The sequence below is a fragment of the Macaca nemestrina genome, chromosome 12 (genome assembly GCF_043159975.1).
Source record: "Macaca nemestrina isolate mMacNem1 chromosome 12, mMacNem.hap1, whole genome shotgun sequence".
NCBI classification, from domain to species: Eukaryota; Metazoa; Chordata; class Mammalia; order Primates; family Cercopithecidae; genus Macaca; species Macaca nemestrina.
In genome coordinates, this window is record NC_092136.1 from 89,429,655 (window position 1) to 89,501,371 (window position 71,717).

General features: G+C 39.1%; 4 protein-coding genes and 2 pseudogenes across 4 annotated transcripts in view; 3 read left to right on the forward strand and 3 right to left on the reverse strand.

Moving 5' to 3' along the window:
- Positions 1-2,242: 2,242 nt before the first annotated feature.
- Positions 2,243-8,631, reverse strand: LOC139357562 (tripartite motif-containing protein 43). Its single transcript, XM_071075429.1, has 6 exons — positions 7,681-8,631; positions 6,970-7,065; positions 5,665-5,895; positions 4,663-4,685; positions 4,042-4,139; positions 2,243-2,930 (listed from the first exon to the last, which is right to left on the reverse strand). The coding sequence occupies exons 1-6, from the start codon at positions 8,089-8,091 to the stop codon at positions 2,449-2,451; spliced, it is 1,341 nt and encodes a 446-aa protein (XP_070931530.1). The 5' UTR covers positions 8,092-8,631; the 3' UTR covers positions 2,243-2,448.
- Positions 4,135-31,108, forward strand: LOC105484386 (tripartite motif-containing protein 64C). Its single transcript, XM_071075431.1, has 7 exons — positions 4,135-4,233; positions 25,721-26,132; positions 26,678-26,773; positions 27,458-27,688; positions 28,458-28,480; positions 29,426-29,523; positions 30,615-31,108. Exons 2-7 carry the CDS (start codon positions 25,725-25,727, stop codon positions 31,106-31,108), a joined length of 1,350 nt encoding a protein of 449 aa, XP_070931532.1. The 5' UTR covers positions 4,135-4,233; positions 25,721-25,724.
- A 996-nt stretch (positions 31,109-32,104) lies between these two features.
- Positions 32,105-32,729, forward strand: LOC105484376 (superoxide dismutase [Cu-Zn] pseudogene; annotated as a pseudogene).
- A 3,533-nt stretch (positions 32,730-36,262) lies between these two features.
- LOC105484385 (ankyrin repeat domain-containing protein 33B-like) lies at positions 36,263-40,815 on the forward strand (annotated as a pseudogene).
- An 8,277-nt stretch (positions 40,816-49,092) lies between these two features.
- On the reverse strand, positions 49,093-55,460 carry LOC139357359 (tripartite motif-containing protein 51-like). The gene is made up of 6 exons (XM_071073967.1): positions 55,050-55,460; positions 54,673-54,768; positions 52,617-52,847; positions 51,884-51,906; positions 50,840-50,937; positions 49,093-49,755 (listed from the first exon to the last, which is right to left on the reverse strand). The coding sequence occupies exons 1-6, from the start codon at positions 55,458-55,460 to the stop codon at positions 49,256-49,258; spliced, it is 1,359 nt and encodes a 452-aa protein (XP_070930068.1). The 3' UTR covers positions 49,093-49,255.
- A 12,792-nt stretch (positions 55,461-68,252) lies between these two features.
- The window catches only part of LOC105484384 (tripartite motif-containing protein 64-like), a 14,095-nt gene continuing 10,630 nt past the window's right edge, over positions 68,253-71,717 (reverse strand). The window contains exons 8-10 of the mRNA XM_011745918.2: positions 70,373-70,423; positions 70,033-70,205; positions 68,253-68,360 (exon numbers count right to left, since the gene is read on the reverse strand). Of these exons, the coding sequence (XP_011744220.2) occupies positions 68,253-68,360; positions 70,033-70,205; positions 70,373-70,423 (332 nt within the window). The remainder of the gene's footprint in view (positions 68,361-70,032; positions 70,206-70,372; positions 70,424-71,717) is intronic.

Genomic DNA, 71,717 nt, shown 5'->3' on the forward strand with positions numbered 1-71,717 from the left:
AGGCATCAACTTTTGCTTTCTCCTCCTCCCTTAGAGTCCTGCATCTGCACTGCTGGTCTCAGACAAAACAGGCAACCCCTATTTCCCATTCTGGGATGTTTTAATGACCAACTTTTCTTATGTTGTGAATTTGAAGGGCAAGGACAGATCATTGGAAAGCGGATAGACAGGGACCTGTGTTCTGAGAACTGGGCCAGAAGACTGACAGAGGCACAGAAGAATTTCAGAGTGATTCTGGCAGGCGTCATGGTTCAGTAAGGGCCAGAGGAGTGGAACATATGGGCACAGGGTGAGAGGCCTGTGACAGGACGTGGCCTATCTCTTTTGCAGCAGAATGTTAATAGACATTAGATTTTAGTAAACAGAGAACATATCTCTGAGTCAGCATCAAAAACTTCCACAGTCTGGAAGAATGAAGAGTCACAGGACCTAGCCTCACCTTCCCTTTTGAGTATGAGAGTCTACAAGGCAGTGAGAATGGAAAAGCTTTTATCTGAGCTTAAAACCAATATCTGTCTCTTCAGTCCACACTTACTGGTAAGGTCCAGTGGATGACTCGGCTACAGGTTTCTGAACTTCTGGCTTTTGAGGGAAAGACTTTGTCACCCTCTATGCTGAAAGTATTCTATGTATTAGGAAAGTCAGTGAATCTTAATATCAAGAAATCTTGGGAAGCACAAGGTATTCTAAAGGCTTACATGAATAGTTTGCAGCCACATACGGACATCAGAAGAGGGGTCCTGACAAGGATGCACTGACCTTCTTTATCTCACTGTCCTAGAATTACTGTGTCTGTACGTGGTCACCTTGAAGGAGATGGACCACCCCTTCCACCCCTCTACTCCAGTATCGTGTGCATCTACCTCAGTGATTTTGCTGTGTTGTGTTCGTTGTGTTCATAATGATTGTCCAGTTGATACCAAATCTTGAAGAAAATTTCCAAAAGAATATTAACGTGGTTAATTGTCGATTGCCCCTTTACAGGAATCTGGAATCTGAATGGTGTTTCTATAAGGAGCTCTTTGGATCTCGTTTTACAGGACCCTGAATCTCTGGATATAGATCCTCAATGTCCACTTCTTAGGAAGAGTAGGTGTAGTAGGTTATATTCCTCCCCCATTCTCGCTAAAAAGTGCTAAAATATATATTCCATCCCCCATTGTCTTTCTATGATGTAACTTCAAGACTGCTACTGCTGTGTGTGTTCTAGTCCCTTTACTCTGTGTAGGGTTGTAACTGCAGCTGATGTTTTACTCTGTAGCATAATGGTAGTATAGACTTCTCCTGACTCTGTGGGAATCTTCACTGTGGAAAATTATCTACTATGCTGTGAGCAAGGCCAAGCGACTACCTGGAGAGGTCGTTTGAATATATTCTAGGTAACAGCCCCAACCAAGGAACCCCAGACATCAGCCAGGATCATCTGCTGGACTGGAAGTAGAATGTTTGTTTCCATTATTTAATCAGTGATCATGAAAATGACCATTTGGTGGGTAGACAGACTCAATGGACTCACTATAAACTGGGTTTTCATCAGAACTGGGTTATGTTTGTTTTGTTTTTTGATTTGGTTTAATTTAGTTAGTTGTTTTTTTTTCCCCCTGATACTAATATGTTTCCACTGTAACATGAGGTGATGGTTATGTCTCAGGTCTCTAGAGTATCAATGAGAATTCAGTCTGTGTGAATTGGAAGTATTAACACATTTAATACAGACAGTCTGCTCATCTGTCTATTTTTCCCTGGGTGATGCTGTTTGATTTAATAAATAGCAGAATTCCATGTGGGTTAAACTCTTTTGCTTCTTGCTCAGACATTGCTAGCAACTTCTCAGAGAAGCAATAGACTGTACCATTAGCCTATGTCTGTAGGTGGATATTCTACGTAGGTATTTGTAGTGTGTTCTGATGTTTACACAATGATAAAATCGCCTAATAATGCATTTCTCAGAATGTATTTTGTCTCCATAGGATGTATGACTGTTAAGTTCCTATTCTAGCCCAAAGATTCAGTGAAAACTTCTGTGTAAAGTACATCTTTCCCCCTAAAGTGATGAGGTGTAGAATTTACTGTATTAATAGGAGGGAACGTTCACATTTACAAGTGCATTGTACAAAATCCTGTCAGTCTGTGATGTGCAAATTTTGTTCCTGCACGAGATCATTAAGTTGGAAACATACACCTACATATTTCCAGAATTCCATCCAATAAATTCACAAACACTTGAAAATCACAATACATATTTTAGGAAATGGGCCATAGGAGATTATTTTAATTGTAAGAAAATGTACAAAAAGGTTTTGCATTTTACATATATTCTATTTAATAGCAACAAAATGAAGTGACACTAACATAGATAAAAGCCTGAACAGTATGATTTCTTTGTATCAACAGTGAAGGGATCCCTTGTATATGGAGTTACCAAACAGTCAGGGTTCTTAATCCTGATCATCTGTGGCCAGTGGAAAAGAAAGGCCTGACAGGAAAATTTAAGGAGCCAGCCGGGTAACTCCATATGAGGGAACTCCTGGTGACATTCAAAAAACTCACACTTCCAGCTTCAAAATCAAGAAACACACCAACCCGGCCCAGAGGTTTCTCTACATAGTGAGGAAACAATGGGGAGGTGGTCAAGAGACTGAAACGATTATCCACCTTCACGCACAAAAGAAGAAATATGTCCTTAGATGTAACCATTGTGCTATTCTTCCTCATCCAGGAGTCCTTACAGACTCCCAGAGCCCAGTCCCAAGAGCTGTCCACATCCAGCTCCCAGTAGTGTTTCCCAGAGGAGAAGACCCAGGTTCCCCATGCAGCAAAATAGTCAGATCTGTCAGAATTCAAAGATCCACGTCTAAACATCAATCTTCTCACATCCCCAAACAGCCTGATATTGTGATTGGTGACTTCCCAAGTGAAGGCAATTTCCACTGTAGAAAAAAGAGAATGTTCAAGTGAAAAGTAGTTTATCAATTCTCATGTTCAGATAAGAAAGAGACTCTCACTAGAAAACACAGGTCAAGATTAGAAAGAAACTTCTGTCTGGAAAAATGTTGGAATCAAAGGGTGTTAGTATATCTGTACAAGTAATTAGCTAAACTACAATGATCACAATTTCTATAAACTCAAAAAGTATAAAGGGGAGGAAGGTCATGTCTATGTCTAGTTGAGCGACCTTTCGTAACAACTGAAAAACTGGAAGCTCTTGCCCTGCAGCCAAGTCCATAGCAATAAAATTAACCTCCATTGCCTCTTCTCTGTCAGGGCAGAGCAGGAGGCTGGGGACGGGAGATGAGGTGGGGAGCATTCCTAGACCCAAATAAAAAGTTACCATTTTGCCAGAAATATTATAATCTGTCACTGAAGCTAGCAAATTCATACTTAAAGAGAAAATCTGAATTTGCCTTCTGAAAAGTGCAGATTCCTTGCAAGAATTATCTGACTTTCATGTCAGATTCAGACACAGGCTTCTTTCGTCTGCTAGATTTATCATCATCTATCCTGGAGTTCTATCTAAGGCCTCATCAACCACTAAATCACGTTTCTATGCTTCACAGATTCTCAGTTTTTGCGCTGTTATATAAGTTACTCATGTATGCTTTTGTTGATTAAAAACGTGACTAAAATTATAAATGCTGTGAAACTTCACCTGAAATATATTTTAAAAAACACTGTCACTCAAATCAGTTGTTAACTGCACTAAATTTGAAATTGAAATGTCCTAAATTAATTTAGCTCTGTATATTTCATGTAATAATTGTATACATGAAATTGTATCAGGGAATGCTTCCTAAAGTCCTAAAGGGCCCTTCTGCATGTTTTATTTTTCTAAGAAATTTGTTATGTGGCTGATTCCTATTACATTTCACCACATTTTATTTATTCTGGTCAGTTTGATGATAGTGAAACTATAAATAGAAATACCTATTCACAGACTATTCTCTTCTTCTAGATGAAAGATGATTACACTGGTAAAGCTGCCCATAGAAAACCATAAATGAAGGCATTGCATGTTGATCCCACCAAGAGGGCGACACTCACCTCGGAAGCGGTTGAGCCTGTCCACCAGTCCAGTGATGGGCCCTAGAGTGAGCTCTGGATTGACAGGCTGCGGCATGTGCAGCAGCACAGACTCACTCCTGCAAGGAAGTTGGTTGAGTTGGTTAAGTTTCCCATGTCTGTGTTTAATAGATTCCAACAGAAAATGCTTCATTCAAATCCACTTCTGATATGGTAATGTACCTTCACAATCCTAGGATGGGTTTGTGGCTCTTAGGGAATCTTTCTAACTATTCACTCCATTTCTAACCTACTGCCACTGAAAGATAAATGCCTCTCTCCCTATCTGCCACCAAATAGTTTATCTCTAATTAGGATTCTGAATCCTAAAAACAGGCAATTGTATTCTAGCAACTTCTGCATTGAACTATTCAAAACATAACCCCCTGAGTCACTTGGGAAACTAAGAAAAGGTTAATGTCTGATAAAAGGCATAGGTAACATTCAACACACCACACAAACACACGAGTACATGCGCATACACACACCATCACACTGGCACATTATGGTGTTAGTAAATTATGTTTTCATTTTGTTGGAAACAGCTTGATGTTTTCATAGCACGCCTTGTGCTCCAGCTTGCACTGATGACCAAAGACATACCTTGCCACGATGTCTCCCAAATCCTGTAGAGAGGGAGAGAGAAAGAAAAAATGACTTCTTTAGAAAGTTGTTATTCTTGTTGGGTGAGGTGGCTCACACCTGTAATCCCAGCACTTTGGGAGGCCAAGGTGGGTGGATCACCTGAGGTCAGGATTTCCAGACTAGCCTGGACAACATAGCAAAAACCCATCTCTACTAAAAATACAAACAAATTAGCTGGATGTGGTGGTGCATGCCTGTAGTTCCAGCTACTCGGGAGGCTGAAGCAGGAGAATTACTTGAACCAAGGAGGCAGAAGTTGCAGTGAACTGAGATTGGGCCACTGACTTCAGTCTGGGTGACAGAAGAAGACTCTTTCTCCAAACAAACAAACAAAAAAGGTGTTATTCTGCCTATCTGGTCTTTAGCTTTGAAAACTTTAGAATTGCCATATACTATCACTGCAACTCTTTTAAAATGTGTTCTCATCTCTAGCAATTATACCAGTAAGACCTATTGACAGAATCAATTTCTGATAAATTCAGGACCCTAAATTTGCATGAGAGAGAAAGGTGTGAGTAGTGACTGCGCATTGCTGCAGCTGTCTACAATGTAGTCTTTTTCAGGGCTAGCCCCCAAAGGTTAATATGGCTGAAATTAAGAGCATTTCAAACCTAGGACTTCCCAAAAGGAGGAAGAAGGAAATGTTAGTTTTTCCATAATTTCTATGGATTATCCACTGGAGACAAAAGTAGAATTTTCACATGAAATTTTTTCTTCCACAGTTTTAATGAAATGTGCTGGAGGAGGAAGCTTGTGGTAGAAAATGTTCTATGGAAATCTAGTTGCACAATTTCATAAAGGTTTATTTCGAAGATTTGGTTAGCAGTTATCGTTTATCTCTATATGGCTCTCACCATCAATGTGGGAGAAGAAGAAATAATGTCTTGGGTACCCAATGGAAGGCAAAGATGTAAAGGGCAGCTAATAGAAAGTATCTCAAGGGGCATCCTCCATTCTTACCTGGAGCAGCTCCACATCTGGTTTATGACACATTTTCATTAGTTCCTGATACATTTCTTTCAAGTGTTTACTCTTTTGATCCATGTTGACCCAACTTCTCTGGAGTTGCTGAAAAATCTCTTGGTACTCCTTGTTCAGTCTCTCTAGATGTTGTTTTTCTTCCCTATGGAGAACTGGATGCAGCTTCCTATACTCATTCCTGATCATCTGTGCCCGTAAAACCACATCGCCCTGTAGGGACATGGATTTTGTAGGTTACATACCCAGGCCTACTTCCACCTCACAGAACCCACAAATTCATCCTCCTCATTCCTTCTTTTATTTTCCATCATTTACAAACAGTCCGATGAGTTAAACAAGACCTTCCTTCAAAATTTAAGTAATTCCTCAATTCCCAAACACCTGCAAATTAGCCCTTCAGATTTAAATGTTTAAATATATGTCCTCTTAAATCTGAAATACCATTAGAAAACAAGTAAAATTTATGATTGATTGTCAAATTGTCATGGATAATATATATAATCTTTGTTACTCAATTAGTTTGTTGTTTCAAATCTCTGTACTTCACAGACTAAAGAATCACTGTCAGTAGAAATGATTTTAGTATATTATAATCAGAATCAGAAGCCATCACACAAAAAGGATCTTAGTAAAAAATTTAACCCCCATCTCTCAAACCGACTACCTCTTTTCTGTCTCCTATCTTTCTTCTGTCAAAAGCCATAGGCTCTGTATTGCCCTGCCATTCTAAGAACGTGAATCTCCATTCCATTGTGTCTCTCCTCTCAATATTGACATAGTTATTCTCTCACTCCCCCAGTCATTTTTTACCCCTTCTCCTCAGCTTTTCATCATGTTACATTTTCTCCTACATGAACTGGCATCATCTGGGTCCTTTGCTATCAGACTTCACCAGCACAGGCACATTTCTTAAATGACTGTTCCTACCTGATTTCTTCCCCCTGGCCAACATCATATTCAACATTAAATAACTTTATTTCTCAATTATGTACTATGTAATTAATATGATATAATTCAACTTATTCAGAAAACTCTGCCTGAAATATTTATTAATTTTAAGCACATACTTGCCCTTCAGAATTTATATTTATTTTTTACTTATCTGAAGAACATTTCCAATAAACCTGAACAAGCATTATATTGAAGAGTCTGGTTGTTTTCCAGCCTATGAATAAACACAGGACAAAATCTGGCATATGAGAATTTCAACTCAAGTTGCTAATATAAATGTTGTCAGCATGCTTATCTCAAGCTGGTTGTGAGGACTCACGGTCTCATACTTACCCTCCAGAGGAGGGCTGTTCTTCTCTCCTCATTTAGATTTCTCTGATTTTCTTGAATCTTTTTCCATAAAATCCTCATTTGCTCTAAGAGCTTCTCCTGCAAAAGAATTATGAGGTTAAAAAACAGAAAGTCAAATACCATAGATTCCACACTCTGAATGATATACGCAGGTAAGGGATGTAATCTATAAATACATTAGAGAGAAGGGAAAAAAACAATTTTTTCACTGCTCATCCTCAATTGATATTTTCAGTTCTGAGGTTTCAGAATATAGAACAGTTTAGAAAACTGAAGAGTCAAGATTTCCTGTAACCTGGCTAATGTTCAGTGAAACATCCTGCTTCAGAATCCACTATGCTAGCCCCCTGATTTTGTAGTGTGCTATCCCCATACTCATTTGTCCAGTAATATAAATATATTTCAAAAATACGTTTCTTTGCACTTGTAGTTTTGGTTGCTTTTCAATGCCTTTAGCATTGAACTGTAGAGTCAATAATAAGAACATTTACTTAATCAGTCTCTTTTTGGGTGCAAGCTCCATGAAGGAACGTAGAGTTGCACATTTTATCCAAATGTCATAATTGATACCAAGAACAGCACCTGGCACTCAGTAAAGAAGAGAGTAATCACCATGATGATTCTCATCGTCCTTCTAATCTCTTTAACTCTGCCACCCTCCAGCTTTCAGGTGATTGCAGAGCTATCTCTTACCCGGTGTTCCTCAGCGGCCCCTTCAATGGGATAGTGTTTGTGAGAGCCGTGCTCCTGAGAGTTGGAGCACAGCAAACAGAGCAGACTCTTTTCCACGTCACAGAACATCTTCTTTGTTTCCCTATGGGTCCCACATATTTGTTTCTCAGAGCTCAGGAATTGCCAGAGACTGGCTTTTCTCGCGATGGTCACTAAATTCTTCAGAAGAATATTGGTTTTGAAGTCCTGTTTCCGTGATGGTTCGCGGCATGCAGGGCAGTTGGCAGGACTTTGGGCTTCTTCCCAGGAAATGCAGAGACAGGGCCTACAGAAGCTGTGCCCACAGCAGATGGTGACAGGGTCTACCAGGTAGTTCGAACAGATGACACAGATGAGTTCCTTCTGGAAGGCATGTGAGAAGTCTGAGTCCATTTTCCTAAGGAAAGAAAACCACAAGAATTTATTCTCCTACCCTGAAGAGACAAAGATCCAAGCAAAGTTTGAATCAGGTTGTGATTGAATAATATCCTTTTTTTCTAGAGAAGTATAGGATTTAATTTGCAATGACAGAAATAGGAAAAATGGAAAACTAAGGCACAAAGAGACATCAACCTCTAGAAAAAACAACCGTTCTCCAATCGACACATGTCCAGCTTTCCAAACTCTACTTCCTTGCATAGAAGAATGTCAGATTTTCTGAGGTATTAGTTTCCACCAAATTGCTTAGGGTTCAAGGGTTTCATCAACCTATACTCTCAAGAGGTGAGTCTGAATGATCTGAAAATCAGTAACACTCTTAATTGCCAGTGATTGGTTTAGAGAAGGAAAGCTCACTAAACTCTTCTACTCTCATTATTTTCTTTAACTACAACAACCATCTATAATGACTTTTCCAGAAGGACCCTGCTTGAAAATGTTAGAGCAGAACTCACACCTTTCTCCAAATCAGAAAAAGCTAGCCTTTACTCTCCAAGGTAAAACAGTCAAATCAAGGTAAGGTACCTCTCCAATCTAAAGCTAAGAATCATTGTTCTTCTAGGCTGCTATGTTAATTCAATCAACAAAAACTTTCTGGCATGTTTACTGTTCCTGCACTGTCTGTTAATTTGGGGATATACTGGTTAATATTACAACATCCTTAAAAGACAGATAATTAAATTTACAGAAAGATAATGATAATTGAAGCATTATCATTATTCTTTCACACAGTCAGAAAAACAGTAAGTATCATGCAATAATAATAGGCTCTAGAGGCCGGGCACGGTGGCTCACGCCTGTATTCCGAGCACTTTGGGAGGCCGAGACGGCCGAGGCAGGTGGATCACGAGGTCAGGAGATGGAGACCATCCAGGCTAACAAGGTGAAATCCTGTCTCTTCTAAAAAATACAAAAAATTAGCCAGGTGTGGTGGCGGGCTACAGTAGCTGTAGTCCCAGCTACTCAGGAGGCTGAGGCGGGAGAATGGCGTGAACCCGGGAGGCGGAGCTTGCAGTGAGCCAAGGTGGCGCCACAGCACTCCAGTCTGGGTGACAGAGCAAGACTCCGTCTCCAAAAAAAAAATAATAAAAATAAAACATTGGCACTAGACAGTAAGTCAGCGTTTTAAATGAATGTATATTTTGCTAAAATAGAAATAAAAACCTAGGCCACGCAAGGTGACTCCAGCCCGTAATCCCAGAAGTTTGGGAGGCCAAGTCAGGCAGGTTTTTTGAGCTCAGGAGCTCTAGACTGGCGACACAGCAAAATGTCTAGATCATTCTGTCTCTAAAAATACTTACATAAATTTAAAAAAATAGGCCCAGCGCCGTCGCTCACGCCTGTAACCCCAGCACTTTAGAAGGCCGAGGTGGGCGGATCACAAGATCAAGAGATCGAGACCATCCTGGCCAACATAAAGAAACCCCGTCTCTACTAAAAAAAAACTGCAAAAATTAGATGGGCGTGGTGGCAGGCGCCTGGAGTCCCAACTACTCTGGAGGCTGAGGCTGAAGAATCGTTTGAACCTGGAAGGCGGAGGTTGCAGTGGGCCGAGATGGCGCCACTGCACTCCAGCCTGGCAATAGAGCATGATTCCATCTCAAAATACATTAATTAATTAATTAATTAAAATAAACAAGTAGCTGAACATGGTGGCCCATGTTTAATCCATAAACCTATGGATTATGTTTAATATAATTTTAAAAAAAAATGGAGCCATTTTTAAAACTCAGAAAATGAGATCATTGAATCAAAAATAATCTAAGTTTGCAGATAAATAAATTCCCCAAATTTTGTTTTGGTTTGTAACCTAATAGTAGCTCCTACTCTGGAATTTGTGTACTTACCTCAGAAATATATCTATGTTCTCACCAAAGCTTGCTGTCGAATATGATGGATTCCGCTCAGGGATGAGAATCTCACAGTGCAGTGTTGGTAGCTTTTGGAAGTCTCCAAGGCCACTTGCAAAGTTGCTCTGTGGGCTCTGGAGAAGAATGAGCTTGGCTCCTGAAGTGTCCTTTTATAAATCTCTGAAGACCACACCCCTTTCTTCCAATTGATTGCATTTCAGAGGGTGTAGAAGGGTGTTAATATAGATGATTAAATCTCTTCAAAATAGAAATTTTATTTTTATTTATATATATATACTTTTTGAAAGGATTCTGGCACTGTCACTGGCTAATTTTCTTTTCTTTTCTCTTTTTTTTTTTTTTTTTTGTTTTTTTGGATTTTTAGTAGGGAGGGGGTTTCACCATGTTTGCCAGATGCGTCTGGAACTCCTGACCTCAAGAGATCCACCCACCTCAGCCTACAAAAGTGCTGGGATTACAGGCGTGAGCCACCACACCCAGCTGATTGGTTTTTTTATTGTAATATAAGAATTTAAGAACACTGTTGGCATCCATTCCAGAAGGGATATTTCTCCTGCTCCTCATGCTCCAGATGAAGCCTTCCAAGGGTCTCTCAACAACGGGATGTAGGATTCCCTCCTATATTACCTGGCACTGCCCAACCCAACTCAAGGGTAATGGAGAGAAAGTCTAGAAAGCTCCATCTCAGGGACCTCCCAGGTCCATGGTAGTGTAGGACATGTTGCTCTAAGGTAAATTGAAATGTATTTCTACTTGACAAAGTAATGATGACAGGGCTTCATCTGAATGCGTTTATGCCACTGCTCATGGAGATGAATGGCATGCCATGTTGGACACATGAGAACATTCTCTGCCTAGTTACCAGTGGCTCCAGATCTTCACGCAGTCGTAGAAAACCATGCTGCAGATTCTGGAGAAGCAGCTCAGACCTCATGCAGACAAGAGTTCTTCAAGAACCACCTTGGCTATGCAAAATCTATCAGGTCCAGCAACAGTCTGAACTGGATGAGAGATAGAGTAAAGCTCCCAGGAGCAGCAGAAGCTGTAAGGGAGGGAAAAGGCGAAGAAGAAACTCTAGATTTCAGAATGTCCCCTTTATATCTTTGAGAAACTCAGGACCCACAAGGCTCCTGTTTCTTTGTCTGACTCCTCTGGGATCCAGGAGGTTTCCTGGGTTAAACCATCCAGGGATAGGACAGGAGATGCCATTTGGTTCTAGGAGCAGAGGAGAGAAACTCAGCAGGAAGAGAGTTTCTACGGGAAGAAAATTCAGTTGAGCAGGTTTATAAGGTCACAGGACTGGATATGGGTAGAGTCTAGTGTACATGTTTAGAAGCCATAGTTCCCCCAGATCTTCTGATTCTAACATAAGTACACAGAGCCAATCAAATGAAGGAGGGGCGGGTCAAGAGAATTCTAAGACAAGGGAAATGAGGGATGAGTATTTGCAGGAGAGCGCTGTCAAGGTCAATAGACAGACATTCGCCCCTCCTCTTATATTCAGAAACAAGAAATGAAACATAAAAGTGTTGCTTGTGCTCTGTGCCAAAGGCAGCAGGGCACTTGTCTCTGGTCTCCATATACTCTTGTCATATTTACTTTCAGTATTCTGAGTAAGATTTTGATTCATTTTACACAGAATAAAACTCACCTACCATGTTTAAATTGCTATACATATTACGAGACTTTACTGATCATAAATCAGTTACTCTCAACCTTGAGGCCTGGCTTCAATTTTCTCTATTCTCTTTCTTTCTCCTTCGTATCAGAAGCTTCATAATAGACAATGGGGGCAAATATGGTGTGGAGAAATCAGTTTGGATTGAGATATTTTTAATGTAGTTATCACTTCCTAAAAAGCTAGGAAAAAGCCAAAATACATGAAACAGCCACCTGCCTTAGTTTCTAGCATCCTTTAGGTATCTGCCCACAGATATGCTATATTATATCTTTTCTGAATACGATATTAAAAGTTCAGTTTTGTCTATGCTACTTTCTTTCTTTTCCTTTCCTGCTGTATTTTTCTCTAAAGGACTTATCACAATGTGCCACTCTATCAAAAAAAAATTTTTGTTTTTTCAAGACGAGGTCTTGCTCTATCACCCAGGCGTAAGCGTGGTGAAATATCAGCTCACTGCAGCCTTGACTTCCCAGGTTCAAGCAATCCTTTCACCTGAGCCGGTATCTGAGACTACAGAACTTGCCAAAACACCCAGCTAATTTTGTTTATCTTTTCTTAGAGATGGGCTCTCACTTTGTTGCTGAGGCTGGTCTCTAACTCCTAAGCACAAGTGATCCTACTGCTTCAGAATCCTGAAGTGCTGGTATTACACACCAGAGCCACTGTGCCAGCTTCACTTTTTGAATGTTACATTTTGACTTGTTGACTTGTGTTTCTCATCCTACAACCTCACTAGCTCTTCAGGTGCAAGAAAATCTGTCTCCTTTTTTTCATTTCTGCATTGGCTTAGAATGCTTATTAAGACACAGTAGGCACTTGATATATTGAAGAACAAAGTATTGTAAGTAATATCCTTAAAGATATCACCTTTAAATAATCAGGATGACTTATGAATAATTAAGCTGATGATCTCTCTCTCTGTCTTTCAGACAGAGCTATTTGATTTATTTCTTAGTACATAGAAGTGTTCACAAAGAGCCACTGGATTTCTTTCTTAGTGTTTATAAGTGTCTTTAATATCATTTGTTTTTGGCCAGGTGTGGTGGTTCATGCCTGTAATCCCAGCACTTTGGGAGACCCAGGCAGATAGATCGCAAGGTCAGGAGATGGAGACCATCCTGGCTAACATGGTGAAACCCCGTCTCTACTAAAAAAAAAAAAAAAAAAAAAAAAAAAACAAAAAATTAGCTGGTCATGGTGTGGTGCGCCTGTAGTCTCAACTACTCAGGAAGCTGAGGCAGGAGAATGGCGTGATCCACCTGCCTTGGCCTCCCGAAATGCTGGGATTACAGGAGTAAGCCATCATGCCCGGGTCACAATTTTTTAAAAAATATATATAGTCAGCCCTTTCTATCTGTAGATTTCACATCAGCAGGCAAAGGTGGATAGAAAATACAGTTTTAGGCCGGGCGCAGTGGCTCAAGCCTGTAATCCCAGCACTTTGGGAGGCCAAGACGGGCGGATCACGAGGTCAGGAGATCGAGACCATCCTGGCTAAAACGGTGAAACCCCATCTCTACTAAAAAAATACAAAAAACTAGCCGGGCGAGGTGGCAGGCACCTGTAGTCCCAGCTGCTCGGGAGGCTGAGGCAGGAGAATGGCGTGAACCCGGGAGGCGCAGCTTGCAGTGAGCCGAGACCGCGCCACTGCACTCCAGCCTGGGTGACAGAGCGAGACTCCGTCTCAAAAAAAAAAAAAAAAAAAAAAAAAAAAGAAAATACAGTTTTATTCACTGTAATCCCAGGTACTTAGGAAGCTGAGAAAGGAGGATTGCTTGAGCCCTGGAGTTTGAGGCTTTAGTGAGGTATGATCAATCCACTGCACTCCAGCCTGATGAAAGAGTGAGACTCCATTTCTTAAGAAAATGAAATAAAATGCAGTACTGAAGGAAAGAAATCCACACATATGGGGGCCAACTTTTTATTTTTAAAGATGGTAAGCTTTATTTTGCCAAAATTTTTTTTTTGTTTTCAAACTTATATTTTCAAATATTAGTATTGCATAAATGATTTTGTTAAAAATATTACGAAGTAGGAAGGACATAAATCCAGAAACAAGGCTTTTAAGTGAGCAAATTTAGTTCTATGGAACAAATATCAACAATTATTTTTCCTTTAGCTTTGATATGTTAGAACTTTTATCAAAGAATGACACTCATTACATGAGCTTGAATCTGAGAACCTCAGATGTAGCTAATAAAGAACTAATGAATAATGTAAAGTAAGAGAATTATGAATGCTTTTCTAAAAAACAAAAGTAAATAAAACAATACTGTTACATTCCATTTGGACTCTTAGCCATGTATTTCAGAAATATTTTCTGTTTTATATTATTGCCTACTTCACTGTCTTAATATGAAGACCAGGATGTCAAATGGCATTAAGCATGTGGTGAGAGTTATATTATGGCCAGTTAATCTGACTTCAGATTCCACATACACAGCTACCTTTCCTCACTGAGGCAGAGCAAGGTAATCCAGAAAGTCTTATCAGACTGTGAGAATGCTGTACTTACATTATTCTGAAAATCAGTTGAAAAGATGAAATATTAAATAATTTATACTAAAATCTGGATTATTATTCTGATAGGTCGATTTGATTTGTTTAGTTGTTTGTTCACTTTCTGCTTGTTAACTCCACAGAAGAGAAGGGCCAACTTTTCATAGATATATGTCTTTTCTGCAGGACTTAAGTATGCACAAATTTTGATATCTATCAGGGTCCTGGAACCAATTCCCAGAGATGACTGATTAAGTTCAGTTTCGTTCTGAGAATTTTATTTTGCGTGTTGAAAATTTTCACGAAGTTATAACTATGTTCATTTCTCATTCCAATATTATTAAGAATTATGAATGATCAACCGATGTTTCTGTAATGAACATTTATTGATCCTTAGGGTTACCAGATAGGCTTTTTTATAGGTAGGAAATTAAAAAATGACCCCCTCTTATAATATCAATTTTTCTTTTTTTTTGTACTGTGGATAAATATCATAGTTGATTTCTTGCAAGTCAATAGAAAATTTCAAAATATATGTAGTAAATGATAAATATCATATTTTCTCATACAATGTAACATAATTCTGCATAGCTTTATTTTCAGTATCTTTTTGTTTCTTGTTTTAAAAGAATATATTTTTATTTTAGAAAATGTAAAGATCAAGAAAGCAACAACAGAAAATATATATCTCTCTAATTCCGTCAGAAAAATATAAAGTCATATTTATATTCTTGTGTGTATAATTGTAGTTCCTTTCCTATTTTAAATATATTTTTGTTTATGTATACAGGAAACCGAGTAAATCTCTCTATATATAATTTATATAATAAACATATTTATTTATTCTTTTTCCCATTGTTTATATTTAGAAGTTTTTTTCCCTCCTAAATGTTGACTATTGCAATTTTTTTCTGCCAAACATTGACTATCCCCGTGTTGATCTTATATATATTGCCAAAGGTGTTAGGTCATTGGACAACCAGAAATGGCTCCATCTTTCTGTCCAGGGATTATCAAAGGGTCAGGATCGGGAGTAAGAGCATGTTTGAAACAGTTTGATTGTTTGGCCAATGGCAACATATTTTTTAACTTACCCATCGCCCCCACTTATGTTGTTGTTGTTCTTAAGAGACAGGGTCTCACACTGTCTCCCAAACTGGAGTTCAATGGTGCAATCTCAGCTCACTGCAGCCTCAAACTCCTGAGCTTGATCAATCTTTCCACCTCAACCTCCAAAATCACTAGGACGACAGTCACGTGCCAGAATGCCTAGCTAATATTTGTACTTAGATTTGTCAAGACAGAGTATCCCGGTGTTGCCCAGGAAGGTCTACAACTCCAGGCCTCAAGCAATCCTCTCAGCCCAGCCTCCCAAATTTATGGGATTACAGGCATGAGCCACTGTTCCTGGCCTTATTTATCTCTTTACTTCTATTTGTCCTTCCTTTCTAGGTCTGTCGTGTGAACTGTCTTAGCCCATTCTATAAACATTCTTCTGCTGTGGTCATGTGAAACATTACAAAATTGTTTTTGATGATTCTTCATGTTTTATGTTAAATATTCTAACATAGTAGTGTGAAGTTTTTAAAAAGGACAAAAAACACAATAGAAGGTTGGCTAATCACAAGACTTTGATGATCAGAGTTGTGCTATAATTTTTCGTAATGTAATAAAAATTCAGCACTTACTTGTAATGTGCCTTGGGACAAATCATTTAGTCACTTGATTTCTCAGACCTCAGTTTCCTCCTCTGTGAAATACTAATATCAACTGTATGTAGTTTATTTTAAAGAATTAGGAAAATTATAAGTAATTACTTTAATACCGAGCATGATTGCTGTGGTTACTATATCGTTGCTACTATTGTAGCATTGAACCACTTACCACTTTACATTTTTTTGTTGTTTGTTTTGTTGGTTGTTTTTGTTTGTTTGTTTTGTTTGCTTTGTTTTTGAGACAGTCTCGCTCTGGAGCCCAGGCTGGAGTGCAGTGGCGCCGTCTCAGCTCACTGCAACCTCCGCCTGCCAGGTTCAAGCAATTCTCCTGCCTCAGCCTCCTGAGTAGCTGCGATTACAGGCACGTGTCACCGTGCCTCGCTAATTATTTTGTGTTTTTAGTAGAGAAGGGGTTTCACCATGCTGTCCAGGCTAGTCCTGAACTCTTGACCTCATGATCCACCCACCTTGGCCTCCCAAATTGCTGGGCTTGCAGGCTTGAGCCACCGCACCCGGCCACAGGAGTCTTTAGAGATGAATGAATGTAGAAGTTCAGTTGACAAGTGGCTGATTCAAATTGTTAAATTAGAAATATTCAGTGTTAGAATTGTAGAGTGCTCTTGTGTTTCTCCTCTATATCATTTGGGAACTAGTAAACAGCAGCTGTTTTATCAGCAGGCATGTCACCTATGCTCCAAGCAGCCACAGCAAGTATTCAGGGGAGTCATTGCCAGGAATTTCTAATGCTCTGTTTGAAATGAAAAGCAAAGTGGACCCTTGCAAGGCTAGGGGAGAAGTGAAGAGAAAAATTTCTGTTGCAGCCTTCACAGTGCAGGCAGTTTCCGAGGCTTTGAAACAAGTAGCCTATGGGGATTCTTTAGATAACCTATATTGAATTTGTGTGGCATATCACTCAGTAAGAATCATGATGGGTTCTACTGATGAATTTTTAAATTAGTATATTAGAAATAAAGCTGGATATTATATACAGTTATGTGAGTGTCCATATATATGTTTGCATATATGTTTTCTTTTGTTTTCTTGTAATGGATTAAAAAATTAAAAAATTAAAATTTATAATCATACAAGGTTATTCTGAAGTGGAAGACTCAAACTCAGTATTAAATCCAAGGGGAACAGACAAATATCATAAAACTCTCATCTGGTATTATCGAGGAATGAAGTCTAATGTGTTCATGTCTCTTCACACATGGGAAAACGTCAGTTTGTCATAGAGCACAGTGTAGAATATGCACAACTGCTCCAAGCCAGAGGTCTCACGCCCTGCCTGGGGCCTCCCAAGGCTGAGAGGATCATGATCTCAGCACACTAGTTGGGACACTGATTAAATTACACTTTTAGTAAACGTAATCCCTCTATAGCATAAGAAATAGTTATTTTTTAATTGAAAATATTTTATTTATATAAAAGACTGTCATGTAACACACAAGTATAGAGGAAAATAATAATGAAATGAATATCTGTGAACTTACTAACCGTATTAGGAAAATAACATTTCCAATATCTTTGGGTTCCCCATGCACTAATGACAGTTGTGTTTTTTCACTTTCTTGAATTTTATGTTTATCTTTATTTCCTCTGTTATTCTTTATAATTTTATCACACATGGCTATATTATTTACATGTTTCATGGTTTGGCTTTAGGTAGTTTTGAACTCTTTAAAATAAAGTCATACCATGTATAGTTTTATGGTACTTCATTTTTTTTTCACTGGTGTTTAAGTGTTCAGATAGATAGATAGGTAAGTAGATAGACAGATAGATGGATAGCATTTATTCAAATGAAAGTAAGATTCATGGTCTGTCAAGAAAGAGAAAACATATAATAATGTGAATGGGGAAAGTTAATATAAAGAATAATTAATTATAACAGCATTTGAGCAAGGACATATTGTCTAGTAGAATGTAAGGGGAAGTCTAAATAATATGTGGTGAGCACGTATAAGGAATTGCCATTGTTTCCAGGGTGAAGTTGGAGTAGCCAATGAAGATTCCCCTCACCCCTCGGCCTCACTGAATGTTTAGAAGTCGCTGTGCTGTTGCTTTAACTTGCTTTAAATCCACACTTCAGAGCTCCCATATACTTGCCTTCTGGGCCACTGGTGAAGCTGTTTATGAAGAAATGTCATGCCAGACGGGCTCCACAGCAAATATGGAAAAGGGCAGTATCAGGAGAAGCTCGTGGCTGCTGAGTTCTCGTGGGCCCCAGTGAACTTCAGGAAGTGGGTGCTACAGCAGCAGCCTGAACTACACAATCTGGGCATTGGTGTATCCCTGTATGCCCTCCGGGCCAGACACTGGAGGTGTCATTTCCAAAGCAGATTGGAAGCTCTTTTTTGTTATTTCTCTCCAAAGCTTTCTACTCACAAAGATTGACATCATAACACGTGGCAAAGGAAAAACATTTAAAGGATCCAGATCTATTTATGTAAACAATCAAGAGTGAGTTTGTAGTGGATAACCCAAAGTTGGATAAATGGTGCATCATAAAATATATTTCTTCATTTTCTGCTGTTGTATATTTGGAATGATTTTTGTATTTTGATTTTTGTGAACATGTCTCCTAATGCAAACACTCAATAGATTCTCATTCCTGACAGTATCTTCTGATAGGTGGAATGTCTGGGTTATATAATTTGTGGATCATCAATTCTACTGGGCAATGCCACAGTGATTCAAACTAATTTCACTTATTTATATTTCCACTGACAAGGTAATCATGTTATACAATATAATAGTGGTATGGATGATTGTGGCAAGTTAAAGAAATACAAAGAACTCACCCTTACTAGAGTCCAAGGCATTTGTGGGAGGAACACTTCATACATTGAGGACCAAATACATCAAGTACGTTTTGGAAGACATTGAGAGGAGTGTAACTACTTTCTTATAGTTTATCTAAATCCCATAATGAGATTAAGCAGGTAGGAATATAGGCACATTTGCATTTCAGCAAGCATTCTGGCCTAGATGTAATGGAAGGACATCAAGCCAGCAAGAAGACCGAACTAATATTTTTTTGTGTGTATGAGACAGGATCTCACTCTGTCCCCCAGGCGAGAGTCAGTGACACAATCCCGGCTCAATGCAACCTCTGCCTCCTGGGCTCAGGCAATTGTCCAGCCTGAGTTTCCCAAGTAGCTGAGATTACAGGCGTGCACCATCATGTCTGTCTAATTTTTCTATTTTTTGTGGAGATGGAGATTCACCATGTTGCGTAGGCTGACCTCGAATTTCTCAGCTTGACTGGTGAAACCACCTAGGCCTCCAAAAGTGCTGGGATTACAGGCATGAGCCACCATGCCACGTCCCGAAATCTTTTCTCATGACAACTACTGTCACATAGACTTTACTATCAGAAAAGATAAGACTACCCTCATCCTTTCGGTTTTAGCTTAGGTATTGTTTCTTTTAGGAAGACTTTTAGGATGACTGTCCCTTCCTTTCTATCAACTATTAAACCATGAGCTCCTTAAGGACTTAGTCTTTTTTTTTATTTATACTTTTTAAAAGAAATTTACTTTAATTTTCGGGTTACATATGCAGAATGTGCAGGTTTGTTACTATTTTGGCTCCAATCTCTAGCAGTAAGGAGAGTTCATAGTAGACACTCATTTTGTGAGTGATCAGAATAGCGCGCATATGAGACCCTCTGAGACATTCTGTGCTTTGAAAAGAAGAGCTGCACTGCATACTAGGATTTCCACAATGCCTTTGTTATGGGGTTTGGCTGAGCATGCTCTCAGGCTTTTTGTCATGTCATTGATAGAGAGTTGGACAGTATGGTAGATGTGGGACAGTGTGCATATTGTTATCCAAAAAAAATGGACTACTTGAAAGATTAGTGAACTTTCAATCAATTCTGCCAGCATGCAAGAAGCATCCCCCCAAAAATATCGTATATAATTTGGTGGCTTAGGAACATACTTTGTCAACATATGTCATGTCACTAAAAGGAAAACAGGTTTCAGAGACTGCCTGGTTTCAAACCCTAGCTCTCCTACTTCATTAGAGTATGCCTATGGGCAAATTATTAAAGTTTCCTGTTCTTACATTTCTTAATCTTTAAATCAGTGTAAAATATTATTTATCTCATGGGGTTGTTGTAGGAATTAAGTAAGTTAGAACATGTGAAGCACTCAGAACAGTTTTTAGCACAGAGTTGGTAATCAATAAATGTCTGGTATTTTCACTTGAATGACAGGGTATTTTTTAGTTAGGCAAGGAAATACTGCTTTTTCTCTCTTACCTATCCTGCATGGGAACACAGTTGTAGTAAAATAGATAATAACTTTTTCAGCTACTAACGATACAATTTGCAACTATTTTCTATTCTTTTATATGCATCTCATAAGTTGCTTATTGTTTATTTCTGTCTAATACAGGGCAGTCTACAAAATATAGAATTGAATTTTTACTGAGAAGTGAGAATGCTAGAAAGTCTTTCTTCTCTACACTTAGCTAGATAATATGCAACATTTTAAGAAGTGTTTGAAGCAGTTTTCAAAGAACGACATTTCTGGAAAAGTCTGCATATAAGTATCTATGATTACCTTTTCTTAACTTTATTGGATTTTTTTTTGAAGCATAATGCTGATCAAATGACACTTCAGAAAACATACTAATTTGCAATGCCATGGACTGATGAAAAAGACAGCCACTTCATCTTTTCCTAGGATATTCTGGCTTTTATAAATTTTATACTTTTTAAGTGTCTATTAATATAGGTGATTTTTATATAGATTTTTACTTTTTCAACTTCTAGCAAGGTTTGTAATTTTCAGTTTATAGAAATGACCTAAATCCCCAAACATTAGATAATTTATGAATTTATTAAATCATGGTAAACGACAACAAAATCTGTTAGTATGGCAACTGTGTTAAAAATAACTTTCATGCACTGTTAAAGGTAATTATGCACATAATTATTGTGTAAATAGCAGCCAGGTGCCATGGCTCATGCCTGTAATACCAGCAATTTGGGAGGCTGAGATGGGCAGATCACCTGATGTCAGGAGTTCGAGACCAGCCTGGCCAAGTTGGTGAAACCTTATCTCGACTAAAAATACCCAAATTAGCCAGTCATGGTGGCAGACACCTGTAATCCCAGCTACTCGGGAGGCTGAGGCTGGAGAATCACTTGAACCTGGGAGACAGAGGTTACAGTGAGCCGAGATCGTGCCATTGCACTCCAGCCTGGGTGACAGAGGGAGACTGCGTCTCAAAAAAAAGTAATAATAATTATTATTATTGTGTAAATAATTATTATATAATTTAAAAAATATGAATACATAACATTGATATAGATAGTTATGCACATATATATGTAAAGTATCAGTTTTAAAATTATTGAAAAAGGTGGATGAATAAAAACAAATTTTATTTTCATATAACACGGTCATTATGAAATAATCATAAAATAGTAAAAATAAGAAAAACAGGTTGATACAACTAATTCTATCAACTATTATATATACAATTATGTAAAACACAATTGAGTTCCTTGCTGTACTTTTTTAAACAAGAGACTTACACAGTACAGATGTGCTGGTAATCCCAGTTAATGTTTTATCTTTGAACATATTCAGATAAATAACGGCTAGGCACTTAAGCAATTATAATTTTGAAACAGAGTGAGAAACAAAATTTTAAAGTTAGCATGTGGCCTGGTACAGTGACTCACTCCTGTAATCCCAGCACTTTGGGAGGCAGAGGTGGGCAGATCACCTGAGGTCAGGAGTTCAAGATCAGCCTGAGCAACATGGTGAAACCCCGTCTCTACTAAAAATACAAAAATTAGCTGGGCATAGTGGTGGGTGCCTGTAATCCCAATTACTTGGGAGTCTGAGGCAAGAGAACCACTTGAACTCGAGAAGCAGAGGTTGTAGTGAGCCGAGACCGAGCCATTCCACTCCAGCCTGGGCTACAGAGCGACATACCATCTCAAAAAAAGCAAAAAACAAAAACAAACAAAAACACCAATTAGCATGTGATAATATTTAATGAAATAATTGTTATAGTTAAAATATTTTTTTGAATAACCTGTGTTAAGTCAACTTTCTTACATCTCATTCCAAATTTGTCTGTTGAGTTTTGGGCACCCAAGTGTGGTTTTCAATACTTTATAAATCTAATCAGTCAATTTACCCCTTTCTGTGCAATCTAATCAATCTCAGGAAGTGGGTGTGGTCTTCCGTGGTCCCATACAGTTTAAAAGGATGCTTGTCCAGAGATTTCTCTTTCCTTCAGGGAGGACCCACCGGATTTGTGGTTGCTGGGCTTTAGAGCACCAGGAGTTACTTGTAGTCTGGATATCTACAGAGCTTCTAGACTGAGACCATTCATAGTAGCCTTGTGAGTACAAAATTTGCAGTAAATCCATTAGGAAATAGTGAAAACAATCATTAGGAAATAGTCAAAATAGTAAATATAAGAAAAACAAGCTGATACAACTAATTCTATCAACCATCATATATACAGTTATGTGAAACACAATTGTATTCTTTGCTATACTTTTTGAAACAAGAGAGTTACACAGTACAGATGTGCTGGTAATCACAGTTAATGTTTTATCTTTGAACATATTCAGATACATAATGGCTAGGCACTTGAGCAATTATAATTTTAAAACAGAGTGAGAAACAAAATTTTAAAATTAGCATGTGGCCCAGTGCAGTGGCTCACGCTTGTAATCCCAGCACTTTGGAAGGCCAAGGTGGGCAGATCACCTGAGGTCAGGAGTTCAAGACTAGTCTGAGAAACACGGTGAATCCCCGTCTCTACTAAAAGTACAAAAATTAGCTGGGCTTAGTGGCGGGTGCCTGTAATCCCAGCTACTTGGGAGACTGAGGCAGGAGAATTGCTTGAACTCGAGAGGCAGAGGTTGCAGTGAGCCAATACCAAGCCATTGCACTGCAGCCTGGATGACAGAGTGAGATACCGTCTCAAAAAAAAAAAAAAAAATTAGCATGTGATAATGTTTAATAAAATAATTCTTGTACTTAAAATATTTCTTTGATTAACCTGTGTTAAGTCAACTTTCTTACATCTCATTCCGAACTTGTCTGTTGAGCTCTGAGCCCCCAAGTGTGGTTTTCAATACTTTATAAACCTAATCAGCCAATTTACTCCTTTCTGCGCAATCTAATCAACCTCAGGAAGTCGGTGTGGTCTTTCATGGGCCCATACCCTTTAAAAGGATGCTTGTCCAGAGACTTCTCTCTCCTTCAGTGAGGACCCACCAGATTTGTGGCTGTTGGGCTTTGGAGCACCAGGAGTTACTTGTATCTGGATATCTACTGAGCTTCTAGACTGAGACCATTCATAGTAGCCTTGTGAGTATAAAATTTGCAGTAAACCCATCATGCTCACTTTTTCTCTTAAAAATACTTTAAATTTACCTGGCAGCATGCTTGGTTCTTTTCTAAGGAAACAGGTAACTGTTTTAGTGATTTTACAGAAAATCCGTATAAAGTATCTTCAATTTGTAACATCTGGTTTGTGTTGCCTTGCCATTTGATTCTTCTTATGTGACTATTTTCTGTATTGTTAGATTTTTTTAAGTGTGAAAAGATATATTTCGATAGTTTCATGCAATGATAGAACCCATAAAATACCTAAAATGTTCGGTAGAATGTGGGCATGTAGTAATGGTTATAATGTACACCAAAGTCAATGTTAAAAATGTTGAATTACTTTGAAAATTCTTGTTGCAAAGGTCTTATTTGCGTCTCTTCAAAATTTGCAGTTTGCAGACTAGATGGGAAAGCCGTTGAAAATAGTTTTAATTGACCGGGCATGATGACTCATGTTTGCAGCCTAGCACTTTGAGAGGCCAAGGCAGGCAGATCACTTGAGGTCTAGAGTTAGAAACCAGCCTGGCAAACATGGTGAAACCATATTTTTACTTAAAATACAAAAAATTATCCTAGCATTGTGATGGGTGCCTGTAATACCAGCTACTTGGGAGGCTGTGGCAGGGGAATTGCTTGAACCTGGGAGGCGGAGGTTGCAGTGAGCTGAGATCACGCCACTGCACTCCAGCCCGTGTGACAGAGTGAGAATGCACCTCAACAACAACAAAAAAAAAAAAAAAAAAAAAAAAAGGGAAGGGAGAGAAAGAGAGAGAGAGAGAGAAAGAAAGAAAGAAAGAAAGAAAGAAAGAAAGAAAGAAAGAAAGAAAGAAAGAAAGAAAGAAAGAAAGAAAGAAAGAAAGAAAGAAAGAAAATAGATATAACCCTCTGACAAGGGCTCCCAAGAGGCTGCAACTCCCAAGTCACTAAGAGGAGAGATGAATTTGTGGCCAGGCTTCCATTAACTGCATTCCCGGATTTTCTAGTGTAGAGTGGAAAACCTAATACATGTCTTCACTTTTATTGTTATTTTACAAGATAATTAATTGTTGATTAATTCTTGTAAATTATTACAATTTAAATATTCGTTATTTCAGAATGTGACAGTGTTCTCTCTAATCATCTGAACTGACTATGGAAAACATTTTCTAAATTAAAAATAATAGATATTATGTACAATTAATGTTTTGAAAGGAAGAGTTTTGATATTAAAGTTAAAAGGACAAATTTAATGATTGATAATTTTACGAGCTGATAGTCCACTCTGATTAATCAATCTTAGATAAAACCTACTTCATTTATAATTGTGTGAGCAAACTTCATAGGTGAGTTTGCAGGCAGGGAGTACAGAATAATAGCAGAGATACTAAGTGTCTTTCATATATTATCATCATGGAATCATTGAGAGAGAATGACAGAGACAGAACGAGATTAAGAATGTTCTTAAGAATGAGATTAAGAAATAAGAATCAGCTTATATAAGTGACTGAGAAATCATCTCAGCTTTTACCGTCTACCCAGGCTTTAAGGTTGCTAAGTAACTGGGAATGATTGAGAGCATGGCTTGTTTAACAAAATACCATGAGGGCTCTCATCTCATTTTCTCATTTGAATCGTAGTGGTTGTTCATATCCATAAGTTTCATACCCGTGGATTCAACTAATCTCAGAAAAAAATATTTACAGGAAGAAAAAAGCAGCTGCACTGAACAACATATCCCTTTTTTTTTTTTTTTTTTTTTTTGGAGACAGAGTCTCACTCTATTACCTATGCTGAAGTGTAGTGGCATCATCTCCACTCACTACAACCTCTACCTCCTGGGTTCAGGCAATTCTCCTGCGTCAGCCTCCTGAATAGCTGGGACTACAGGCACGTGTCGCCACGCCCAGCTAAATTTTTGCATTTTTAGTAGAAACAGGGTATCACCATGTTAGCCAGGATGGTCTTGGTCTCCTGACCTCATGATCTTCACACCTTGGCCTTCCGAAGTGCTGGGATTACAGGCATGAGTAACCGCACCCTGCCAAACATGTACATATTTTTAACAATCTTCTTGCTGTTCCTAAACAGTATGGCATTACAAGTATTTATACAGCATTTACATTGTATTAGGCATTCAAAGTAACCTAGACATAAAGTATTCAGGAGGATAGGTTTAGGTTACATGCAAATCCCACACCATTTACTAATAAGAGCCTGGAACATCTTAGGATCTTGGTATCTCAGGGAGTCCTGGACCCAATCTTCAATGGCTATTGAGGGAAAACTTTATAAATGCAGCATGTTTGCATTTACTATGTCTCAGTTTGTACTGGAGCTAACTTATTAGACATATTGGACAGACCTCAAGTAGACAAGGAAAATTGTCCACTGGCCTTTTTTTCCTTTTCATCAGGGCAAATAAAAATAAGAAAAAGAAATTCTCACCTTTTTCTTCATTTTCAGAGATATGGATTCAGACACCCTGCAAGCCTTCCAGAATGAGCTCATTTGCTCTATTTGCATGAACTACTTCATAGACCCAGTCACCATGGACTGTGGGCACAGCTTTTGCAGGCCCTGCCTCTGCCTCTGCTGGGAAGAAGGCAGAGCGCCAATGCGCTGCCGTGAGTGCAGAGAAATCTCAGTGAAGCCCGACTTCAACACCAATGTTACACTCAAAAAGCTGGCTTCCCTAGCCAGACAGACCAGACCTCAGAACATCAACAACTCACACAATATCTGTGTGCTCCATGAGGAGACTAAGGAGCTCTTCTGTGAGGTTGACAAGCAATTGCACTGTGGGCCCTGCTCTGAGTCACCAGAGCACATGGCTCACAGCCACAGTCCAATAGGATGGGCTGCTGAGGAATGCAGGGTATGTGATGCCTCTAAGGCAGTTTGATATGTATATAATCCCAAATAAGAATGATGAGGGCCTATGACAATGATGGTGATGAGAATGCAGATGGTGGAGGTGGTGATTATTCCATGTCAATCATAACACATAAATGTATCCTTTCAATGTTGCTGACTAATTTAGCACTCTAATCATAGCTGTGTTGACACTTCACTAAGGGAGGTTTCTTTAGAAACATTGTTCGAACGTATAGAATGGAGCTGTGGAACAGGTGACCAGCACCAAGAACACTTTTCAAAGTCATGTTATATAAAAGCCAGTTTCTCAGAAAATTGATGATATTATCTGAAGGGTCCCTTAAAACTCTCTATTATATTTCTATGACTTTTCAAATCTAAATTATTAGAACCAAATTTGTTTAACATGGTAAAATCTGACCACTCCACTCTAACTTGAATTTATGTTTCTTTCAATTACAGCCTTTTTATTTAATTGATAAGGGAATGAAATCTAGCATACTGTCTAGATTTTTTTTATTGCTAAGCTTCTTGCTTCTTTTGCAGGAGAAACTTACAAAAGAAATGGACTATTTATGGAAAACCAATCAAGAGACACAAAATAATCTAAATCAGGAAACTAGCAAATTTCGTTCGTTAGTGGTAAGAATGAAAGTATTTCCTTTATTAATGTTGGCTTATACTTTTTAGCTAAATTCCAACTACCAGTTAAAAGATAGTGATTTCATCACAAGAAAATGTAGTGATTTCAATTGATATAATAGGAATCGCAAAGAGAGCAGCCCACACAAGCTAGCCAAATTAATTCTAGTATACTGGATAAATGGCATGATATGTATTGTAGTCAAATTTGAAGGTTGGTACAAACCTTTTCAGACACTGCAGATGAGACAACATTTCACTAAGACTGGGTGTGAGGAAGAGGACAGAAATAGAAGAGTATATAGAGTTAAAATATAGTAAAAGTAAAAAAGAAAAAAAGCATAATATGTTGTATGGCTTAATGTTCTTTAACATTTAGGCAAATCACATATGGAGAAATCCTAAAAGAGAAATAAATAGAGGAAATAATGGACTCAGTAAGAACTGTAAAGAAGCATCACAGTGACAGAAACCAGAAGTCTTTATATAAGTTTTGATTTAAAAGCGGAGAGAGAATAGGAATATTGAAAAAGATGGACAGAAAACAACACCAAATATTCAAGACTCTTTGCAAGAGTGAAGCAGAAAGTTTACAAATTGTTTGATTACACCCAGCATATAATTATTTGAAGTTTTCTATTGAGAGTGAGAACATGTAATTCTTTTAACCAAACATCTCTGCAGGACTATGTCTCATTAAGGAAGGTGATAATCACTATTCAATATCAAAAGATGCATATATTTCTCGATGAGGAGGAGCAACTGCATCTGCAGGAACTGGAAAGAGAAGCAAAAGAGCTTTTCCAACAACTACAAGACAGTCAAGTGAGAATGACCCAACATTTAGAAAGGATGAAAGACATGTACAGAGAGCTGTGGGAGACGTGCCACATGCCTGACGTGGAGCTGCTCCAGGTGAGGAGGGAGGGTCCATCTTCAGAGACAGGAAACCCTTGCTGGACATTGCTGCCAGGACATGCAAATGTCACCTGCATATGTCACTGCTCTAAGCTAAGTGACACATGCTGTCTGACTCCCACCATTACATTACATTTGTCCAGTCACTTATTACTGCATACTTTGGTAATCTTTGGGAAATTTTTACCATTTTGGCAGATCACATATAACAAAATTCTCTTCAATATAATTTGGAGTAATATCCACACAGTGAGATCATCTAAAATCATTAGAACTTGAGGCTAGGGGAAGGTTAGTAATACTCCATTTATATGCCCTAGTTCCTCCTCACTCTCTGATGTCCCATACAACAGTGATTTGCTGAAGATGTTGAGGGTTTTCCCCTTGTCTGGGTGAGGTTTGTAAAAGTTGCTCATCAATGTCCGTGTACTCCGTTTCTCATATGGTTCTGTTTTGTTTTAATAGTTGTCATGAGTGGTCAGACCTTTCCTTGGAAATAAGATTAGGAAATTAATGACACTGGAAACCTAGATATCTTTGCTTTACTCCACCATCTCTTGCTCAGCTCCTTTCTTCTTCATGCCCACTGATGAAGCTTTTCATATTTAGTTGAGGTTCTGTTATTAATGTAGCCTAGAATGATTCCTTAGAGGGGAATAAAAAGATTCACATTTTTAAAACAGTAAAACAGAAAGAAACAGAGTATGAGAAAAGATGCAGAAGGAAAAATCTCTCACAATTAACATTATCTTTTATTTTTTTGCAGGATGTGAGAAATGTATCGGCAAGGTGAGTTTACACTAAACACTTGCTATTTCTGAAAAGTTCATTCTCTTGTGAATGAAGGGGATGTACACATTTTGAGGTACTAATATCATTCTGAGTGGCTATTTCCATTTTTGTTTCAAAAGAGGGCCTGAGGTCTTCTTCTCTTTGGTCTGGAAAGCTTTCATCTTAAAATTTGTATGAATTCAAATATATGTAAAAACAGTTTGCCATTCTGAAGTTTATTCTTCCCAGTCCATCCATCCTGTCCAGCCTTACCCCACAGATCTTAATACAAAATTACTCTGCAGAATCATAGTGTTGTCTTCTACTGTAGAGGGGTGGGAGGTTAAAAAAAAAAAAAGACAGAGGGAGGAGAGAGATTCCCTCTGGGTGGGCTGAGGAGGAAGGTTTTGTTCCTAGAAGCATCAATGACCAGGACTTGCTCCATCACAATATACCCAGTTCTAGGAAAGACCTCAGGAAAATGGTTGCCTTAGGACCCTCAGCAGCAGTGTTCTCAGGCTGGAATTAGACTCCTTTGTTTTGCTCAAAAGATTAGGGCTTTTTGTCTCAGTGCATATTCTATGTTAGACGCTGACTAGCGTTAGTGACAGGTACAGGCTGAGGTCCCAAAGACTTTTGTCTGAGATTTTTGCTCTCTGAAATATTTCCAGGATTTTTGCATACCCTCAGGGGGTGTGATGGGCAGAGGGATGCAATGTCTTTTAATGAGTTTAGAAGTTGTGTAATGTCTGAAAACATATCTGGGGAAATTGGGTTTTTATGCAATAAAATTCAGAAAAAGTAACATTTGTATGGCCCCTAGAGTGTGGAATAAAATGCACATGCAGTTAACCAAAACTGTCAGAATTCTGAGGAAACATCTTATATGAAAATATGATATCTTTGTATGACTGTGTGATTAGCTCTGGGCCTGGAAATATAACTGAGACCATTTTTTTGCAGGGCTGATTTGGCACAGATGCAAAAGCCCCAGCCAGTGAACCCGGAGCTCACTTCATGGCGCATAACTGGAGTGCTAGACATGCTCAACAACTTCAGAGGTAAGAGCCCGCTTGCTTGGCAGTCCAGCCTCAAATCATTTCCTTATTGGATCCCTTGGTGGTGGCTTTTCTCATTTATGTTTTATAATTTTTGATATGTAGGTAATACATAGTTTTCCAAAACATGTGCATCTTCTCCACCTGCATAGTAATACTACAAAGAGCAAAACTCAATTTCCTGAGTTAGAGTTTGATGAAAATGTAAAGCAATGTACATACTTTGTCTTCAGAATAAGAGGATAAAGAATATTCAGGTCATGTAGTTATGGAGACACTAGTTGTCACGGTGGCATCAGTATTTCGTGTTTATTCAATTTAATTCAATTTTGAGGGTTAGATTTGGCATAATGGTTTTTAATTGATTCTATTCTATGTGCATTTACATGCATTCTACAAGTAACCTTTATTATTTACAAAATCAGAGCATTTTGATTAAAAATAATGACTAAAATATCCATAATCAGGACAATTTTAATGTCATCAGATACGTAACAACTGAAAGGGGAGAGATCTGTGAACATGGCCTAAGCATGTTAGCTCCACTCAAGAGAGCAGGTCTAGGTACCAGAGGGCAGGAACGCAGAGTAGATTGAATCAGGAGCTAAAGAGATATTGTAAAGCCAGAGTATTCTTTTCAGAAACTTATAAACTTTACGCATGTTAATTTCTAACAAATTTTTGAGGTTTGAGACTATAATAGGCATAACTTACATTCCAATAAATACTCACATCACGGGAAAGTGATGTCTACCTGTTGATGATCTTAAAGACAAATAATACAAGAAGATTTTCTATTAAAGAAAAAAATATTTTAGATATGTCCTGAAAAAAACTGTGCAGAGGTAGACATTAAATCATTGCTTCGCCCAGTGATATGGTCACATTTTTTCTCTATCATTTAAGGAACAATATATAATTGTATGTGCTGTAGAGTTGTAATGACATTTCATCTTCATGGATGCATGGCGCTGAACTCTCTTGGCTTCCTCTTTTCTGTATTTTCTTGGAAGAAAAGCAACTGAAGTGAATAATTGGGCCACAGAGCCTCTGTCCCTCATAGCTCTCACTAATATAATATTTTTCCTTGTCAGTGGATAATGCTCTGAGTACGGAAATGACTCCTTGCTATATAAGCCTTTCTGAGGATGTGAGACGTGTGATATTTGGAGACGACCATCGCAGTGCACCCATGGATCCCCAGGGAGTGGAGAGCTTTGCTGTGTGGGGAGTGCAAGCGTTCACCTCTGGCAGGCATTACTGGGAAGTGGATGTGACCCACTCCTCCACCTGGATTCTGGGAGTCTGTCCAGATTCCAGGACAGCAGATACCAATATCGTTCTTGATTCTGATGAAACATTTCTGTTAATTTCCTCAAAGAGGAGCAATCACTATAGTCTCTCCACCAACTCTCCACATTTAATTCAGCATGTGCAAAGGCCTCTGGGTCGGGTTGGGGTGTTTCTGGATTATGATAATGGATCTGTGAGTTTTTTTGATGTTTCTAAAGGTTCTCTTATCTATGGTTTTCCTCCTTCTTCCTTCTCTTCCCCTCTGAGGCCTTTCTTTTGCTTTGGTTGTACATAAAAAGTTGGTTTCATGATGATTTATTGTGACCCCCCCCATATATGATGCAAATAGTGTGCTGAGACCCGATGTGTGAGAGCCTGTGAGCTCATTGTAAGTTCATGGAATGTAATTACTTTATGGTTATACATGGGATAAACACCTTGAATGTGTACATTTGTTAATTAAGTTATTTTAAATAATAAGTTATTGTGAAATCTTTACTAGAACATCAATAATGGCTTTTCCTGTACAGTTTTGTTGAGATTCATTCACTTACCGTGAAAGTCATGTTCTAATGTATTTAATTCAGAGAATGTTAGTATATCACACTTGTGCAGCCATCAGAACTCTCTACTGCCTGGGCACTTTTATAACTTCCAGAAATATCCCAATATCCATTAACATTTATTCTCCATTCACCCTCCCCCATGCCTTCATAACACTTAATCTACTTTTTATGTTTTTGCATTCAGGTAAATAAAATCATACAATTTAAGTTCTTTTTAAATCTGATTTCTTTTTCATCGATTATGTTTTCAGTTTGTACATACTGTAAACCATTTGTCTTACTTATATATTTGAATCAGGTTGGGGTAGAAAAATGAAGTGGTGGATATCTTATCTTACAAAGAATAAAGAAGAGTGCTTATTTTCTTTTTAAGTCTGACTAAGTTAATTTGACCTCACAGACTTTACTATTTCTCAATATCCTAGTTATTAATCACATTTCAGCTTATACAACAGTTTCTCAGTGCTGGATTGTTCTGCTAGTACATCTTCTCTGAGTATATTATATCAGATTATAATATTCAGAAAACTCTTATTCTTATTACTACCAGGTTGAAAATTCCAGAGGTAATGGCGCTATTTGTCTTCTTTGCTAACATATTACCATTATCCAGTGCAATTTTTAGAATAGATTACACAATAAATAAAATGAATAAATGGATAAGTAGAGGAGTTACGTAATACTATTCTAACATTAAGAAACTTTTCCGGCAGCGTAGTCTCCTGCAGCGTTGGTGGTCAGTCTCGAAATACTGGGAAGCAGGACCCCGGCGTGGCCTAGCAAGTCATGGCGATGAAGGCCGTGTGCGTGTTGAAGGGTGACAGCCCAGTGCAGGGCACCATCAATTTCGAGCAGAAGGAAAGTAATGGACCAGTGAAGGTGTGGGGAAGCATTACAGGATTGACTGAAGGCCTGCATGGATTCCATGTTCATCAGTTTGGAGATAATACACAAGGCTGTACCAGTGCAGGTCCTCACTTTAATCCTCTATCCAGACAACATGGTGGGCCAAAGGATGAAGAGAGGCATGTTGGAGACCTGGGCAATGTGACCGCTGGCAAAGATGGTGTGGCCAATGTGTCTTTCGAAGATTCTGTGATCTCACTCTCAGGAGACCATTCCATCATTGACCGCACATTGGTGGTCCATGAAAAAGCAGATGACTTGGGCAAAGGTGGAAATGAAGAAAGTAAAAAGACAGGAAACGCTGGAGGTCGTCTGGCTTGTGGTGTAATTGGGATCACCCAATAAACATTCCCTTGGATGTAGTCTGAGGCCCATTAACTCATCTGTTATCCTGCTAGCTGTAGAAATGTATCTTGATAAACATTAAACACTGTAATCTTAAAAGTGTAATTGTGTGACGTTTGCTTAGTACCTGTAATGAGAAACTAGTTGATGATCACTTGGAAGATTTGTATAGTTTTATAAAACTCAATTAAAATATCTGTTTCAATGACCTGTATTTTGCCAGACTTAATCACAGATGGGTATTAAACTTGTCAGAATTTCTTCAATTCTCATTCAAGCCAGTGAATAAAAACCCTGTATGGCACTCATTGTGAGCCTATTAAAAGTATCCAAGTTCAAACAAAAAAAAAAAGAAAAAAAAAAGAAACTTTTCCAAAATATAAGTAACAAAATAGGATAGAACATACTAATGAATATCTATCAAAAGATAAGAAATAAATTGATTTTCAGATTCCTGTCAAAGATAATACTGTTATGTTAGGGTTTAAAATAATTGTAGCATAATTTTTATAGGGTTGATTTCAATTGTCTTAGGTTTTTTAATATAAACCATTGAAAGAGGAAGGTTCCTATGTAAGATGATGGAGAACAGGAACAGGACTTAGAATAATGGAGACTGTCCTGATTTTAACTGACGTATACGTTTAATTACTAAGCATAAAGTGGTATAAATATTCTTATGCAGTAGAAAGAACAACATTAGTTTAAACTTTAAATAAGAATGCAGATGATACAGAATGGAAAATTCTATAATAGAATGTGAAAGCTATGTCTCCTGAGGCACCAGCTTACCTGCTTTAACAAAGACCACAAATTTGAAATGATTGAGAAGGTGCATTGCTCTCACATGTTTGTACCAATATAGGAGTTGGTCAAGAAGACTAACATCTTCAACAAGTGAATTTTTTCTCTGTGTGCAGAAAACTCCCATTTATTGCCATGACCCATGCAGCAGGAAAGCCAAAAGAAAAGCAGGAGAGACAAGAGTATTCAGCTATAAGGAAATCACCTGGTGTTCTTCACAATGCTTTTATTCCCATCCTATAGATTCAAAATTAGGCAGATGGCACACCAAGTTGTAGGATATATCTGGTAATGCTGTTTACATTCAAAACAATATTTATTCTCATCATTTGATTCAGAAAACAAATTAAATGACTAGCACAACAGAAAATAACCCAAGAGATTTGTTCAATGAAACAAAGCAGAGCCTCAACCAAAGAGATAAGGTGCTGCTTAAGGTTATCATCAGTCCTTAGTATTCGAGAGTGAGTAAACCCTGCTTTTTACCACTGTCAAAGTGTCCAGTGTTGTCCTTTTCAGAGCCTGGCTAGCTGAGGGTTATGTGGCAAGAAACATCTTACTTGTATTTTAGTCCCTTAAATGAATGATTTACATAGGAATGATTCTCCAAATTTTGAAAATACTTCTCAGAAATGTTCTCTTATTCCTTCACTCTATACCACATAGACTCTGTAATAATCTCTCTCTCTTCTGCCTCCACATGTTTATTGCAGAACATTAGGGGTTAGCAGAGAGAAAGCTTCTCACCCGCATCTTTTGGACTCACTGCTTTTTTCCAAGTGATCTGAGATGATAAAATTATTCACCTTAGGGTTCCAACCCAGCACACCTTTTTGATTTTCACCTACGTTTTGTGAGCTTTTCTGTTGATGCTAAAACTCTATGCAATAGTCAATGTCTCATAATTTAATTACATTAGTTGTTCCTAGTTTTCAAGGAAAATTTTATTCCTGACATTCTTCTAATTTAGCTCAGATTTACTTTCACAGAAAGACAGAATTAGCTACCTTACGATCATTTAGTATTTGACTTTGATTTTGGAAGATGAAAAAGTGTTTGTGTATATGTAGCATACTTTCTTAGCCATTTAACCAAGATAATCTTATTCTATTGATTCTCCTAGAGATACTTTAGTTATTTATTCTCTTCACCTGCCAGAATTTATGTTAGACTGTCACCAAGAATTACTTACAATTGAAATAAATCAAAGAGAGACCACTAAGAACATTGTCAATCATTAATCCAGAAATCTTGAACTTCCTGAGTTTTTTATCCCTAAAAGAAGCTATTTATCTACAGGGCGCGGTGACTCACGCCTGTAATCCCAGCACTTTGGGAAGCTGAGGTGGATGGATCAGGAGGTCAGGAGATTGAGACCATCCTTGCCAACATGGTGAAACCTCATCTCTACTAAAAATACAAAAAAAAAATTAGCCGGGCGTGGTGGTGGGTGCCTGTAGTCTCAGCTAGTCAGGAGGCTGAGGCAGGAGAATTGTGTGAACCCGGGAGGCGGAGCTTGCAGTGAGCAAAGATCACATGACTGCACTACAGCCTGGGCCACAGAGCAAGACACTGTCTCAAAAAGAAAAACAACAACAACAACAACAAAAAAAAAAAAACAAAAAAGTTATTTATCAATAGTCTGGGTACAGATATTTTTAATACAAGAATTTTCACTCTTTTATAGTACAAAAAAATTGATAAAGAGGATAACTTGGAAAAAATAATCTAACAAAACAGACATATTCTTGACTAGCACTCTATTTCTGTACTAAATTTAGGAGACATGTAAATGGCAGTTTTCTCCAGTGAAATAAGACAGACACACAGAGAAAAATACTTCATGGCCCCACTCATATTTGAAATCTATTTTTAAAAGTTCAATACATTAAAAAAGGTGGTTACATTGATGGGAAGAAATTAGGTAAATGAAGGACAAAAGTTGTAAAGGCGCAGTAATGTAGAATAAATGAATCTGATGTACAACCTGTAGGTATATTCGATAATCTTGTATTGTTTTGGGGAAATATTCTGAGGGACTAGATTTTTGATGTTCTTATCATAAAAAAGAAGTACAGCTAAGTGATATGATAGATTTGTTAATTTTCTTCATTATAGTAATCATTTCATTATGTATATGTATCTCAAAACAACATATTGTGCACCTTGAAAATATAAAATAAAACAAATTTAAAAATAAAGGTAATTTTGTTATTGCACATAAGCTGAAAATAAGGGAAGACTGGGTCAGTAATAACACTGCTTTGCTGACTTAAGAGAAGTCTAATAAAATATTTTTAGTTGGGAAACTATCTGTATTAAAAAAAAAATTGATCTTAGGCTGGTGACAGTGGCCATACTTATAATCCCAGGGCTTTGGGAGATCAAGGCAGAAAAATCACTTGAGGCCAGAAGTTTGAGATCAGTCTGGGCAACATAGTAAGACCTTATCTCCACCAAAAAATGAAAAGAAAATTAGCCTTGCGTGGTGGTGTGTACCTGTTGTCCCAGCTACTCAGGAGGCTGAGTTGGGAGGATTGCTTGAGTCCAGGAGTATAAGACTGCAGTGAGTTCTGATTGTGCTATTGCACTCCAGCCTGGGTGACAGAGTGAGAATTTGTCCCAAAAACAGTAACTAATTATTTTATGTAGCCATTTTACCTGAAAGGTATAATTCTTTCTTCTACAGTTAATAAATCTGCATATGTCTAGGCCAGCTATACCAGGGCTTCTCTGGGGACGCAGAAGCGAGAAGTAGGGAGCTTGGCGCGCGCGACTGGCTCTCCCTGAAGGTGCCCTGGACCCCGCCCACGTCTCCCGCAGCCTGCATGGTGCTGCTGGCTGGGACCCGGCCTCAGGGTGGCAAGGCGCTCTGCATGCCATCCCCACCCCTACGCTCACAGGTCGAGGAGGATCTCGCTTACTACAAAGAGTTCCAGGACTTCTCCAGTCTGCCTGACAGCCAACCGCAGCATCGCCTCTGACGACATTTTTTTTTTTTTTGAGGGAGTCTTGCTCTGTCACCCAGACTGGAGTGCAGTGGCATGATCTCTGCTCACTGCAAGCTCCGCCTCCCGGGTTCATGCCATTCTCCTGCCTTAGCCACCCGAATAGCTGGAACTACAGGCGCCTGCCATCACGCTTGGCTAATTTTTTGTATTTTTAGTAGAGACGGGCTTCACTGTGTTAGCCAGGATGATCGCCTGACCTCGTGATCCACCCGCTTTAGCCTCCCAAAGTTCTGGGATTACAGGCGTGAGCCACTGCCCCCAGCAGGACAATTCTTTCTACCCTTTCCAGGATGAGGAGGAGCACGGCATCCAGGGCGTGGAGAGCGTCCCGGAGTCCTGGGGCCGCTGTGGAGGCTGGTGCGGCGTGGGGTGAGCGTTGAGAAGGCGCAGGAGACTGACCACAATGGCTGGACCGGCCTTAATATCGTCTGCTACCACGGCTTTGTGGATATACCCTGGTGGCCTCAGATGAGTGCTCCCACACTGAGGTCAACTGGCAGGACAGGGAGGGGAACACAGCCCTAATCATAGCTGCACAGGCAGGGACTGCCCCTGGCCCCATGGGCACAGTTGCCTTAGACACTGCCTCTCAGCCTTGTGCTTCCTGCGTCAGCATCACCTGGGCTGGTTCATTTGAGCTTTAACACAGATCTGGTGGAAACACAGGCTGCCAGGCCCTGCCCCTGGAATCTTTCTTTGAATAGGCCTGGGGTAGGGCCCAAGATTGAGCAGAAGAACAGGTTTCCTGGTGAGGTTGATGCCGCTGGCCCAGGGATCCCACGTTGAGGACAGAGGGCTTTGAAGTTTTCATGCCTGATGAGGGCGAGGAACCCTTCTCAGTAGGCATTGAGTCTTCAATGCCTCACTGGTCTTCAATGCCTCTCAGTAGGCATTGAAGACCAGCAGAGTCACAGATCCCAGGAGAGATGTCGTCAGAGGGACACAGAGGAGTTGAGCATCTGTTTCATTACGTTCCTATGCTGTTTTACTAAAGAGGCTGTTGTGGCCCAGTCAGGGCACGATATCATCACCAACTACTTGTTGAACTATGTCCCGGGTCTTGACCTTGACGGAGGGACGCATTAGGGTTGAAAGCCGCCATGCCTGGTCGATCGCATCCCAGCTCTGAGCTAGCAGGGGCGGGTGTCCACCCGGGGCCCCCTTGGTGGGATGTCGCCAGAGGAGTGGCCACTTACAGGGCCGCCTCATGCAGAGGCTCCAGGAGCGCCCCTGCCTGCAGCCGTTCAGGGAAAAGTACCAGCTTGAGCTGCCTCCGCTCCTCTAGAGGGCGCGGAAGCCCGAGGTCTCCAAGAACCGCCTGCAGAAGCTCAAGGATTGCTAGCTGTCCGCGCTGACGCCCCGCTCTGTGCGCGGTTCGGAGGAGCTGGGCGCCCTGGACCACATGGTCAGGATGACCACCAGCCTCTAACAGCCACGCCGTGGCCATCGCGTGCCAGACAGTGTGCCCCGAGAGCACTCTGTGCGTGCGGAAGAGGCGGCTGGCTGTGCAGGAAATCCTGGGGGCGCGGCGGGGGGTTGGGGGAGGGGGCGGGCGCAGGAGGCGGGGAAGCGGAGGGCGCAGAGCTGCCTAAGCGGCCTGGCCCAGCGGCTTTGGGCTCCCTGGAGGGCTCCGCAAGAGCCGGCCTCCCACCTGCCCCGCTGCCGGGGTCCTGGGGCTCCGCCACTCCCGCCCCGCGGAAAGCCAGCCTCTGCCCCTGCAGGGCTTTCAGCGGAGCAGCTTGTGGCCGGCGTGGTGGTGCCCCAGGTCAGCCTCACCAAGGCGCCGGCGCCCACCTTCCAACCCCGAGAGGTCGGCTCGGAAGGGCAGCACAAAGGACAGCGGCCACCTGCGGATACTAAAGTGGCCTTACAAGGTGGCCAAGGAGGAGAAACGCGAGGCGGAGGAGGCCTAGAAGAAGCGCCAGGCCAAGGTGCAGGAGAAGCGCCCGCCGCCCTGTAAAAAGAGGACGTGAGAGTCCGCGGGTGCTTGACGTGGGGTTCGAGGGCAGGGGGAGGCCGCGGGGCTGGGCACCATGGCCGCTCCCGGGACCGCCGGGCCGCGTGCGTTTCCATGCTGTCTCTAGGATGTTCCCAGGAGGGGGCTGGGGGAGCCACATCGATTCGCCTGACACCAGCCACCCTAGGAATCAGTACACCCAGTGGGCATGTTGCCTAAAAGGCTCCCTTTAGAGAACCTCGATTAGCATTTTTTTTTTTTTAATCAATTTATTAGGCCGGGCGCGGTGGCTCACGCCTGTAATCCCAGCCCTCTGGGAGGCCGAGGCTGGCGGATGACCTGAGGTTGGGAGTTTGAGACTAGCCTGACCAAAATTGAGAAACCCCATCTCTATTAAAAATACAAAATTAGCCGAGAATGGTGGTACATGCCTGTAATCCCAACTACTCCGGAGGCTGAGTCAAGAGAGTCGCTTGAACCTGGAGGCAGAGGTGGCAGTGAGCCAAGTTCGCGCCATTGCACTCCGGCCTGGGCAACAAGAGCCAAACTCCTTTTCAATTAAAAAAAAAAAAAATCAATTTATTGAAGGGTATTTTCTGTGTAATTTTGTATTTTTAATCGTCATCCTATTTGACAAGTTTTACAAGTAATAGGGCCCCATGTATCCAAGGCCGTTTTAATACACTTGCCTGAAAACCTTTTATTTAAAATACTGTTTCTAGCAATAAATATTTATGATATCTGTAGAAGTTTACACAGAAATCATGGGATTCTCTCCTTTTTGGCTGTTTGCTTTGGTCTTTTCTTCTCATCGTGGGTGCACATACACACTGGATGTTTTCATTAATTAGATTAAGTGATGTGGGATGTTTCTATTTGATGGAGAGATTGACTCGTTCAGCCACTTGATCAAGTGAGACAGAGAGATCGGACTTTATTGTATCTTTTTAAAAAGTATCCATACAGTCATATATTGGGGGAAAACATTTATCATCAAATTATAAAACAGTGCAGAAATAACAGTGTATAGATTGCTAGAATTAAACTCATTTTAAGCAAGGAGTTTTAGATAAACTGGATACAAAATCTTTAACATATTAAAAGACATGAGATAAACGTGTCATTTGATAAAATGGGGGAAATGTAATAAATGATTACCAGAAATACAAAATTAAGCCTTATATGCTCTTAAGTAAGTCAAATCCAAGCATCCTTAAAATGTAAACAAGGATGCAGCAACAGTAAGGAGCCCCAAATGATGCAAATTACAGGAATGGGGAGGAGGTGATGTTTAGAACCAGCAAAGAGAATGCAATGGGAAGCAAACTTGTTTTAGGCAACTTCTCCTGGAGTAGACCAGGCACCCCTCTCTTCCAGACTCAGTTCCACAGAGTCCCTTATGTGGGTGTTTCTTTTATTTTTCCCTTGAGGACAGCCCTTGTTGTTTAGTTCATCCTCATGCGGACCTCATGGAATTTCCAAGACGTGGGGCCTTGGCATTGTGGCACCTTCCTGCCACACATACATAATTCACAGCATTACCAGGTCCCCATGAGCCCTACCCTCACCTCTGTCAGCTGAGGACCCAGCCAGGCAGTGCCACATGGTCTCCCAGGCACGCTTCTCCAAGCTACTTTCCCTGCTGCAAAAGTTCTCAAGGCACTGGTCTGGGCAGCTGAGCCCTGGGCTTGTCCTAAAGCTCCATAGGTGACTACACTGTAGCCCACATGGAGAGCTGCAGCTCTAACACAAGGATTTTGAGAGGCCTCAGTGGCCTTTAAGTGGTACTTCCAGGACACCCATCCTGAGCTCCCACAAAGGGCTCCACCTTCCCAAGAATGTCTCACTGTTATTGGAACAGCCAGGGTTAGGCAGCTTCTGCTAGGGTTGCCATGGCGTCTGACCCTTGGTGGGTTGCCAGACATTCCTTCCTGTTTCCGCCTTGGGAAGTTGGCACTGGGAATGGTACGGAGCCCCCACTTCTACTCTAAGCCTTGGGTGTCTGCTGCTTCCAGGTCAAAACTAGACGTTTCTAGTCCTGCCCAGCCACTACGGCACCACAACCCATGCTCATAGTCTCCAGGGATGTGTAGAACAGCAATGACAGGACAGCAAACAACTGATGATTTCCCCAGGTCCCACGCTGTTCCAGAGTAGGCATGTCGGGGCCCTGCCCCTAATGTGTTCCAGTCTTACCCAGGTGCACAGGGTACCATGGGAGCAGCACAGGGTTTGTCCATTAATGCTCCTGGTGTCCACAAAACAGTTCCAGAGATACCTGCATTTTGAAAAGCCTGCCCAGCCAGCAAGTGTGGGGTAGGACCCGGATTTCTTTGGTAAATCTGAAGGCGAGCTGGCCACTTGTCTGATGAGTAGAAACTACCTTCACGTGGCCAGTGTATGCAACTTGAGAGGAAATGACAGCTTCATGGGGGGTTCTGGGGGGACTGGGGAGCCTGACGTCCTGGGGAGCTTTGGTATGGCCTCAGTGGAAAGACCGGATTTTGAAAATCTGCCAGACCCAACTGAAAGAAGGGTCATCCCTGATTGGATCCCAGACTCTCTCTGGTCCCTCTGGGCTCACTCTAGACGTGGCCTGCCTGTGGGCAGCCCTTCTGTTTGGCCCCTGAGGCAGGTCCACGTAGCCTCTGCAGCTGTGCACCTGGCTGCTGGCCCAGCACTTCTCATTTTTGCCACCTGGAAGCAAATTTGCTAGTAGAGGAATTTTCCAAGGGAAAGAAGTGTTGGCAAGCCTCTTTCCTCGACCTGTGGGGTGCTTATGCTCTTGGTTTCTTATTCTCTTTGGAGTGGGCAGCAGAGGGGACAGGGGGCCCTCCAGGAAGGCTCAGGGAGTATGGGAGGCCAGGGAGAAAAGTCGAGATGATAGGGAACTGGAGCCACCTTGAGGGGGGTGTCCTGGGGTCAGTATCAGGTTGATCAGATGAGCCAGTTTATATTTAAGCAATACTATTATGTTCAATTCTTTTTGGTATGGGGTTCCTCAGGGGAGTTGTGGTCATCTGGTCCCAGAGGTGGAGTGAAATGCCCCCTCATCTTCCTGGGCCATTTGGAAGCCCTTTCCTCTAGCCCCAGGTACTGGTGACACAGGTTCCTTGGTCTCCGGTTGTGCACAGGGCTGGGGGGTGCAGGCTTCCTGTTACTTACCCACTCAGCACTACTGGGCATCAGGCATTCAGAGGTCTCACAGTTTCCTCTCCAAAATCCTGGTGTCCTTGGAGAACGTTTATTCTTTTTGTCTATTTTTGTTTCTTTGAACTGCTGCATTCACTCCCTGAGGGCTCGCCCTCCCTGCACCCCTCATGTTGTTCAGGAAGGAGGGGACTGATGGGCATGGACCACCCTCTCCTCTCCTGTTAGTTACCACTACACTGTCACCCCTGGCTTTATCACTACGTTGTCCCACCCCTGTGGCCTTGTCTCTTCTTCCTCATTCACCCTTCCTTCCTTTGCCTGTTTTCTTCTCCCAGGTGGTTAAGTTATTTATCATCCCTGACACCACCTACCCTGAGGTCTAACAAGGACAGAAAAGCCGGCACCTCTGTGAGGCAATGTGGTGTTATCAGGGTGGGACATCCCGGCCCCCAAAGTGACTGAACAGTAGGCCTTCAAGCATCTGTGCTGATGTGTAAGAATTCCTACACCGCCGTGCCCTTGCCACCCCCTCCTCTTTGCTCAGAAGGGAGGCCAGGTTTGCTCTCCTGCAATGACAGCCCAGCCCCTGCTGTGCACAGGGAAGGGGCTCATGGTCCCTCCCTGCACCCTGATGTTTATTAACTGTACATAGGGCATTTCAAGTTGACAGCTACCTGCTCAGGGATTGATATATAAATAGAGGAAAAGCTAAAGTCTATTTTACACTTTTTAGTGTTTGTGTAAATTAAGCTTAAACTGGACAGAATAAATATTTCTCAGACAATGTCGATGCTACTGATTACAAGTGAGATGGCTGGAGCTGGCCCCTTGGTGAAGAATTTCCTGGTGATTGGAGATTGGAGACTCTGGCAGCAGAAATGGCTTTGCGGTGGGTGTGAAGTCACTTCAGTCCCTCTGAGTGGCCTCTTGTGGACGTGAACACACGTATCGACACCAGTGAAATCCATCTCCATGTGCGTGGAGGCAGCTGATGAGAATACAAATGATCCAGTCCTGGCTTTTCCCTCTAGAACCAGTTACTCCCAGTCTGATGTTGGAGCATGTGAACTAAGAGTGACATTTTTTTCTAACTGCTTCTGTGAATAAAGTGTTCTACAGTCAGCCAGCACTAAACTCTCCAGAAAGGAGGAGGGAACAGCGTGGAGACATTCATCTAGAATTACCTCAGTGTGCAGAGGCTGTCCCTTGACTGCACTTGGAAAAAGCAGTGTGAAACATCCTGTGCCTCTTTCTTCTCAAGCTCCTCCCGACAGTCTCCTGGCAACACTAGAGATCTCAAGACTATGGAGATCAGAATTGCAATAGCTTTGTCAGCTCAGCATTGACCACTCCTGAGACCTGAGGTTCCTCTTTGAGCAGGAGACAGGCAGTTCTCAATGTTGGTTGAAAAATAGGATTTATGAATGCGGGAGGCCCATGCTGGACCCCTCTGCCTGCTTCTCTCCCTGCTGTCAGCAGTAACCAGGTCCCTGGTGTGGAGGCGAGAATCCCCTGGGGTAGGGCCAGACCCCAGGCCTGAAAAAGATGCAACCCTTGCAGACTGTCAGGAAGAATCGTGGGTAACAAGTGAATATGATGAAATGCATCCCAGAGAGGAAATGAAGGGACCCTCACTAAGAAGTGGGTCTGACTGACAGGTGTCTGGCAGCCCACCGGCAACAGCACTACATCCCCTGCAGCCCTGCCATTCGCACTACATGATGTGGCAAGGCTGTCTGTTCATCCTTACTCTGGGGACCCAAGCCTGCTCTGAGGAGTGAGTCAGAGCCCTGGTGTGTGCCTTGCATTGCTCTTTCCACAGGTGTCCCCAGAGACTCAAGCTTGCTCATTTCTGTCCTGACACAGCTCGCTGTCCCTGCAGTGGACAGAGTCCCCCTGTTCTGTGTCAGCTCCTAGACATCATTAGTCTTTCATGTGATAAAGTGTGAGTACTTTTCCCTCGTACAGTATTTGGGGAAATTCTAACACACTCCCCAGGGATTTGCGCAGGTCCCTCCGGCTCGCACAGTGGATAATTCTATAGATTCTGCACCTGGCAGTCAGCTCTCCCCCTTGGAAGCCCCCAGGGTCCCTGTTTCTGTGGGCCTGGTCTTTTGTTTCTACCCAAGTCCCATTTGGCCAGCACCTGCCAGGAACTGCCATGGTATGGAGGAGGACAGGTGGAACCCTGACCACAACGGATCCTTCTAAAACAACAAAGTCACATTGATGATGACAACCGCAGTGGGGTGAATGCCATCGCAGCGAGCATGCTGGGAGCTGCCAGGTCATTACTGCAAAAGCAATTCTTCTCAAGGCGCCCTTTGCATCTTCCCCTCCTCACATCTCAGAGCATTTGGAACTTGCTTATGCATTGGAATGACTCTTAAATCAACTGCTCCTTTCTGTGCCTCTGCACTCACAGGTTCCTTCATTAACATTTTAAATAAGTGGCTAAAAAAACTCCTCTGCCGGTTGTTTTCAAAAGCAGGAGAAAGAAAAACACACACTACCTGAATTGATTTGACTAATTTTTGAGTGACTCAGTTCAAAGTCAGTATTGCATGCACAATGTCCTCGTGCTGAGCCAGCCTGAAATAAGACTTGGTAAAAGGCACAGCCCTCAGTAGCTGGCGGTGTCACTGTGACAGTGTACACTATGGTGTGAGGGTCTGCACAGGCGAGCATAAGTGTGTGTGCTCATACACACAGATAAAGTGAAAGGACACCGGGCTTTGTGCTGGCAAAGGTTGTGATGCTGCTGTAGCTTGTTGTGGGCCCCGAGCAGTGGCAGATGGGAAGTGCTTTGATGGCATGTTGTTCAATGTATTTAATGGGGTCTCCCATGGCCCGAGGATCCACTGTGAGCACTCTGCCCACTGTGGCGCAAATCACAGCTGGAGTCATCACAGCCCACGTCTTTATTGAAAGGCAGTGTTGACCCAGTGTGTACTTTAGTATTTTACTCATCAAATATTAAAGTATTTTACTCATCAAATATTTTACTCATCAAATATTAAAGTATTGGAGTACTTTAATATTTTACTCATCAAAAGATGAGAAAGAGGATACCACCAAGTTATGATTTTAATAAATATCTTCAAAAGTCTGGAATATTTTTTCTCCTTTTTCTTTTTGTTTTTTTTCTTATGTTTTTGGAAATGTCTTGCCTGAAGTTGGCTTTAATTCTAATAGTCACTAAACTAGACTGGAAATGCACATTGCTGTTGCTTTTAGAACTTGATTCTAGATTTTAATGTATTACTGTCAATTTATATATATATATATACAAATTATATATATAATATATATAAAGTATATATAATTATATATTATATATAAAAAATTATATATATTCTGGTTCTGTAGCCCAGGCTGGAATGCAATGATGCAATCACAGCTCAAATCAGCCTTAAACTGCTAGGTTCAAGTGATCCTTTTGCCTCATTTTCTCAATAAGCTGAAATTACAGATGTGAGCCACTGCACCCAGCCTATTAATTTATATTTTTAATAAAAGCATAAGAATTATCTCTATGATAAATTATGGAATGGAATATCTTTAAGGAAATACTATATCTTTAAGGAAACACAAAATCTCCAGTAGTTATAGACTCCTATGAAAACCACCGTTACCACTAGCAATTTTGTGTATGTATGTATAACACATACATGTGTCAATATATATAATGTATGCATGAATTTTTTTCATATTTGGCAGTTATTGAAGAATAAAAATTAGAATTTATATTGGTGAAAAGTGAAATAAGTAATATTTGCTGTTTAGTGAAAACTTTGTTTAGCAACTTAAATGAAGCTGCAGAAAGTGTGAATTGGATAATAAAGATATGTCATGAGGGCTTCACAGATGGACAAATAGAGGTAAACTAGGAGAGTGATAGTGACACATGGAGGATGAGAGTATCACATATGTGCTTTACAAACAGCATAATGTGTGATTGGCTGTAGCACAAATTAGAGCTAAGTAGAGAAAATGAGGAGAGTACATATTCGAGGGTATAACGTTTGATAATTTTTTTCAAAGTAAACAAATGAATTGTATTCAGGAAGTCAAACAATCCTCATTTTGGATGTGTAAGACATAAATTTACTTTGTTTTGAATGTGCAAAACAATATATTTTTGCCTGATCCTTAGTATTTCTCTTCTTTGGTGGCTGATTCATTATGATGTGTTTAAGCTGGAAACCACCACCAAACATGAAGAATCTCTTAAAATCAGCCAAAGTAAACTGTTTCATTGTGAGGGAACACTTCATAGAATGACAACAGACTGCTCCACAATTGTAAATGTAAGAATAAGACAGTGGACTAATATTTGCAAAGTGTCAAAAAATGTGACTGCCAATACAGAGATGAATGTGGATTGGAAATACCTTTTATATAAGAGGATATAAGAATGATCTTGTCACATAAGTATAATAAAAAAATAAAGGGGCTTTATACCCTACTAAGGGCTTCTGGAACAGTACCCATGAGATCTACTTGAAAGATAATTCCAACACTTCTGCCACATTTGAATCCGCTTTTATTAATTGCTTTGTCTCTTAACAGTGTTTCCTTTATGTATCTTTTCTGTTTCTATATATGTCTGGTAAGTTTTACTCAAAAAGTGAACTATGTAGAGTAGACTAATATAGAAAGCAAAACCCACATGTGTTCCCTTTTACTAGGCTGTGTATGTGTGTTTTGAGGGAGAAGGTGGAATCAATCTAATCAGGAGTTGATTTGGTTTTGGGACTTATTCCTCTTAGAGTTAACTCCGGTGCACCATAGGTTTCCTGCTCATCTAGCAATACTTTGTGTTCCGGATTGGACTAGTTTAGCAGCTTTTCTCAGTATCTGCTGTATCCTCATCCTTAAGTTTCCCTCGAAATTCCACTCAGTCCCCCAGAAGACACTGCTTTGACCTGTTACTCAACAAGTTGGGGGCGGTGAAGAGAATAGAGAAGCATTCTCTGTCATTCTGATGAAGCTCAATGACAGGTCGACACTGTTTCTAGGTCTTCATGATTGGAACCCTCTTAATGATCCTGTCCAACCTTCAGGTGTAGATCTAAATCATCCACATATGGTTTTCCTCTTTTTTCCTTTTCCCCTTTCCAAAGTTCAGTTAGTTTTACCAATGTCCCAAGGGCAATGGCATTCCTTATCTTTCCCTTTGTAGTTTTAGGTTTTGTCACACAGGAGAGATGGTGAGGTAAATACAGGTCTTAAAATGTGATCTTCTGTGAATCTCTTCACAGACTGTAAAACAAATGTATGTGGCACATATACACTGTGGAATACTATGCAGCCATAAAAAAGGATGAGTTCATGTCCTTTGCAGGGACAAGGATGAAGCTGGAAACTATTATTCTCAGGAAGCTAACACAAGAAAAGAAAACCGAACACTGCATGTTCTCACTCATGAGTGGGAGTTGAACACTGAGAACACATGTACACAGTTGGGGGAACATCACTCACCAGGGCCTGTTGGGGGATAAGGGGCCAGGGGAGGGATATCACCGGGATAAATACCTAATGCAGATGATGGGTTGATGGGTGCAGCAAACCACCATGGCACAGGTATACCTGTGTAACAAACCTGAATGTTCTGCACATGTCCCCAGAACTTAAAGTATAATAATAAAAAAAGGTTTTTGTCTTAATGTTGATGTTAACTTATCATAAATTAAATTATGTGTGTGTGTGTGTGTATATATATATATATGCATTTGAAAAATTAGGCATAACTTCAAATTCATTTATTTCAAGCTTCTTATTTTACACTTTAAAATATTTAATATATATATTATATATAATTTTCTTCTGCATGAAAAATACTTAGTTTCTCTCATTGATTTAAATGATTACTGAATCTTATCCTGGTTAATTTTTAAGTTTCCTAATGAATACCTTCCAAAATATTATTCAATATTCTAACTTCTAGTATCAATTAATGGAGTTCACAATTTATCCAAATATATTTATCTATAATATAACATTTGTGTGTTTCGATTCTTCTTCTTAAACTGTTCGTTGAGATTCATTAATTTGTTGATTTTCATCTTATCTTTGTTTTACAGAATTATTTTTTATGAAGAGATCACAATTTATTTAGCAATTCTACTGTTGATTAGTATTTATTTTGTCTCCAATTTGGAGCTACAATAAAAATTGATGCAATGATCAACACTGTGTTTATCTTGAAATACACATAGGCAACCTGTGGAATCTATTTTAGAGTAAAAATATCTAGCCCATAAGGAATGCTCATAGTCAGTTTGCCAAAAAGTATTTCAGTTTACATCCCTCCAGCCATGAATAACTTTCACTGATTCTTTGTCTTTCACAACACACAATATTATGTGTCTTTAAATTTTGCTAGTTTTTATGGAGGTCTGTAGTTCAACTATGGATTGATTTTTATTATTCTGAGGACTAACACAAGTAATCTCTTTTTCATATTTGTGCAATTATTTATGCCTCCAATTTTATGAAGTGCCTGTTTTTTTTTTGTTTGTTTTTTTTTTTTTGAGACGGAGTCTCGCTCTGTCGCCCAGGCTGGAGTGCAGTGGCCGGATCTCAGCTCACTGCAAGCTCTGCCTCCCGGGTTTACGCCATTCTCCTGCCTCAGCCTCCCAAGTAGCTGGGACTACAGGCGCCTGCCACCTCGCCCGGCTAGTTTTTTGTATTTTTTAATAGAGACGGGGTTTCACCGTGTTAGCCAGGATGGGTGAAGTGCCTGTTCAAATATTTTCCCAATTTTATATTGGGTTCATTTTCTTTTATTGATTACATTCATTAATCACATGTATTATATTTTATTGTATGTATCTTGGGTTAAATATTTTTCTCCACAATTCGTTTATATTTTAATTCTTGGATGGTATAGTTTGAAACACAGAAGTCATCACTTTTGATATAAACTAACTAAATTTTCCTTCTTAATTGTTACATTTTTGTCTTGGTTAGGAAATCTTTCTCTGTGAGAATATTTTATTGTGTTCCCTTCACCTTCAGAACATGAATCCATGTGTAAATGAATTGTGTGTGGTTTGAGGTATGGGTCAGTATTCAGTTATGTCCATTTGAATATTTAATTGATCCAGCATTGTCCTGATCACCTTATAAATTTCACTGCAGGAAAGCACTTTAATAATGCATGAGCATTTGTATTTAAGATGAGATTTAGGAAGATAAGCACAGCACAGGAAGTCAAATAAGATGACCTCAAAGTATAGATTCATAAATAAAACGCATGGATAAGTATAATACTGTTACATGAAGAGACAGAAAATATTGCCAGGTTACCATTGAGTCTTTTGCCTCCAAGTTTTTTCATGAAGCCCAAGATCCCTACTTTGTTCCCTTGATTTTAACTTCGTTTAGACAACTCTGTCATCTATTATTTCACTTTGTGACATTCAGAAATAATGAAAAACCAGAGTGTATATTCTATTCCATACATCATGGGTAATGATTTTTCAAAAACGATTACACAAAGAACCAATACACATAGTTTTAATGTTTTCACCATTTTTAATAGAAGCATTATCAATGAAATTTGATGACATTAGAACGCAACTAAAGACATTAAATATAACTTATTTGTCCTATTTGATGAGGTGCGAAAAAGAGGGTTTTCTGTGATAAATGGGTTCCCACAGCATATAGACACACTTCTGACTTATCTCTCTTCAGAAGTGACAACAGCAAAAGATAGGCCTGAGAGGAGGTGAGAAGGAGCAATTAGGGATGGTGTATATCAGGGCATTTTGATCAACATCAACAAAGCTCATGGTTCTACCTTCACAATCCAGGAATAATCCTACCCGACTGGTAGGTCTTGGAACATATTGCACCACAAGTGGGGAGGTGGTAAAGAGACTGCAGTGAGCATCCTCCTTAACACATCCAAGAAGAAAGAGTCCCTCCCCTCCATCTATCTTATCATTCTGTCTCTTTTCTTTCCAATAATTGTTACAGACACCAAAAGCCCAATTCCAAGAGTCCCCCACAAGAACCTCCCAATAATATTTGCCAGATGTGAAAGTCTGAGCACCCCATACAAGAAAACATTCAGATTTTGCAGTGATATGGGGATCATCTTGAGGGTCACATCCAACATTCATGCTTCTCAAATCTCCATACAGGAAGATATGACTATTGGCTCTTTCAGGTTGCAGAGTAAAATCAACTGCAAAAATAGCAAAAAAAGTATAGATACATGTAAATAATAGAAAATAGAATTCTTGAGGGAAAATTTGTTCTACCAAGAAATTTGAAGTTACAAGGACAGGAGAATTTTGATTACAACATTTAATCAAGTATAAGGATGATTAATATTCTCTATAGGAAAAACAATATCCTAAAAACAGACATTGAAAATATATTGAAAACTCAAAAATTGAGAGTTGAATATAAAACCAGCCTGTTTTAATCCAATTTCCAATGTAAAAGTGAAATGTTATATGCCCCAAATGCCCTTTAGCTATCAAGGTCATTATTAAAATATTTCTTGTTCTTAAATACTAGTGATATACATTCGACAAGAATGGGAAGATTTTAGCTTATTCAAGCAATGCTTTAGATAACTGGATAAAAGTCCATATGTTCAAATTATAAGTGGTAACTTAAGGCAGATTTTTGCAAAATATTTCACCAGTCACTCTGTAGACTTTCCTGCTAGCTCTAGATTGAAACTGAATTTTAGATTTTACATGTAGATCTTCATGGTGTAACTGAACTGAAATTATCATTTCTATTTTTACTTCCTATTTACAAAATAATTTCTTCTTTCTTTTTACATATTAAGTCAAATTTTTATGTTATATCAATAATACACATTTACTGTAAGAAAATAGAAATACTCCAACAAACTGCTGTGAACTCTATTCCCCAAAAAACTGTTTTTTAACAATGCAAGTGAAATACAGTAAAGAAATGTAAAATTTTTATGTAACTTTGGATTATTAAGCTTCCTTCTGAGCATTGTTCCATTTATTCAATTTTTTATTTCTTATGTCATTCCATGTACCCAAAATATAGCTCTATCCATGTGAGCCCAGAACATATTTGTTTTTCACTATGTTTTACTCTTCATATTATAAACTGAACTATAAATAGAAACACAGATATAATAGGGTTGCATAGTCATATCGTTCTCTTCCTTCTGAAATGAAATAACGATTTCATGAAGGGTAAAATACGACCCCCGTGATTCTAACAAGAAGTGATACACTGATACACTGTGGGAATTCTGCCAATAGGCTGACACTCGCCTCTGAATCCATTGAGCCTGTCCAGCAGTCCAGTGATGGGCCCTGCACTGAGCTCTGTATTCGCAGGCTCGGGCACTTGCAGCAGCAGGGACTCATACCTGCAAGGAGAAAGATGCAGTTACCACATCTAGAGCCAAAAGGTACATAAAAATCAACTACTTTTATTTAAAAGACATTTCATGAGAATCCCTTTAATCCGCAATTTGCTAATACCAAAATTATCAATTTCTGTTTCAGATTCATTCTTATTCACAGTTCCTGATTTTCACGCATGTTAGAAAAGTGTGTCTGAGTGAGAATTCATTTGGATCTTTCTTCTTATTGCTCCAAATTAGTAAGGATCATTAATCTTAAGACCAAGAGAATATTCAAAAATAAAATTCTGGGTTCCAGATTTCACCAGAATTTCCTGATATCACCATCTGGAAAGGTGGGGTTATTTTTAAGACTGTTGCATCTGTTGCTTCCTTCTCAAGGCCAGGGTGTTGAAATTTGCTCCAGGCAGGAGATCTGCCTTTTATAACTGAGGTTCTCTGGAGGCCTACACAGTTCAAACATTCCAAATAGTTTGTCTCATCTATTTTTCAGAATTATATATTTAAATATAAACTAGAAATCATCAACACTTTTCACTACAAAAATACTTTCCCTTTTCCTCTCTGGTTTCCCCTGGTTGACTTTGTAGCCATGTACTAAATGTAACATTTTCTCATTCAAATATGCAGGTTTTTGAAAATAAAAAGGAAATTAGGAATAAAGATGCTCACTTTTTTATTCTTCTTTCATTTTTTTCTTTCTTTTTTATTTTATTTGTTCGTTTGTTTTTTTGTTTTTTTTGTTTTGCAGAACTTTCATTGGACTGCCTAATAAAATCACTGAGTATAGCAATAAAAGAGAAGACAACATAGGGTGGGGGTTGGAGAAAGTACAACCAGCACAATGTAATATCAATATCTGAGTCAATTATGCCTTCAGTGTCAAAGTTCCTGCTTGATATTTGTGGAAACTGAAAGAGCATCTGCTAAAATCTTGGTATGCACTCACCTGTGTAATATGTCTCCAAAAGCCTGTAAGAAAAAAAAGAAAAAGAAAGGCTTAGTGCTTTCCACATGATGCGATTTCCACTAAGTTCACTATGAGATTTGGAGGCAGTTTCTGAAGATGTTATTTTCCTACAATTTTTCCTCCTGGAAAGCATTTTTTGTTTCTTTTCTCATGAAAATCCCAGTCTGTCATATGTCATGAATTAATGTTCTAATAAAGTCTCAGTCTTGAAGACATTCTCTTTCCAAGTGAAGGAAGAGGAGGCCCACAGAGTTTGTGCTGTGCTGTAACCATAAAGAAGCTACTCAGTCATCTTCCCTAAGCCCTGTTACCAAAATGAGTGCATCCCAAAATAATTTTAATGTGATCCTAGATTCCCCAACTTCTCCATCATGCCGTGTCTCCAAATTAACCTAAGTGCAAATGAATCACTTCTCATTTTATCCACTTTCAAAAATCCTAAATATATCATTGACTTTTGGTGGGAAATATTTCTTGGGGCTGTTACCTTGGTCATTCCACAAAGTTTTGTTGCTGGTGGATAAAGTAGGAGGGACCTTCGGTTGGTAGAATCCATAGGAGAGGCTATAACCTCCCAACTGAGTAGCATTAGTTATAGAAATGTGTTTTTAGAAACAAATCATGGAAGTAAAGTGGGGTTGGATTTCAGGAGAGGAAAAACACCCATGCATGTGAAGGTTCTACATCCTGATACCGCATGGTCAGCCCGTACCTGGAGTAGCTCCACATCTGCTTTATGGCACATTTGCTTCAGATCCTCATACATTCCTCTTAAAAGCTCCCTCGAATGTTCCATTCTGGCTTTGCTTTCATTGAGTTGCTGAAAAATGTCCTCGCCCTCCTTTTGCAGCCTCTCCAAGTGATGTTGCTCTTCTTCATGGAGAAATGCAGGCATCTTCTGATATTCAGCACTGATTGCTTCTATCCTTAAACTCACATAATCCTGCCGTGACAAGAGTCAAAACAGAAATGTTGTATCCATCTTCTCTTGAATTTCACTGATTCCTCTTAGCATTCTGAACATCCAATATTTTAACCCTCAGTCTTGTCAATTCTCAGATTCCACATTTTATTCTTCTCCTTTTTTCTGCATTAATATCAACATAGGTGTTTCTGCCCAGTTACGTTTACTTGATTAATGATAAAATGTTTTCTAAGAGTTTTATAAAAATGGATTTCTCTCTTCCAACACACATTTATAGAAAGAAAACACAGTTCTTGCTTAAGAATTAAACTATCGAGCAATATTGGCTAGATAGGAAACCATTATTTCTATTTTGGAGAATTGGGGCAATTTACGTAAACCCATTATATGAGAAATTATGAAATGACCACAGACTAGCATTGTCAACTCAATGCATTTCACCCAGCATCACATAGTCTAAGAAAGTTTCATTTATTCTCTTCTAAACTCACCCTAGTCAGCAACATGGACACCTTTGTGGTTCCTCAACCCCCCAAATAAATGCAAATGAAATATTGCTGCACATGCTGTTTCCTATATCTAGAATTATTTTCATATGTATACATATTTGTCATATATGTACTCATATATATATTTCTCATATATAGCTATATATGCATATATGAGGAATATCTATGTGTATCTGTGTGTGTAGATATATATTCCTCACATATATACTCATATATATATATATATATATATATATATATATATACACACACACCCACAGCCAGATACACGTATATATTCCTATATTTATGAGGAAGGGGAAGGCAAACAGGAGGATATCTATATTTCCTGTTGATCGATATTTTGTTTCAGTGTGAATTTTTCCATGAGCCTTTTTTCTGACCACACTAATTAAAACCCAAACCCTCATCCCCAGTCCCTGACCTCTGTGCTCCTTTTCTTCTTTCCTGCTTGATTATTCTCCAAAGACACTACTACCCTCTAACACATCATGTACTTCACATATCTGCATGGTGACCATTTACTTCTCTCATTTCAGTTGCAAGATTTGTGTGTTTTCTTTCTTTTTTACTACTTAATTTTCTAAGTTGATATTTGACATATTACTAGGTATTCATAAAATATTTTTCAATGAATTTATATTAGAATTAATTAATGAATTAATATTAGATATCATACCCTCAAGATAAATGTCCACAAAGAGAAAATAATTTCTAGAATTCTTCTCAAGTCCTTAAAGTTCTCCTTATATTAAACACTAGTTCCCATATTTCTCACATATTTGTGTCCCCAAGACACGAGTGTACATTTCTCACCACTTTTTCCATTACGTGTTATGACTTATTCAATATTAATTAGTTCTGACACTTAATTTCATGCTTCCTCTAAATTTGTACTCTTGCTCCTTCTGCCTGATATTTAACTCACATTTCAAATATATTTGCCCACCTGGATTCAAATTCATGCTGACTCAGCCTTAGAAGGTTCACTTGATATTTCCATGACTGCCAAATAACGCTTGTGCCCAGAAGTTATCCAGGCAGCCCATTGAGAATGCTGTGAAATGGCCCAGTTTCTTGTATTTGCTGGTGTATTGCTATAGGTTTGTATGGAGACAGATGAGCATGCTTGGGTAACATCTGTCGTTTAGCTAGAAATCCTACCAAAGAGTCACACTATCTTATATAAAAAATTAGGGTATTTTTTCTTATGTGTTTTTTCCTTTTGTATTGAATTCCAGAAATATTATGGATTGAGATCAAGTTCCTATTTTAAGAGTCACCCATTTGTTCACCATAAGTTACTGAAGAAGGTAGAGTAACATGGTACTAACCTTCCAGCATCTGGTTCTGGTGGTTTCCATGTTCAGGTTTCTGTGATTTTCACAAGCTTTTTCCCATAAAGACTCCATTTTCTTCAGGAGCTTCTCCTGCAAAAGAGCCATGAATTGAAGCACAAGTGAAGACACTAAAGAACCATTCACTCTCTGATATACGAAGGACCCCAAATGAGAGACAAATTGGTCCATAGAAAATAGTTTGCTTTGTTTCTCCAAATGTTTGTCAAATGTGACAGGCATGAAGCCAAGGAAACTCATAACAGACATGCTTAAAGGGACACAGAGAAGGCATCATCCAATCTCCAAGGAAATAGACTTACAAGAATTTCATGTGTCCTTTATAGAAATAGATGTTCAGAGGCATCACTTACCCGGTGTTCCTCAGCAGCCCACTCAATGGGACAGTGTTTGTGGTCTCGGTGCTCCTGAGAGTTGGAGCATAGCAAACACAGCAGGCTCTTGTCCGCTTCACAGAACATCTTCTTTACCTCTCTGTGAGTCCCACATATCTGCTCCTCAGAGCTAAGGAATTGCCTGAGACTGGCTTTTCTGGCAATGGAAGCCATATTCTTCAAGCGAATGTTAGTTCTGAGGTTTCTCCGCCATGTTGTCTTTTTGCATTTAGAACACTGAGGAAGAACCGTGATGTCTTGCCAGTTGAGGTAGAAACAGGGCCTGCAAAAGCTGTGCCCACAGTCTATGGTGACTGGGTCTATGAAGTAGTTCATGCAGATGGGGCAGGTGAGTTCCCGCTGGAAGACTTGCAAGATTCTAGAATTCATGTTTCTGAGGAAGAAAGAGCAGCATGTCATTTTGGGGTCTGGGTTGGTGAAAATCTGTCAACATGAGGTGATATGTGATAGCTATATTTTCTTCTGAACAGTGCTCATTAAAGTGAAACAAACTATTTCCTCTGCAACAAAAATGAAAAATTCATACACAAGGAGAGTCTTCAGGCTTTAGAGCAGACACCACTGACTAGATGACTCACAACCTCTTCCACTCCTAGTTCCTGCCCATAACATAATGCAAATCTATTCAATAACATATTCCCTGGGATTGATATGAAACTTGGGTTTTAGTCTTAAGTGGTCTAGAATAAATCATGTTTGTCCCTATTCCTCTTTCAAGTAACTACTGAATGACTATGGGAGAGGAGTAGAAAACCTACACTGGGTAAGAAAACACGAGAAGATGGTCAGAGGGCTCTATGGCATATTTTCAGAAAGAGGGACCCAGAAGCCCGGCTCTTTGAAACAAAAGCAACCCCAAAACCAACCAACTGACCAGATAAACAAAAAGACAACAACTAAACCAGTCTATGTTCACTAGGAGAGAAAATAAATAATGAAAGATATTGGGTTATTTTTCTTGTGGCTTAAATTAACTTCCTCCTTGGGCTACTCAAACTATGAACTCAAATATTGTCAGTTTTTTTAAAACTGAAATATGTATAATTATATTACTATGGCATTATTGTTAATTTTAGGTGTTGACTTGACTGGATTAAGTAATATATGGAGAATTGGTGAAGCATTATTTCTGGGGGAGTCTGTGAAGGTGTTTCCAGGGAGACATGTGAGTTGGTGATCTGAGTGGGGAACAGCAGCCCTCAATGTGAGTGGACACCATCCAATCAGCTGGGAGCTCAGACCGAAAAAAAGGGCAGAGAGAAGGCCATTTGCTTTCTCCCTCTCCTAAAGCTGATTCTAACTCAGCCAGGATATTGGTATCTCCAGGGCACCAGCTTAATGACAGCCTATGTTCAACTTCTCAGACTCCATAATTAAGGGAACCAATTCTTGTAATAGACTTCCTCCCCTGTGCAGTTATGTGTTGAGTGAGGACAGATATATGGTCTGAGGAATGCATTAGGCAGTTTTTTTAATTGTTTGAACATCGTAGATTATACGTGCACAAACCTAGATGGTATAGCCTACATATAGTATAGCCTGTTGTTCCTAGGCTACAAACATGGGCAGCACGTCCTGTATGGTATACGAGAGGGAATTGTAACACAATGGTAAGTATTTTTGTGTGTGTGTGTATATATATATCTTTTAATTATTTTATATACATATGTATATATACACACACAATTTATATATATTTATAGTTATAGTTACGTATACATCCTATGATTCTGTCTCTGGAGATCCCTGATCCATGCAAACTGCAATCTTTGCTTTGGCAGTTTGAAGTCATTTACCTTACTGTCTTTTACTAAGCAGTGTTAAATTTCAGTGCCAAAAGTGAAAATTTTAGAATTGCAAATATTTAGGCCCGGTGCGGTGGCTCACGCCTGTGATGCCAGCACTTTGGGAGGCTGAGACAGGTGAACCATCTGAGGTCAGGAGTTCGAGACCAGCCTGACTAACATACTGAAACCCTGTCTCTAATAAAAATACAAAATTTAGCCAGGTATAGTGGTGGGTGCCTGTAATCCCCACTACTAGGGAGGCTGAGACAGTAGAATCACTTGAATCCAGGTGGTGGTGGTTGCAGTGAGCCAAGAGCCAAGATCATGCCATTGCACTCCAGCCTGGGCGGCAGAGCAAGATTCCATCTCCAAAAAAAAAAAAAAAAAAAAAAAAAAAATCAAAAACAAAAAATGCAAATATTTTTCAGAGATCATCTGAGCCAATAACAACAATTAATAACTCATGTCATAAAATGAGTAGTAATATTATGAGTTACAAATAATATCATTAAGTAGGTTTAAGACAGGTAGATATTTTTATCATTGTAATTTACTATTTGGTAATAAGTTGCACTTACCCCAGGGCTCTAAGAATGCTTCCTGCAGTGATTTTTCCAAAAAAAAGTTCTTTTAAGTACTCCCAAGATCACGAGCTCATTCCCTGCAGAGCTGACTTTCTGAGGCCACCTGAATGCAGGTAACTCTAAGTGCTGTCCTCCTCTGGAGCAAAATGAGCTTCTCTCTTCTACATACTTTTATATGAATCTTTGAAGACCACACCCACCTCTTTCGTGGTATTTAGCATATTAAGAAAGGTGGAGACATAGTTGATTAGGTTTATGCAATATTTAGTACACACCTTTTCATCACTGATTAAATTAGCATCACACTATCATTGTAAAAACCACTGCTTGAATGACGCATAACTATCATCAATCTTATCAGGGTAAACATACGCCAGAAATTAACTAAGATTGATTAATACTGTTTCTTGAGTTTCTTCCATGGCACAGGCTTTCCTCTAAGTGCACATTAATTCGTTTATTTATTCTAGAGAAAGGTTCTCCTTGTGGTGTGTAGTGGTACAATCTTAGCTCACTGCAGCCTTGAATTCCAGGGCTCAAGTAATCCTCTCACTTTAGCTTTCAAAGTAATAAGGACTAGAGTTTTATGCCATTGCACATAGCTAATTATTTATTTATTTATTTTCTTAAAGACAGGATATGGCTATATTGTCCAGTCTAGTCTCTAATTCCCGCCTTCAAGTTATCCTCTGACTTCAGCCTCCCAAAACGATGAGAAAACAGGGTGAGCCACATCAACCAGTCGTAAAGCCTCCTTTATCTAAATGGTGTTCTCAGAGTAGGCCAAAGGGAACTAAAATTTCCATTTTTGTTTTTTAGCACTCTAAGAGTATTCACTAATTAATCAAATAACCCCAAATAATAATTTAGCATCTTGTCAAATTTTCAAAAGTTTTGCCAATCTCGTGGGTAAAGCTCGAGTTAGTCTTTTAACTGCTTTCCTCCACATAGTGCATAATATCCTAGAATGGCTAGAAAAGTACCATGAGTATTGATTTTGGGATTATAAATATCTATTAGGATGTAGGCAAATTCATGAATGCAGAATCCAGATGATGGGGAAAGACTATGTATCCTTTTTTTTAGTCCAAAGTTTGTTTTGTGATATGAAACTCCAAAAGAAGGAAAAGATTCCAGAAGGGGACACCCAAATATCTTCTCACAGAGGAATTATTTGCCAGTGCCTAACAAAATTTATGGTCAAGATGACAGAACTGTGGAAACATATCTATCAGCCTTATATCAGTCAAGGTTCAAAGACAAAAGCAGAACTCTTAAGATATATGTACACTTAGGGAGATTCATATATGGACTTAGTACATGGAATTGGTTTACTCAATTGTGGGCTGATGAAGGAAGTATAAGGTCTCTGGTACAGTCAATCAGGAAAAAACAATCTGCTGTTTGGATCCCAATGGTCATGGAATAAAGCTGGCATTCGGGAGCAACCGGAACAATAGAGATCCTTCACACTTTAGTCTTGTCCAAGGAATGTCTAAGTCTTCATTCAGAGGACTTTCAATGGTAAAGTCAGACTTACTGGGGTAAACTTCCTAGTCCTAGAATTAGAACTTTTACTTACATCTGAAAACTGCTTTCCCAGCAGGGACTAGGTTAGCATTTCATTGAATAAGAAGGAGGTGTGTATATGCTACAAAATGGTTGCTGCTGTCATTTCCCTCCTTGTAGTTAAAGCTAGCCAACTTGACACATGGAGCAAATCATTAAGAGGTTATATGCCATAAATTTAAGAAAGAGAAAATAGGATTCCTCGCTCCTAAGCTAACTGTGAAGGCCACCAACAGACTGAAACCCCTGAGTTATACATTCTGTGACTCAATACATTGAGGTAATCCAAGTGTCCACACAGAGGTGAGATCAGCCCCGGGTGCATGGAGGGTACTGGGGGCTCAGCCCTGCACTCAAGAGTGGGAAGCCTTTGAGACCTTAGTTCATGGACTGGACCCTGCAGACATTCTCTGCTGAGATTCAGTGGCTTCCTGGTGGGGCTCTGGTGTTCCATCACAAGGTCTGATGACTATGTGTATCAGGAAAGAGTTGGGGCAAGGAGAGAAAGGAAAAAGGGTAGCTTCTACTTTAATTTCACAAACTTTTTGCAACACATAATTTACTCATCGCAACAGTCAACTTTAGGCAGATGAAGTCTAGAGCCCTGGAAATCAGGAGCTCTCAATTCTAGACTTACTTCTGTCTACTGTGGCCTTATTAATGAAACAACCTATTTTCCTACATGAATCTCAAACCATGAAACAAATATGAGAATGTAAGACCCTTTAGAGTTGACATTTTGTAGGTTCTAAAAGTCCTAACCAAGCCAGAAGCGGGATTAGAGATGGGTGTGGGCATTAGAGATGTGTGTATGGGCAAGAACAATATATGATGTGGACAAAGAGCACTCGAACCAATTTTGAACACTTCCTCATTTCCCACTGCATCCCCTTTCAATACAAAAGGCTCTTTTTTGGACCTGAGAGTCTGTTTCCATTCTAGCATCTGAAACCTTCCTCTACAACAAAGTTTTCTATTGAATTACCATTCTATTTTTGAGAACCGGTAAGATACTCTCTCTCTCATCTGGGTTTCATAACTCATTACAAAATTTTCATACAGGAGTTGGGGATCCATTTCTGCTTTCTCAATATGCATAGAAAACTGAATTTATTTTACTTTGGAAAAGTTCATTTTTTAATGGAAATTCAATAAATTCAATTATAGCATATTATTCAAAATTCAACAGTTATAATTCCATTGAAATTGTAATTGCTACTTTGTTTTATTTGCTCACATGGAGAAACCTGTGCACAATTTTATCCATGCTAATGAAAATGCATTAATTTAATAATAAATTATATTTTGCTTTGTGACCTCTGAATGTCCAAGACTTTTAAAAAATCTTTTAAATTTCTTTCTTTGAAATCCCCATTTATTACATATTCTTCGGGAAACTCCTGTCATTTTCTCTTCAAACCCCTTATTTATTTCTGTTAAGATAAATATGTTAGAATAAGGAAGGGAACAATGTACTCCACGGGCTTTGATGTACCACATACTTTGCTATTTCCCTACCTACACCTTCCATAATCCCAACAGAAAATTTCGAATATGTATCCCATTGTCCCAACTTCATACATAAGCACATAAAGGATAAGCAATTTCTTTTCTGTCTTGTTTCTTGTATGGGAGGGCGTCAGGAATCAGTCCCATGTCACCAACTCCATAAATCCTCAAATATTTCAATGTATTGCCTTATCTAGAACCACAGAAACATGTAGGATTCCTTTTGCGTTTGTCCATCTGATTTTCAGCCTACATTTTGAGGTTTACTTATCTCATGAATAAAGCATTCAGTTGTTGAACACTTTAACATGATAGAAGCCTGTAAAAATCAGAATCAAATAACACAACAATTCAACATGTCTTCCTTTATGCTACCATAGCTTTTATGTCACAAGTGTTATGCCTTTAAATGTAAGAATGTATTAAATTTATTATTATAAAATAAATCAGAATCAAATAGATTATATTCCTTAAGGAAATAATGAAGGCAGCAATTGCAAACAGTACCATAGATGTTAGATTTGTAAGATTCTTTCTTTTTTCTTTTCTTATTTATTTTCTTAGAGACATGGTCTGGCTATGTCACCCAGGCTATAGTGCAGTGGGTGGTTCCTAGCTCACAACAGCCTCAACCTCCTGGGGTCAAGCCATCCTCCATCTCTGCCTCCTGAGTAGAAAGAACTACTGGCAGGAGCTACCATTCTGTTTTTTTGTTTTTGTTTATTTTATTTTTATTTTTTTTATTTTTTGTAGAGACATGGCCTTCCCAGGCTGGTCTCTGGCTCCTAGATTCAAAACATCTTCCTGCCTTTACCTCCCAAAGCAGTGGGATTGCAGCTGTAATCCAATATTTCCGGCCTCAAAACATTTTCATAGCAGATTTAACAGAACATTTTCTTCTATGCTAATGTCTAAATTCAGTAGGCGGAAGATTAATGTCCTTTACTCTTCCCATATCTGACTTAGTACCCCTTTCTTACACAGCCTACTGCTAAATTTGAATGCTTGTTTTCAATTTAACAGTTATGTTTCATAGCACAGAATAGTGAAATGAGTAATGTGAAGTAGAGTTCCCATCTTATTTCCTAGCCCCTGCCAATATAACCATAGATATTTTAAAACGGCTCATGATCTTACCCGTTTCCCTCCATTGGATTCCAGGTAATGAACTAATGAGTGTTGGGTTTAAAAAGTTTCAGGAATAGAGCAGAAAGTAATACTAGCGCCTCTTACGGTTCTACCTACTCTAGAACCACTATTTTCACAGGAACTCTTATCGCAATGCTAGGCTCACACTGATTTCTCATCTGAACATGCTTAGAAATAAATATGTTAGCTCTTTCCCCTGATTTTAATTAAAACAAACTAAATCCCCACTCTACAGAAGCAGCCACCAAATATTTGCTTATACAAGCAATCACATCTATAGTTTTCATAATAAGTGTTCTCTTCAATAATCTGTTCTCTGGGCAATGAACAATAATAAACATTATTAATCAGTTTTCTTCCTTAATAATGATAATGGCCCTAGTGATAAAACTAGGAGTGACTCCTTTCACTTTTGAGTCCTAGAGGTATCTCACGGAACCTCCCTAATGTCTGGTATACTTCTCCTCACATGACAAAAACTAGCCCCTCTCTCAATTATGTTTCAAATTTCTCCATAAATAAACCCGAACATCCTCCTATCTATCACATTCCTATCCATTATAGTGGGCCGTTGAAGAGGACTTAAATACAACTACAAAAAATTCTAGCCTACTCCTCAATTACTCACATAGGTTGAATAATAGCGGTGTTAATTTGTAATCCAAATATTACTATACTAAACCTGATTACTTAATTTAACAATTACAGCATTTCTAGCTCTAAACCTGAATATCAGCACCACTTCCCTGTCACTATCTCATGCCTGAAAGAAATGAACATGATTAACACCCATAATCCCACTAATTCTACTATCCCTAGGAAGTTTACCTCCATTAACAGGTTTTCAGCCTAATGACTAATTGTTCAAGAATCTACAAAAAACAATAGTCTTATTGCCCCAACCATTATTGCTATTATAACTCTACCAACCTATACTTTTATATATGCTTAATTTATTCTGTCTCAGTGACAACATTCCCCACATTGAATAACATGAAAATAAAATGACAGTGGAAAAAAGCAAAACCCACGCTACTCCTCCCTCCGCTTACCATTTTTTCCGTCCTCCTCTTACCCATGTCTCCATTAATACTAAATATCATCTAGAAATTTAGTTTAAATAAGACCAAGAGCCTTCAAAGCCCTTACTAAATAAATTATGCCCAATTTCTATAACAGATCTAACGACTGCAAGACTATTTTCTGCATCAATTGAACGTAAATCAACCACTTGAATTAAACTAAGCCCTTACTAGATCGGTAGAATTCAAACCCACGAAAATTTATTTATCAGCTAAACTCCTTAAGTAACTGGCTTCAATCCACTTTTCCCACTGGGGGAAAAAGGCGGGAGAAGCCCAGGCAGGATTGAAGCTGCTCCTTTGAATTTGCAATTCAACATGAGAAATCACTTTAGGGCTGTTAAAAAGAGGTCTTGACTTGTGTCTTTCGATTTATAGTCCAAAGCTTACTAAGCCATTTTACAACCCCCGCCCCCCTCCAACGCGCACACACACACACACACGCACATGTTCATCAATCGTTGATTGTTTTCAACTAACCACAAGGATATGGGAACATGATATCTACTATTTGGTGCATGAGCAGCGATAGTGGGCACCAAGGTAAGCCTTCTAATTCGAGCAGAATTAGGCCAATCAGGAACTCTACTAGGAGATGATCAGATCTATAATGTTGTTGTTACCTCCCACGCATTCATTATAACCATTTATAGTTATAATTCATTTATAGTTAAACCAATTATAATTGGAGGCTTCCGCAACTGACCAGTCCCTCTGATAATTAGTGCACCTGATATGGCATTTCCCTGCATAAATAATATAAGCTTCCGACTTCTCCCACCCTCCTTCCTACTGCTACTTGCATCCTCAACAGCAGAAGCCAGCGCTGCAACCGGCTGAGCAGTTTATCTCCTGTTAGCAGGAAGCCTGACACATGCAGGAGCCTCTGTGGATCTTACCATCTTCTCACTCCACTTGGCAGGTAGGTGTTTCTTCTATTCGAGGGGCCATTAACTTTATTACCACAATTCTTAACATAAAACCCCCAGCCATATCCCAGTATCAAACACCCCTCTTCGTCTGATGAGTTTTCGTTAAGGCAATCCTTCTCCTCCTTTCTCTCCCAGTCCTAGCCGCCAGCATTATCATACTATTAACTGACTGTAACTTTAACACTACTTTTTTTAACCCCGCTGGCATGGGTGGTCTTATCTTATATCAACATTTATTCTGATTCTTTGGTCATCCTGAACTTTATATCCTTATCCTACCAAGCTTCGGGATAATCTCCCATATCATAATGCATTACTCTGGAAAAAAAGAAGCCCTTTGGGTATGTGGGCATAATATGAGCCATGATATCAATTAGCTTCCTAGACTTTATTGTATGGACCCATCACATATTTACAGTAGGAACAGACGTAGACGCACGAGCATGTTTCACCTCCGCCACTGTAATTATTGCTATCTCTACTGGCATCAGAAGTCTTAGCCGATTAGCTACGCTGCACCGCGGTAACATCACATGATCTCCCGCAATACTCTGAGCCTTAGGATTCATTTTCTTTTTCACAATAGGGGGTCTAACCAGCATTGTACTACCTAATTCATCACTAGATATTGTCTGACATGATACATACTACTTTGTAGCCCATTTTCACTATGTCTTATCAATAGGAGCAGTATTCGCCATCATAGGAGGCTTTGTCCATTGATTCTCCTTATTTTCAGGTTACAGACTTAATCAAGCCTATGCTAAAATCCACTTCACCATTATATTTATAGGTATAAATTTAACCTTTCTCCCAAAGCACTTCTTTGGCCTATCTGGTATACCTCGACTTTACTCTGATTACCCTGATGGATTCACCACATGAAATATTCTCTCATCCGTAGGCTCATTTATTTCAATAACAGCAGTTATATGAACAGTCTTTATAATCCGAGAAGCTTTTGCTTCTAAACGAAAAGTTCTAACAATTGAATAATCATCTCCTAATTTAGAATGACTTTACAGCTGTCCACCACATGGACCACGCATTCAAAGAATCAATCTACGTTAAACTCTAGACAAAAAGGGAAGGAATCAAACTTCCAAAAACTGGTTTCCAGCCAGTCCCATAACCTCTATGACTTTCTCCATAAGATAGTAGTTAAATCATTACATAACTTTGTCAAAGTTAAATTATAGGTTAGATTTTGTATGACTTAATGGCTCATCCAGTTCTATTAGGCCTTCAAGATGCTACTTCCCCTATTATAGAAGAATTACTTTCCATGACCATGCTCTTATAATTATTGTCCTAATTAGTTTCCTTGTCCCATATATTATTTCCCTAATATTCACAACAAAATTAACTCACACTAACACCATAGATGCCCAAGAAATTGAAACTGTCTGCCATTATCTTGATCTTAATTGCCCTCCCATCCCTATGTATTCTGTGTCAAACAGATGAGAGATTCTGTATCAAACAGATGAGATTAACACTTCTTTTACTGTCAAAGCAAATGACCACCAATGATATTGATGCTATGAATATACAGACTATGAAGAATAAGCCTTCGATTCTTAATATAGTCCCAACAACAGACCTAAAGCCAGGAGAACTTCGACTCCTAGAAGTTGATAACTGAACAATCCTACCAATAGAAATTCCTGACTGTATATCAGTCTCCTCCAGATACGTCCTGCATTCATGAACCATCCCCTCATTTGGCTTCAAAATAGATGCAATTCCTGGACACCTACATCAAACTACCTTGACCGCTACTCTAACAGGCCTTTACTACGGACTGTGCTAAGAAATTTGTGGAGCAAATCACAGTTTTATACCAACTGTCCTAGAACTAACCTCCTTAAAATACTTTGAAACCTGATCCACATCCACACTATAAAATCACTGTCAAGCTACTTAGCATTAACCTTTTAAGTTAAAGATTGAGAGGACCTACACCTCTCTGTACTGAATGCCTCAGCTAGACACTGCCACATGATCTACTGTTATTCTCTCAATAATCATAACTTTAATCTTCTTTATTCAGCTAAAGCTATCAAATTACATTTACTATACACCTCCTGTACCACATATAATCAAGGCACAAAAACATAAAACCCCTTGATAATAAAAATGAATGAAAATCTATTTACCTCTTTTACTACCCCCACAATTCTAGGTCTACCAGCAGTAATATTAATCATTTTATTTCCCACTATACTATTTTCACTTTTCTAATTAGTAATTATCTAATTAGTAATCGATCAATTTCCATTCCACAATGATTAGTTCATCTTGTACTAAAACAGAGGATAATTACACATAACATTGAAGAACAAACCTGATCTCTTATATTGATGTCCCTAAATCTCTTTATTGCCTCAACCAATCTACTGGGGCTTCTATGCCATTCATTTACACCAACCCTACCCAATTATCAATAAAGCTAGATATAGATATAGTTATGGCGAACCCATTATGAGCAGGCACAGTAATTACAGGCTTCCGCTTTAAAACAAAAAACTCCTGAGCTCACTTTTTACCACAAGGCATACCTATGCTACTTATCCTCATACTAGTAATCATTAAAACCATTATCCTATCCATTCAATCAATGGTATTAGCTGTACAATTAACAGCCAACATTATAGCTGGCCACCTAATAATACATTCAACTGGAGACGCCACACTAGTACCATCAACTATTAATTTTTCCACAGCTCCAGTCACTCTCATTCTTCTGATCCCGTTGACCATTCTCAGACTCACCGTATATCAATCTCCTCTGGATACATCCTGCATTCATGAACCATCCCCTCATTTGGCTTCAAAATGATGCAATTCTCGGACACCTACACCAAACTACCTTGACCGCTACTCCAACAGGCCTTTACTATGGACTGTGCTAAGAAATTTGTGGAGTAAATCACAGTTTTATACCAACTGTCCTAGAACTAACCTCCTTAAAATACTTTGACACCTGATCCACATCCACACTATAACATCACTGTCAAGTTACTTACCCTTATTCAGGCTTATGTCTTTACACTTCTAGTAAGCCTTTATTTACATGACAACACATAATGACCTATCATATAGTTAAACCCCGCCCCTGACTACTAAGAGGAGCTGTTTCAGCTCTCCTAATAACATCTGGTCTAACCAGATGGTTTAACTTTAACTTTCTTATTCTTTTAACCCTAGGCGTATTAACCAACACACAATCAATCATGACATGGTATTATGCGTGAAAGTACATTTCAAGGCCACCATACAACAATAGTCCAAAAAGGACTCTGATATGGAATAATTCTATTTATTATCTCAGAAATATTCTTCTTTGCTGATTTCTTCTGGGCATTCTACCACTCTAGTCTAGCCCCAATTTCAGAATTAGGAGGACATTGACCTCCAACAGGCATTTTTCCCCTCAACCCCTTAAAAGTTCCCCTCCTAAACACATCTGTATTACTTGTATCAGGAGTCTCAGTTTCTTCAGCTCACCACAGTCTAATAGAAGGTAATTGAAACACAATGACAACTATTTGTGTATCTAAACATATATAAATACAGAAAAGGTACAGTAAACATATTGGTATTATAATCTTATGGGACCACCATATGTGGTTTGTGGTTGACTCAAATGGCCCATGAATATATCTGCACACATATATATATACATCCTATGGTTCTATCTGGAGAACCCTGACTAGTATAAAAACTATAATCTTTGTTTTGGCAATTTTAAGTCCTTTATGCTGCAATTTTAAGTCCTTGATATCACTTCTGAATTTAAGTGAAAGAAATGAAAAATCTTAGAATTGTAAATATTTTCCAGAGCTCATCTAAGACATTTTAAGAAATTTTTCACGGTTTGATAAGATTAAGACTTAGGTGAGATGACAATCACAATCACATATCAAATTAGGTCTTACAAATTTATTTGGTCGAAAAATTGTGTTTTGATTTCTAAAGTAGGATATTTTGGGGAGCTTTCTCATTGTTTTGGTTTCACTATTTTGCATTGCTCATCATTACCTTACTAATTAAAAGTTATGTGTAAAACCTGAATGTTATGAAAGCACATAACTTACATCATTCATTAATGTATTCTCAATTGAATTCAACAATATTAATATAATCATTAAAGACATACACAAACACCTATGTGTACATATATGTATCAACTCCATGTCTTCATTATGCATACATATCTGTTGCAGTGAACACTAATTTTTCAAAACCATATTAAGCAATCATAGAAAACACAAAATAACAATATCCTCATAATTCATAAAATCTATAGTAACAATATGCATGACAAATGGTATCATTATGTAGATTTAAGATAATGAGATACTTTAACACTCTATTATTGTGTAAAGGAAAGATGATATAATTTTATCAATATGTTTCACTCACCCTGGAGTTCTTTTAATGGTTCCCACAACGATTCTTCCAAAAATAATTTTGTTACGTACTCCTCCAGGTCAGGAGCTCATTCACTGCAGTACTGAATTTCAGAGGTCACCAAAATGCAGTTCTAAGTGCTGTCCTTCTCCTTCAGAGAAAACTGAACTTGTCTCTTCTGCCTCCTTTTATAAGAATCTGTGAAGATCACACCCACCTCTTTAAGGGTATTTAGAGCATTCTGAAAGGTGGAGACAAAGATGATTAGGTTTATGCAGTATTTAGAACACACCTTTGCAGCTGATTAAATTATTATCACACTTTCATTCTCAAAGCCAGTGCCTGAATGAATCATATGTAACATAAATCCTGTCAGAGTAGACCTAGGCTAGAAATTAACTAAGATGCATTTTATACTGTTTATTGGGTTTCTTCCATGATACAGGTATTCCTCTAAGTACACATTTATTTATTCTAGAGAAAATGTCTCCTTCTGGAGTGCAGTGGCATAATCAGAGCTCCCTGCAGCCTTGAATTCCAAGTAATCCTCCTGCTTCAGCCTCTCAAGTAGCTAAGACTTTAGGCTGACACTATATAACCTGGCTAATTTTTTTTTTTTTTTTTGAAATTTTTGGTAAAGTCAGTGTATGACTCTGTAGCACGGGCTGTTCTCCAACTGCTGGCTTCAAGTGGTCCTCCAGTCTCAGCCTTCCAAATTGCTAGGAGTACAGGTATAAATCACCTCATCCAGTTTAAATACTGCTTTAGTACATTTGTATGATATTTCCGGAGAAGTCCAACAGAAGATAAAACTTTCCTTTTTGTTTTCCATTTTCTACCACTCTAAGAGAAACCACCGATTAACCAAATAAACCCACTAACTTGGGGTCTCTCATTGAATTTACAAAACTTCGCCAGTGTCACGGGTGAAAGATGAGTTATTATTTTAACGCTTTTCTCTACATAGTGCATGATGTCCTGCAATGACTATGAGTGCACCACAGGAATTATTTTGGGGATTATAAATAACTTTTAGGATATAGGCAAATTCACAAATGCAGAATCCAAAAGATAGGCATGGACTATATTTTTCTTTCTGTACTAAATCCTTTTATAGTTATATGATTTTTTTTTTTTAAAGAAAGAGATTTCAGAAGGTACTACTCAAATATCTTCTAACAGAGGAATTCTTTGCCAATGGTCCAGAAGACTTATGGTCGAGATTGTCAAAACAGTGAAGACAAATCTACCAGACCCATGACTGCCAAGATTCAAAGACAAAAGCAGAAGCCATACGATATGTGTATAGTTAGGGAGATTCACATGTGAAGTAAGTGCAAGGAATTGGCTTACACAATTAAGGGGGTTGCTTAAGCAAATGTGAGATCCTTGGTACAGTCCATCAGGAAAAGAAATCCCCCGCTGCCTGGATCCCAGTGGTCATGAATCAAAGCTTTGGTTTAAAGTCAATAGGGGGCAATTGGAAGATTAGAGTCCCATTTGTTGTTTAAAATGTTTTTCAAGAGATGCCCATGTCTTTCTTTAAAGGACATTCACTGACAAAGTCAGGCTCACTTGCGTATACTTCCTAGTCACAGGATTAGGACCTTTGCTTGCATCTGCAAAACGCCTTCCCAGCAGCTTCCTAAGTAAGTGTTTCATTGAAGAATAAGAAGGTATGTCTATGCCACAGAATGGCTACTGCTCTCATTTCCCTCTTTGTACGTATATGTACTCAGGTTGACCCATCATAAAATCATCTCGAGTTTGTATTTCATAAAATACAAGAAATTGAACACTAGATTTTCTTGTTCTATTGTCAGTTTACTGTCCAAGACCACTGACTGACTGACCACCCTGTATATCCATTCTGTACCTCAATAAATCTAAGTAATTAATCAAAGTGTCCACACAGAAGTAAGAGCTGCGCTGGTTGTTTGTGGGGGCCCTGTTAGCCTAGTCCTGGACTCCAAGTGGGAAACTTGTGAAACCCTCAGGTCATGGACTGGATCCTGTGGACATACCCTGCTGAGATTCTGGAGCTCCGTGTCGGGGCCCTGGTTCTCCATTACAAGGTCTGATGATGCTGTTTATCAGGAAGGAATTGGGGCAAAGAGAGAAAGGAAGGTAGGGTAGCTTTTGATTTTATTTCAACCGCTTTTTGCACCACATAATTCACGTATTCAAACACTCAGCTTTAGGCAGGTGAAGCCTAGAGCACTGGAAATTAGGAGCTTTCCATTACAGACTTACCTCTGTCTACTGTGGCATTATTAAGGAAACAACCTGTTTTCCTACTTAAGTCTAGGACCATGAAACAAATAAAAGAAAGTAATTCTCTTTACCGTTGGCATTTTGTAGGTTCCAAAAGTCCTAACCAATCCAGAAGAGAGAGTAGAGATGGGTATAGGCAGGAACAATCCATGATGTGAATAATGGATAATGGACACTCCAGCCAATTTGGAATACCTCTTAATTTCCCAGTGCTTCTCTTTTTAATAAAAAAGACACTTTTTTGTACATTCTAGCATCTGCAACCTACCTCTACCACAAAGTTTCCTGTTGAATTACAAATCTATTTTTCAGAATTTGGTAATAGCCGATTTCCTGCCACTTCACTCCAGCCTGGGTGAAAGAGCCAGGCTCCATCTCAAAAGAAAAAAAAAAAAAAAAAAAGAAAAGTAACATTGTATAATGACATCAGACAACTGATTTACTTATCTATCCTTGGAATGTATTTGTTGAAGTTATTTTTTAATTTTAATTGATAATACAATTATACAATTAAATAGAGCCAATCAAAAGGACTAGGTTTTGCCTTTGAAACTGAAGAAACCTAATCTTCTATTAAGAGTTTATCCATACATAGTTTAAATTTTTCAAAAAATACATACATAAAAAGAACATAGGGAAGTGTTTTAAGAAAAGTTTCTAACTCTGGAAATTCTACACAGTGTATATGCAACAAGGTTCTGTCTTTCACATTATTTAAAAAAATAGAAACCCTCAGTGTTGACCATCAGGATGCCAAGATATATCCAGTGAATGCTCAATTATAAAGCATCTAGCCTGGCTCACTTTGAAAACTTGTCTTCTAAAATTGTCTTCCTGGGGCCTTTAATACTTGAATCTAATTTAGAGTTTTAGAAACGATTGAGTTTAAAGAAAGTAAATTCCAATCTACCCTTCTTTTTAAAACTGAAGTAGGCTTAGGAATTTCTTCCTAAAATGTATAAACATTATTGTTCAAGCCTGTCATCCCAGCGCATTGAGAGGTGGACACAGGAAAGGAGTTTGAGACAAGCATAGGTAACATTGCGAAACCTCGCCTCTCCAAAAAAATAAAAATTAGTGGAGCATGGTGGTATGAACCTGTAGTCTCAGGTACTGGGGAGGCTGAGGTGGGAAGATTGCTATAGCCGGGAGGTTGACACTGCAGCTAGACAGGATCTAGTCACTACACTCCAGCCTGGGCGACAAAGCCAAACTCTGTCTCAAAAAAAAGAATATAAAATATCTCACTAATATTTATCATGTTTATTATGTTGAAAACATTTTGGATATATTGGGTTACAATGTTTTATTAAAATTAATTTCA

What these genes read in the sequence shown, in the direction of transcription:
- LOC139357562 (XM_071075429.1), bottom strand. Translation starts at nt 8,091, where the DNA reads ATGGACTCAGACTTCTCACATGCCTTCCAGAAGGAACTCATCTGTGTC. An exon ending in CAGATGTGGAGCTGCTCCAG is followed by an intron (nt 4,686 to 5,664) that starts GTAAGAATGGAG and finishes CCCTCTCTACAG; the next exon opens with GATTTGGGAGACATCGTGGC. An exon ending in TTGGGAGACATCGTGGCAAG is followed by an intron (nt 4,140 to 4,662) that starts GTATGTCTTTGG and finishes ACTTCCTTGCAG; the next exon opens with GAGTGAGTCTGTGCTGCTGC.
- LOC105484386 (XM_071075431.1), top strand. Translation starts at nt 25,725, where the DNA reads ATGGATTCAGACACCCTGCAAGCCTTCCAGAATGAGCTCATTTGCTCT. An exon ending in GCAAATTTCGTTCGTTAGTG is followed by an intron (nt 26,774 to 27,457) that starts GTAAGAATGAAA and finishes ACATCTCTGCAG; the next exon opens with GACTATGTCTCATTAAGGAA. An exon ending in GTGAGAAATGTATCGGCAAG is followed by an intron (nt 28,481 to 29,425) that starts GTGAGTTTACAC and finishes ATTTTTTTGCAG; the next exon opens with GGCTGATTTGGCACAGATGC.
- LOC139357359 (XM_071073967.1), bottom strand. Translation starts at nt 55,460, where the DNA reads ATGAATTCTAGAATCTTGCAAGTCTTCCAGCGGGAACTCACCTGCCCC. An exon ending in CCAGAACCAGATGCTGGAAG is followed by an intron (nt 52,848 to 54,672) that starts GTTAGTACCATG and finishes TTGTCACGGCAG; the next exon opens with GATTATGTGAGTTTAAGGAT. An exon ending in CAGGCTCAATGGATTCAGAG is followed by an intron (nt 49,756 to 50,839) that starts GCGAGTGTCAGC and finishes CTATTTTTGCAG; the next exon opens with TTGATTTTACTCTGCAACCT.